Source organism: Lontra canadensis, unplaced genomic scaffold, assembly GCF_010015895.1.
Source record: "Lontra canadensis isolate GAN:19392208 unplaced genomic scaffold, GSC_riverotter_1.0 scaffold93, whole genome shotgun sequence".
Classification (NCBI taxonomy): Eukaryota; Metazoa; Chordata; class Mammalia; order Carnivora; family Mustelidae; genus Lontra; species Lontra canadensis.
In genome coordinates this window covers 7,652,421-7,720,625 of record NW_022631087.1, presented here as the reverse complement: position 1 = coordinate 7,720,625, position 68,205 = coordinate 7,652,421, and the positions used below count along the sequence as shown (strand labels likewise).

Below are 68,205 nucleotides of genomic sequence, written 5' to 3'. Positions count from 1 at the left end.
CCCCAGGAGACAGGCACAGCTCCTACTGCCCCGAAATGACTGTGGCCAAATTTCTGGGTTGGGCTTTTCAGTGTCCCCTGAACGTCTGGGTCTCTTTGCCTCTCCAAGAAGACTTTGAGGAATGGGTGGCGAGGTGGTGGGGGCTGGGATTCCTTGTGTGTGTGTGTGTGTGTGTGTGTCTGTCTTTGTAGCTCCCAGGACAGCAGGTGCCCTGCCCCACCTGCCAGGTGGACTTTTGGTTCTCGCCCTCCTAACAAGAACACAGGGGTAGGCGGTGACTTTCTGTGGCCCCCAAGAAGGGCATAGAGGGTCCTTGTCACTGTCGATCCCTGAGACTGTCAGCAGCCTGTGGCAGCCCCATCCCCTTTCCGTGGTCTTAGGGCAGATCTGTGACTACTTCCAGAAAGCATCCGGCTCCTGGGTTATGAATTAATTCTCCGGGCAGGCCACACTCACCTGGCGCCCCACCTTCCCTCCCCGTGTTCTGCCTCTCTCTCCAGGAGGAGCCTGGGGTCAGGGATGGGCACCGGATTCATCCACCCCTCCTAGTTAACACCCATTTTTACTTTATTTTTGTTTGTTTTCTCTGTGTGTGTATTTCCTAATTTATTTACCTCTTTTTCCCCTTTTTTTCTTTTCCTTTTTTTTTTTTTTAATTAAAGAGCAAAGCTTTTTATTACTTTGTAATTTAAAAAACTGAAAAAAAAATACTGAAGAACTTTGGGGGGAATTTTGTACTTTTTTCCTGTGTAAATATTGGACTTTTTTGAGCTTTATTGTGGTTGTTAATTTGAAGTAATAAAGTAGAAAAGGATAAAGTGAAACAGATAGCCCTTGGTTCACATTTTTGCTCTGGGGGTTTCTCCCCAAGCAGGCCTGGGAGCAGGTGTGGCCGCTGGGGATGACTAGGCCAGTGATGGGTACCTCCCTGGGGTTACTTTACACCAGTGTTTCAGAAACTGCAGCCATGCCAGCTGGGGCCTCATTCAAGTGCAGATTGGTGTGGAGACTGAGTCTGCATCCTCCCGAGGTCCAGGGGATCCCGCAGGCCCAGGACCACACTGCATAGGAAGGTTCAAAGCGCTCTTCACAACACGATCTTATGCACACGAGAATTCTGAGTTCGGTCCTGTTAATCTCCCTGCCTTCAGAGGGGTAAACAAGGCACAAGTAAAATGACTTGCCCGAGGTCCCACAGCCAGCTCTCCGGCAGCAGAACCAGGATTCGAACCCTGCCGTTGACCAGGGAGCCCTGTGAGTGAGGGTCCTGGCGTCAGGTTCCACGCTCACAGTGCCTCCTGCCTGGCCTTGAAAAAGGAGCGGCCCTCAGCCTTTGTCTCTGCAGCGTAAGGAAGAATTTATCAGTTTACCTTTATCCAACGCAGTTTACTTTCCAACTTCTCATTAACCCAAGAGCCACTGTTTGCCACCATCACCCGTAAGAGAGCAAAGCCACCTGACTCATCTGTGAACCTGGAGAGAGGGCGAGGTCTTTGAGAGATTCTCCAGGGGGCGTATTGGAAGTCCTGGGCATAGCTCAAACCCCCAGAATGCAAGTCTGTTCCGTGCTGGCATTTGAAGACCCAGGGACCCCCATGGCCTGCCTCAGGCCTGGGGGAGGGTCTCCTGCTGGCCATCCACATAAGTCTGTATTCACAACCATCAAGGAACACCAGAAGGCCCAGAAGTCTGGGCAATGCACCAGAGCCGACCACAGGAAAGCCTGTCTGGGAGAGTTAGTGACCCCCCAGCTCTCCTTGCCCTCCCCTCAGCACCTTTAGGCAATGCATCTGATGTCAAACAGTGAGTGTGGCCTTACCAACGACGGGCCCCTAGGGAAAATACAAGGGAAGCAAATCTTTGAAAATCTTTATATATAACCTTTTGCAGGGAAGACCTTAATACCTAGTAACACTAATGTGTTGTTTGCTGTATTAAAATTCCAATTTTAGTAATACTACTAAATGTATGCCTATGGAGTAAATTTGTGTTTTTACAATTTGGGGGGATTTTATTGTCTTTTTAGAATGTACCTCACTTAGGGGGTGCTGTCAGAGGCCAGTGCCCAGAAGTACCTTGAAATTATTCTTTTCTCTCTGTGGTTATTGTATTGATTTTGATAATGAGTTAGTGCTCTCCCCTCCTCCCCAGCCCCTTGTTTTCATTTTACTTTTTGGAGATATCACGTATATGACAGTCAAGCTATATAAAAAGTTATAATCAGAGAATCACTCCTGTTCCTGGCCCCTCCCCTGTCCGCACCCCCCCCCCCCCCCACACACACACACGCACCTACCATCTTCACTGGTTTCTGGTTCATTCTTCCTGTTTCTTATTTGGCAAACTAATGTATATGGGAGTGGGTGGTGGCTGACAGTCTCTGAGGAAATGACATTTAGCTGAGGCCAGAAGTGACCAAGACGTGTCAACCATGCAAACAGTTTATTTTTTTTTTAAGATTTTATTTATTGATTTGACAGAGATCACAAGTAGACAGAGGCAGGCAGAGAGAGAGAGAGAGAGAGGGAAGCAGGTTCCCTGCTGAGCAGAGAGCCCGATGCGGGACTCGATCCCAGGACCCTGAGAGCATGACCTGAGCCGAAGGCAGCGGCTTAACCCACTGAGCCACCCAGGTGCCCCAAACAGTTTATTTTTATTAAGTATGCCAAATAATCGCCCAGAAATTTTGCCCAGACTGGAGGGGGCAAACGTGCCACTTGGTGAATCATTTTCATTCATGCAACAAACAGTGACTGGGCTCCTACAGGTGCCTGGGATGCCAGGTGCTGGGTCAAGGCGGTGGGAGAGGTGGGGCAGGGAGGCCAGGGCTGGAGTCCAGAGGGCCAGCTTGGCTCCTCTGTGACCTTGGGGGTTGTCTGGGTCCTGGTTTTCTCTGTAAAATGGGGGTAATAATACCTGCTTCCCAGGGTGGTGGGATTAAGTAAGACCACAGAGCAATGTAAGGGCTGAGGTCACTGAGGGCTTTCCGTGCCACACCTTGCTCCCAACCCTCCGCTCAGAGCGATCCTATGAGGTTGGTATATTATGATGCCCGTTTTATAGACGAGGACATTGAGGCACAGAGAAACCTGCTTGGCTTCATGGCCAATGCCTTTAACCTTCGCTCTAGCCAGGCACTTCATAGATGGTCAGTAACGGTAACTATACATTTCAAACAAGAGGAGTGATCTTGGCTTCCAGAGGCTCACAGCCTAGTCTGGGGAAAGAGACAGACTAGCAAATCGTTCATCCCAGTCCAGAATCCGGTGTAAGATGTTCAGTGTGAACTAGAAACAACGCAGAGGGTGGGAATGTATTTGGTGTCACCAAGGAAGGTGTCTGAAATATTTGATCTGAGCCTTGAAATGTGAATAGCACTTTGCCAGGGGACAGGCTGGAGGAAAGTCATTCCTAGCTGAGAAAATAGTATGTGCAAAGGCCCACAGGTATGCACTAGCTTGATACTCTAAGAATTAAATTCCACCAGGACCACCGACAAGGCTAGAAAGCAGGGGGCAGGGAGGCGCATTCCGAATTCCAAAGCAAAGGAAGGCGGCCAGAGCGGGAGGGGCAGAGCTGGGGGCGGAGCATCAGGAAGGAGGGCGTGGCCAGCAGACTCTAAAGGGCAAGTTGCCGCAGGGATGAGGCTGCCAAGAAAAGAGGTTCTGGCTGACCTTTGTGCCCTAGCTTTTTAAAAATGCAGGAAAGCCTGGGTGGCTCAGTCGGTTATGCCGCTGCCTTCGGCTCAGGTCATGATCCCAGGATCTTGGGATCTAGTCCCGCATGGGGCTTCTTGCTCAGCGGGGAGCCTGCTTCTCTAGGCTTGTGCGCTCTCTCTCTCTCTCTCTGACAAATAAATAAATACAATCTTTAAAAAAAATTGTAATATAATTTAGGAAAATGCACATATATTAAGCGTACAGCTCGGTTGCTCATCACCACCTGATGAAGAGGTAGGGACTGGAGATATTCCAGCAAGCTCCCTCAAGCCCCTTCCCATCCAGTATCCCCCCCCCAGCCCCCCACCCATACATACACTGGACACCACTCTTCTAGATTCTCTCAGCAGGTGACCTTCTGACACCGGGAGACAAGAGTCAGAGCAGCGGCGGGAGGAGGCAGTGCGCCCAGGAGCCTGACAGGAAGAGGAAGGCCTGGGCTCTCTCTACTAGGGTGGGCAGGTGGGAGGAAGTGGTTTTGAGGGTCCAAGAGGTGTGCAAGCATTTGGAGGCTAAAGAAGCCTTGAGGAGGGTGCCCGGTGACTGGTGACTGGCCGCATCTGGTTGGGAGGAGCAGGGAGGGGAGGAGACACCGGGAGAACCTGGTCTGGGACAAAAGGATGGACAGGGCTTCCAGCTCACTCCCCCTGCAAAGGGCACAAGCCCCTTGTGTCCCTGAGCAGCTGGCTTCTGGCCAGTGGCATCCCGGCCCCATTCCTACCTGCAGTCAGCGGGCCCCCCAACCCAGGGCCTTCCAGGGGGAATGGACCCGGGACCCCTGCAGCCTGCTCCATGGGGGGCCATCCCAGCAGAGCTTCAGTGAAAGGAAAAGCCCTCTACTCGACCATCCCCTCACCCTCTGCCGCTCCCCCACCCATGTTCTAGTTGGGAAACGGCTCAGGGCATAGTTAGAGCTCAGAACTCCAAGCCCTGCGTCACATCCTCCTTCCCGGAGCCTGCCACACTGGGCGCCCACAAAACCACGTCAGTCAGTCCAAGGGCTAAACGCGTTCCAAGCTCCGGCCTCACACAGCGATGGGGGCACCTACGACTCCGGCTCAAGCCACACTTCTCTGGGTCCTGTTGACCATGGGGGAAGAAGGCATCCATCTGGTGTGCTGGGTCCACGTTGCTGTGGTGACAGCAGTCCCCTCCCCTCCTCCTCCCTGCCACCTCTTTTACCCTAGTCTCTCACCAACAAACAGCATCTTTCCGCCTCCCGACTGTGTGAGGTCACGTTCCACAGCCTGCTGAGGGCCGGGAAGCTGCCCAGCAGGGCTTGCCTTCCCAGAGGCTGGGCTGCCCCATCCACCCCCCCCCCAAGAGGCTGGGGGTTGGGGGGCGGGTGCGGGGCAGCCCAGACAGCTGCAGGGGTGAGCAGTGCCCTGGGCCCAGCCCTGGGGCTCAGGGAGGCTGCCCAGGGACCCCTGCAGCCTGGGAGAATGGCATTGCGGGTAATTACACAACCCGAGGCTTTTCATCCCAGCATCTTCAAAGCCCCTGTGATTAAGGTGTGGCCCCTTTGAAGTTGTCCCATCCGGGGTTATCCACTCACTATAGCTCCGACCTGGCCCAGCCAGACCTCTTGCTTCCTCCTCTCCTCCCTCTCATTAAAGCCTCTCTGAGAAAACCCTGAACCCCACTTCCCTAGCTCCCTGCCTGCCCCCTACACCACCACGCTGTGCGAAGGGCCTCCCTTTCCCCACAGCAGCACTCCAGGTTAGCTGGCTGCAACCTGGGATTTTGTAGGGAATCTGAAACATGTTCCTAGGAATTCCAAGGAAATTGGCAGTAAATCCTTCTCTTTGGCCTGTTTTCACTTGCTTTTTTGTTCGTTTGGGCTAGATAAATTAGAACTGGGACTTGGCCTCCCCTACATTAGAGGGACAGGTGTGTGTGTGCTTATGTGCGCGTGACTGAGAGATGGAAAAAGAAGCTTTTCTCCTGAGTCTCCAACTCAGGCTTTTTTCAAAGCAACCTGGAAATCATCCCCAGCCACGTCCCGGTTCATACACATACCCCCCAGGTGGCATCTCCAAGAAATGGCCTTGTTCTGCTGATGGCCATAGATGCTGCACTGCCCTCCTCCCCAACCAAGGTCACCATTACAAGAGAGGCTGCGTGAAGTCAAAAGTATTTTCTTTTGCTGCCTGATTTTCCTAGTCCCTGTGGGTGCTGGTATGGGTCCTGGGTTCCTGTCATAAACATCTCATCTGCCAAATGACAGTCACTGCTGCTTGCTGAGGTAATAAAGAGCTTAGTACTTTGTCTGCACGAAGTAAATGCTCAGTAAACAGTAGCTGTGCTCCAGGTGATTACGAGCGAGGACACAGTGCCGGCCCCTGTGTGTCGGTTTCTGGGAATGCAAAGATGATTAAGACCTAGTCTTTTTTTGTCCTCCATTTATGGGAGCAGTATTCTGACTTCCAGAAATTTCCTATGCATTTTAAATGATACACATTCATGCATGCATACCCCCCCGGGGGGGGGGGATACGCAGACACATATATATTTGGATAAATGAGACATCCAGTACTTAGATATTCACCCCCACCCCCACCCCACTTAATGACAGGTCCACGGGAACTGATGTTTTATCAGGGACCCAAAAGGAGGGGCGGAATGGAAACGGGGTGGGGGTGGAGTGACGAGCATGTTCGCCGCGATGTGAATGGCGGCACCAACGCCCTGATGCCGGTCGAAAGGTGGCTGGCTGCTGGAAATGGAATCGCTGATGGTGTTTGAAACAGGTTTGCTTAATAAAAATCCGCCCATTTGAGCCCACTTATGTTTTCAGCTCCAAACAAGAATTTCAGAAAGGGCCTTATGCTTGTATTTGAAAATAACCCACAACGAGGGCTCTCAACGTGCCTGGCCCTGGGCTAACAGCCTTCCATGTGTTAAGCTCATTTCATCCTCACATCAGACCCGAAAGGAAGGTACCGTTATTACCCCCATTTTACAGATGAAGAAGCCGAAGCTCGAAGAAACTAAGTGATTTGCCCAAAGCCTCACAGCCTGTCCGTGGTGGAGTGAGAGATTTGAACCTAGTGCTTTGGCCACGGCCGGGCTAAAGGTCTCAGAAGAGCCACCCGCTCCTGATGGTTCTGCCCTAGTTCCCTTCCTGTCTGCTGTTGAAGTCACACTTCAGCCCCTGTCCTTTCTGGGTGGCCTTGGGACAGCCACTTCCACGTTCTGAGCTGCTGAACATCGGAGGGTTTTTCCTTCCCGGCACTCTCTCCTGGTTCTTCTGGACATTGCATTTTCCTTAAAAGGTTCACCCCGGTTCCCTGTCGATATTTTTGGTTCAGAAGGGGCTGACTCCACCCACTAGCTCCAGGGGAGGGCCCTGATCTAGGCCTGGCCAATTGGAGCACTGCATTTCCTGGCCACAACGATTGGCTCAGAGATGGGAACGTGACCCGGATGGGCCAATCAGAGGCAGTCCTGAAACAAAACTTTTGAGAATTCTTGAGAAAGAGGTACTCTGCCATTGTCGCTAGGAGGCAAGACCACCCGAGAATGAGGTCAAGCACAGGCGCGCGTGCGCGGACACACACACACACAGACACACACACAGATACACACACACACGCCCGCACGCCAGAGAGCCACAGTGTCCCAATGACCGTGTGGGAGGCCTCAAATCCAGCCCTGCTGTTCACTTCTACCTAAGCCCATAAATTCATTTTCTTTGTTTAACTTGAATTGGGCTTGAATTTGTTTACAACCAAAAGGGTCTCATTCAGGTAAAAAGTTAGCGGGGTCTCAAGCGGTCACGTTCGGTAGACCCAAGCGCAGTCATCAGCCGTTTGCACTGTACTGTGCTGACATTTTCGTGTATATTTCTCAGGCCTGTCCTGTAGGAGTGTTGTTCTTACTTTCCGCCTGCTTAACTGATGGGGAAACTGAGACAAAGACGCATGCCTAAGGTACAGTGCTAGGAAGTAATGGAGCTGGGTCTGTGCTCTGCCTGCCCCCACCATGCTCTCTCTCCAGGGTTCCAAGCCAGGTCTCCCATGACATCCTTGGGGACAAGTAGGAGACACAGAGGCTGCAGGTAAATGGATCCGGAGTGCTCTGGGCTCTGGGCCACTCATCAGCTTGCACTGCTGAGGTCTTGGCTCTTCCCTCCGCTCTCCCCTACCAAGTGCTAGGAGTGGATTTTGGATGCAGGAATAACCCAACCTAGTCTCTACCTTTAAGAGGTTCTCAGTCTGATGGGGGAGACATGCATTCAAATGACTTTATGATGCAGTGAGAAGATAGAAGGGAACAATAAATAATTTCTTTAAATAACCTTTTTTCTTCTTTTGAAAATTATGACATGCTTTTTGCTGACAAATTTTGGGAAATACAGAGAAGCAAGGTGGTGGGGGAGGGGGAAGGTAATGAAACCAAGATGCATAATCCTGCCACTTAGAAGTGTTGTTGACACTGTAGACATTTTGTCATACTTCCTTCCAATCTTTCTTCTAACTTTTTTTTAACAGAGCTCAGACCAGGTTGTCATGCAAATTTATTACTTCCTTTTTACTCAGTATTGTTCCTGCTCATTTCCCCATTTGTTATCAGAAATGTATAAAGAGGCTATTTTAATAGCTATACAGTAGATTATTGTAGGGGCACCTGGGTGGCTCAGTGGGTTAAGCCTCTGCCTTCAGCTCAGGTCATGATTCCTGGGGTCCTGGGATGGGGCCCCCATTGGGCTCCCTGCTCAGCAGGGAACCTGCTTCCCCTCCCCCCGCCTTTGCTTGCCTACTTGTGAATTCTCTCTTGTCAAATGAATAAATAAAATCTTTTTTTTTTTTTTAAATAGGCTATTGTATGGCTATACCAGAATTTACTTAACTCTTCTCCAATGACTTTCAGATTATTTCCAACTTTTTGTTAAGGAGAAACTAACTCAAACATCATGGGAGGGCGCCTGGGTGGCTCAGTGGGTTGAAGCCTCTGCCTTCGGCTCAGGTCATGATCCCAGGGTCCTGGGATCGAGCCCCACATCGGGCTCTCTGCTCTGCGGGGAGCCTGCTTCCTCCTCTCTCTCTCTCTGCCTGCCTCTCTGCCTACTTGTGATCTCTGTCAAATAAATAAATAAATAAAAAAATCTTAAAAAAAAAAAAACATCATGGGAAAAATGGGGGAGGTGGGGATCAAGAAGATAGATGACCTCAGATTTGGTCTTTGAGGAAAGAGTAGCTATTTGCTGGAGGTGAAGAAAGGCGTTCTGCCTTCTGGAGCCACTGGTGGGCTGGGGAACAGTTATAATTATCCAGAGGTAAGGGGACCTGAATAGGGCAGTGGACCCAAGTGGGGACGGACTGATATGAGCAGCATCTTTGAGCCCTGATGGGTGGGGAATTGCATGGAGCAGAGAGGGGACAAAGAGGATCCCTGTTGATCTGCATTTTGGAAAGCCTGGGGGGAGAGGATGAGGAAAGGCAGGGAGCAAACAACCAAGTCTCCTAGTGCCCCCTGCTGACCTGCCATGTCACTCAGGCCAGGTGACTTTCTGTCTTGAAGCCCTTTTTGGCAATCCAAGCCTAAAAATACCCACTGCTTGTCTCTTCCCCGGCCAGCCTAGGGTCTCTGTAAGTTGAGATCTAAGAGTTAGTACCCTTGATGAGCAGGGGCTGAAAATGTGAACTTGGGTGTGGTTTGGCCTGAACACTCGGTAGATGTTGGATTGTGTCTGTTTTGTAAACTTTCCATGCTAAGCGTAAAAAATAGTGAAGCTGGGTTAAGGACTTTGCCCAGAGAGCTGGAAAGTTGTAAACAGATGATCCTAATGCAACTGGCAGCCTTGTTCTGTATGTTGGGATTGCCCTGAGGATTTCTTGTCTGAGGCTGGGAAAGAAGTTTTCCACAGGACTCTTTCTAGAAGATATTCATAATGTGACAAATACTCCGAGTGTGTTCTCTGTGCCAGCCCCCGTATTAAGTACTGGGCTTACATCAGGAAACAGAATAAACATCTTTGTCCTCATAGGGCTTGTGTTCTACTGATGGAAGACGGAAAAATAGGCAAACTATGTATTATGGTAGAGATTAAGTGATACAGGGGGAAAATAGAGCATGGGAAGAGGGGACTCGGGAGTGCATGTGAGGGGCTTGGCAATTTTACTAAGGGTGGCCAAGGAAGGCCTCACTGAGTGAGAATATTTGAACAAATCCTTGAAGAACATGAGGGAGGGACTATTGAGGTATCCAAGGGAACAGTGATCCTAGCAAATGGAAGAGCCAGTGCAAAGGATTTGAGGCAGAGGGTGCTTGGCTTGTTTTAGGAACAGCAAGAGGTCAGGGTAGAGGGAAAGGAGAGGTGGGGATGAGGTCAGATACGCCTGGGTGTGTAGAATGCCAAATCAAGCAAAACTTAGGTTTTTGTTGTTGTTGTTGTTTTGTTTTTTAAAGATTTTATTTTATTTTAAAAAATATTTTATTTAGGGGCGCCTGGGTGGCTCAGTGAGTTAATCCTCTGCCTTCTGCTCGGGTCATGATCTCAGGGTCCTGGGATCGAGCCCTGCATCGGGCTCTCTGCTCAGCAGGGAGCCTGCCTCCTCTTCTCTCTCTCTGCCTGCCTCTCTGCCTGCCTCTCATCTCTCTCTGTCAACTAAATAAATAAAATATCGATTTTATTTATTTAGTTGACAGAGAGAGATCACAAGTAAGCAGAGCAGCAGAAGGCAGAGGATTAACTCACTGAGCCACCCAGGTGCCCTAAAGATTTTTATTTTTATTTATTTGTCAGAAAGAGAGAGAGAGAGAGAGTGCTTGCGCACGCGCGCGCGCAAGCTGGAGGAGAGGCAGGCAGAGGGAGAAGCAGACTCCCAGCTGAGCGAGGAGCCCAATGTGTGACTCCATCCTGGAACCCTGGGATCATGATCTGAGCCGAAGGCAGATGCTTAACCCACTGAGCCACCCAGGTGCCCCAATAAATAAATTGTTTTCTTTAAAAATTTTTAAAATAAAATAAAAGACTTTCTGTGGCTCCAATCCTGACATAGCCCGGGGCAAGTTTGGAAAAAGGAAATGGGTTAGGCGAACAGTTGTGATACTCTTGGTCAGTATAACAGATTACCATAGACCGGGTGGTTTATCAACAACAGAAATTTATTTCTCACAGTTCTGGAGGTTGTAAGTCTGAGATCAGGTTGCCTGACAGCATGATTGGGATCTACAAGAAGCCTCTCCTGGGTTACAGATTGCCAACCACTTCTATTCTCACATGGCAGAAAGGCTAGACAGCTCTCCGGGATCCTTTTTATAAGGGAACTAATCCCATTCATGAGGGCTGCACTCTCATGACCGAATGACATCCCAAAGTCCCCACCTCCAATACCATCATATTGGGCTAGGATTTCAACAAATGCATTTGGGGGGGACTCATTCCGTGTACAACAAGAATATTGCAGTGATCCTTGGCAGAAGCTGGATGAGGGTGTTAGCAGTGGAGATGGGGTGGAAAAGATCAGAGTCTAGGTACATTTTGCAGGTAGAGCCAGGGATTTTCTGCTTCAGTGGGTAAGGAGGTGGGAGGAAGGATTCAGGGATGACTCCAGGAGTTTTGACCTGGGCACTGGAAAGACAGAGCTGCCAACCGCTGTTGGGGGAGGCTGTGAAGGTGTAGGTTTGTATGTGTTTGGAAGGGACATTGACTTTGGATGCCTACTGGATCTCAAGTATGCGGGTGTTAAGTAGACAATTCAGGGGAGGAGTCTGGGCAGGGGATATAAATAAATTTGGGGATCTGGAAGACACCAATGCCGGAACTTGATCGGATTCTGTTTTTCAGTTAACCTGGGTAAGGTGTGGACCTGGCAAACAGCAGTGGAGTAGGCAGCTTGAATGACATCCGAAAACTTTTTGCTCATTAGGCTGCCTAGAGACAGGCGGGGCAAGAATGAAGCGCCCCTAAGTGGAATGGGAAGGAAGTCTCTTTCTCTGCTCTGCAATTTTACCTCGCGTGATTGCATACAGCGCTTCGGTACATATTAATTTCCCAACTCCACATGCATCCTTCGCTCGATAAGTAACTATGATGTATTGTTCCATCTTCAAAACAGGCCCAAATGGAGGAAATTAGGGTTAAGAAAAGTGAAATGCCAGAGAGCTCGCGAGTGTCGGGGACAGACCCTGGAGCCCAGGACTCGATCCGTGCACCCCCGGAAGCTCCGTGGTGGGTAGGGTTGGGGAGTCGAATTGAGGTGAGGGCGACGACGACTCCTGGGGGGTTTGATAGCGAGCAGCGGGAGAACCGAGGTCGCTCCCACCACCTCGCGGCGGGCTGCGGGTTTCGGGTGCGGCCCCTTTAAGGCCAGGCGGGTGATCTCAGCCGCGCGCTCGCCGCCCCGCCCTCCCCGGAGGCTTGCTTAGTGCGCAGGCGCGCCGCGGCGGCACTCCGCTGGGCCCCGGACCCGCCGGCGGCGGCGAAACACCGGGGCTGCGGCGCAGCCCGCCCGCCCCCCCCCCCCCCCCCCGAGTCCGGCCGCCGCGCGCTGTCCGCACACGCCACCACTGCCGCAGCCATGGGCTCTTGAGGTACCCGGCCCGGCCGGCCTCGCGCCGGAGGCCCTGAGGGGGGCAGCTGCGGGCTTCCGGGGGCGGGGGGCTGCTCGGTTTTGGGGAGGCCCCGCGCGGAGGGGGGGTGCCCCACGGGTCGCGTTGGCCGCAGGTCCCCGGGCGGGGAAGGCACGAAGGTGGCCGGCCTGGTGGAGGAGGGAGGGGGTGTCCGCCTTCCAGCCGGTCCCGCCCTGCGCCCCTTCTTTGCCCTGCGGGGTCGCGGGGCCGCCCGTGGGTGTGCCTTGGCCCCCTCCTGGCCAACGTGGCAGGCCCTCGCCTAGAGTGTAATTGGACCTGCCTGTAGGGGTGGCCAGGGGAGAGGGAAGGCGGGTGGACAGGCCCTTTGCAAGGGGGATTGTGCGAGCCCGGTGGGTGTGCTGGCGCCTGGCACCACCGAGTGGGGGAGGCATCCGTGCCCTGTGCGGGTGGCTGGGATCTGGGAGGATGGTTGGCCTGGCCAGGCCTTTGGGGATGCCTGCGTGCAGAGTGCACACGCCTTGCATACAAGTCAGCTGCTTGGAGGGGCACGGAGACTAAGGTGGGGCTCCAAAGGACATTTGTTTGGAAAGGGACCACAGAGGATGGTTTAGGGTATGTGTATCCATCCCGGGAATTGTACATTTTCTCTCTGGGCACACTGCTTGGTTCTGGTGCTAGCTGACTCCCCGCCATGGCAAGGCAGGCTTGGGGAGTGGGCCTGGGTATCTGTTCCCAAATCATAGCCTCTCTGGGTCACGCAAGGCCAGGTATCATATACACATATGCTCGGGTGTGCCCGCACGCCCAGGGCACCATGAGGTTGCACCATGGCGCAAAGCAAGTGTTTGCACGCCTGCTACCTGTGTGTGAGGTGAAGGCCATGTATTATTTATCTGGCTGCTGGGTGCTTTATGTAAGGAAAGCCTCAGCAATCTGTGCCCTGGAGGCCTGTGTGCTGCGCAGTCAGCCCGGCAAACAAGCTCACCGAGCTCACCTGCGCCAGCAGAGGAGCCCCGGGTCTCAGAGGGGTGACTTCCTTCCCAGGTTGTGTCTGCAGCATCACTGTTCCTTTTCAGCAAGCTTGGGCCCCCTCGGCTCCCCACTTCGGGACATCCTGTCAGAGGGTGCTGTGTGTATCAGTGCTGGGACCATGGGGTGGGAGGGCCCCAGCACCACGACCTGTGTGCCCGTTTTGTCACTTGGACACAAACTCACAGTGCCCCTGGCTTCCGGGAATTCTCAGATCGGGGTTGTGTGTGTGGGGGGGTGGATCACACGCAGAAACGAGTAATCACAACGATGTGAAAAATATAAAGCAGTAGAGGGAGTGCAGTGTGGGTTCACTGCTGGGAGAGGGGGAACACAGCCAGCAGTGGAGACTCTGACACGTGGGGACAGCTGAGCTGAAGCTTGAAGGATGACGAGCATTTGTCTTTGGTGCTTACCACACGTGTTTTCCCAGTTAATTTTCTCAGTGGCTGTGTGAGTACAGAGCTGTTGTCATCCCTGTGTGCAGTTGAGGAAACTGAGACCAGGGGGAGTACATGACTCACTTGTCTGTGGCACATGGTGGGCCGGGATAGAGTCTTCCCCAAGCCAGGACCTCTCTTGCTGCCAGATCCTGCCTTGTAACTGAGCAATCCGCATGCCAGGTGCCATGCCAGGGACACAGGTGTCTGAAGATCAATGGGAACTGGTGCCTGGTCTAGGGCCTCCCAGTCTGCGGGGGAGAAGGGTATGGATGGCTGTAGACAGTGACCAGGACAGGAGGGCCCAAGAGCCTGTGGGTAGAGAAGGCACTGTGAATTCCTACCTTCCCAACCCTTTGCCACACATCCCCCCCCCACCACCACCGTAGGCAACCAGTGTAGCCCTTGGAATTATGGATGTGTTTTCAGTTGCTTCTCCATGGGGGTGGGGTAAGGAGCCCCTTAGGAGCTCTCCAGATGGGCGGGAAGTAGCTGTGCAGGGCAGGATGGGCTCCAGTGGTCTTACCTCACTCCTGTTGGCCCAATTCTGTGGAGCTCAGGCTTCCGTGGGGAGGCTGCTTGCTGCCCCTCTGCCTTTGAGGTTTCGCTCCTGGCTTCTGGCGGGCCAGCCCAGTGCTCTCCCCGAGAGGGGCTGAGCGCTATTTCTAGTCCCTGCTGTGCTCATTTCGCCCCGTAGATTCCCCAGAGTGGAAACAGCCTCAGTAGGGCGGAGAGCGCAGCCCTTCATTGTTTTGAAACCCAGTAACAGCCAATGCCCTTCTCACTCTGCAGGGCCTTTAGCCTGGGGGATTGGTGTGCGAGTTGTGGAAGGCCAGCAGCTGGGCCCTGGGAGAGCTCCGTGTGACTTGCTGAAGTCCTACTGTGTGCCAGGCTCCATGCTAGGCCTCAGGGGACCGGGTCCTGAGTGGCGGGTGGTGCTGCCTTCTAAAAGGCCGTGGTTGGCTGGGGGAGTCCAGTGTGTACCGACTATGGGCAAGACAGTGCTCTACTTGTGGTTGGAACAGAGGCCCTACAGGGGTGCAGAGGACAATAGGAACAACAGCTTGTTTATTAAGCACTTACTGTGTGCCAGGCACAGCCCACGGTGCTCTGATGAATGACTGTGTTTCATCCCCCACCACCTGATGAGGTGGGAATCCTTACCTTCCTGCTTTGCATCCAGCCTAGCAGGTTCAAGTGGAGGCAGTTGGTGGAGTTGAGCTCTGAATCAGAGGGTCTGACCCCAGAGCCCGTGCCCCCCCGCCCCACTCACCCCAGGTGGGCCGGAAGTTCTTCCTAGGAGCAAAGTACCCTATGCTGGGAAGGATGAGAAACCCTGGGCAGGGCTGTGGAGGCCTGGGATACCTCTCCTCCCAGACCTGGCTGCAGTGGGCCCCAGGCGTGAAGATCTTTGAAAGCCTCGCTAAGGACTTCGAACTTGACCCCAGCGTGGTCAGCAGGGAGCCCCTCAAGGTTTCAAAATGGAATTGAGGTCGTCAGCCATGTTTCACAGGCATATGGGACAGCATTACCATCTCCTCTCCTTTGCATATTTGTGCAGAGGCCTCTCTCCTCCCTCTCCTTTTTGCTCTCCCTCAAGACGCTTTTCCCACAGCCATATTTTTTAGGCCCTGTTGCCTTTCCCTTTTCTTCTTCCAGCAGCTTCTGGTTTTGACCACCCCGTGTAACCGGACCGGCCCCTGGAGCCCACCGTGGTCATTGTCGCAGGTTCGGCCCTTGAACTGGCTTCTGGGGCTGGCTGTGAAGTTGGCTGCACTGAACGGGACCCGCCTTCTTCCTGGCCATCCTGGGTCCTGTGGGACCTCGCCGACTTCCAGTGCTGTGGATCGTAGATCGGGCATGAGTGGGGGCTGCCTTTCCCTGTTGAGAACTGTGGTGACTCTGCGTCCCCCAGAGGCCCCCACACTCAGCAGCGCTGTAAATACAAGCAGAGGGGAGTAGGGACAGAGCAGGAGCTGGAGCCTGGGAATCTGGGTTTAACCACAGATCCCACCTGTGAGTTCCCTGGGGAGCTGCCTGCTCTCCAGGCCTGCTTTACTGGGTGTCCACGGGCATCGTTTGCGCAGCTGCTCCAGGCGCTGGGCCCCAGGGCTGAAAGACGAGGGGTCCTTGCTTGAGACATCCAGATCAGGTGTGGGAGCTCAGGGTGCAGGACAGGAGGGGAGGAGTCGGAAGATCGCTGAATCGGGAGAGGAGGCTGAGAATTCAGGAAGGGGACAAAGGGTCACTGGCAGCAGGAGAAAGAAACATGCCTTCAGGCCCTGGGGAGAGTGGAAGATAGGGGGTCAACCCAAGATAAGGGGTCCACCCGTCCTGGTGGCCTGGAGAGAGAGAGAGAATCGGGAAACATTTAAATCCTCACTCTCTTTTTAGCCCTGTGGCCTTGGGCAAGTTGCTTGCTGGGTTCTAGTTTCCATTCTTCAAAAAGAGGGGGGAAATGATGCAATTTCCTACATCTGTAAAATGGGATAATAATAGTGTGGCCGTCACTCAGCCGTAGTGACCTCACATCCTTGTGGAGCTCAGCACAGCACTCGGCACACGCACGGAGAACACTGCCTTTTCCTGTTCCACTGCAGGCCTTTTCAGTGTATTTAAGACAGAAGCGTGGCTGCGGCGCCCAGCTGGCTCAGTTGGTAGAACATATATATGCTTCTTGATCTCGGGGTCTTGAGTTCAAGCCCCGCGTTTGGTGTGGAGTCTACTTAAGAAAAAACCTATCTGAAAAAAAACAAAGAGGAAGAGATGTCAGCCTTGTCTGTGTGTTGGACAGTGCAGGGAGCAGCCCTCGCAGAGCTGAGTCCCGCTGGGGAGAGAGACCACAGACACAGGAGCAGTGACACTTGTCATGGGCCCCCTGAGGGAACATCAGGGCATTCCTGCCCAGACAGGCAGTTTTCTGAGGAGACAACATTGAAGCTGTTACCATGTGGAAGGAGAGGAAGCAGGTTCCAGGCAGAGGGAACAGCATGTGCAAAGCCAATGTCCAAGTTCTTGTCTGTAAAATTATGTGGCATCCAGTCTTCACCCCGTGGACTCTTCGGTGAATGTTAATCGAATATGATCTTCTCAGCCTCAAAGAGGACACAGGAAGGGGAAGAAGTAGAGTGGGAGGGGGCTGTTGAGAGAACTGGACGGTCTCACACTTTGGGGTTTTCTCATGTTCCTGCCCCTTCGTCTCTTCCTCTTTCCCAGTGGGATCCAGCGCAGGACCCTGAGGGCAGTGCGGCTAAGCCACCAGCGTTCTCTGCAGGGACTCATTCCTGGACCCTGCTTTACCTCGGACCCGGTGGGGAGGGATGGGGGAGCACCACAGTAGTGGGGACGGGAGGTGGGGTGCTGGAATTAGGCTGCACACCTAGGCAGCCTTTGTTCACATTTCTGCTGCTGCCCTTGGAGCAGAAACGCTGTGCTAGGACAGAACTTGGAAGGATGACATGTGGCCTCTGGTTGGTCGTTTCCAGTCTTGGGTTACCGATGGCTTCCCTGTCTGGCATGATATCTTGCACAGCATAGGTGCTGAAATAGTTTTCGATGACACAAGTGAATGGCTAGGTGAATGTCATTGTCACTCGGGATAAAGCTGGAGTTATTCTTGAGAAGTGACGGATAGTAAGGCCAGGATTAATCAGAACAGGACGGTGGATGAGAGCCAAGCTTCCACCAGGAGCCCATAGGGCATCTAGCACAGCCTGGGGTCTGGGAGGTCTTGCGCCTGCTCTGAGAGGCAGGAAGCCCCACAGTCACTCCTTTTCCTTCCCTGCTGGGACGGAAGCCAGAGGGGGAAGATCCCACCCAGAAAACCTTTGTGCCTGACCGGCGTCACTTCCAACTCTGCTGTGTTTTAGAAAGTCACATACGTAGTAATTGAGTGTTTAATGGAAAGTTTGTAGGGTTGATGGGCCTTTGAAAAACAATAGGCTTTTCTACTTTGGAAAATCGGACACGTTGATTGTAGTGAACTTGGAACATAGAATGTTGGTGGGTAAGACTAAAAATCGCCCCCAATTTCATAACCAAGAAATAATCGCAGTTGACGTGGGCGTATTTTCTTTCTAGGTACGATCCTGCATTATCTCATTGTTCACGTAACACCAGGTCATAAACATTTCCCCGTGACATTATTAAGTTTGCCACAAAAGAGTCACACAAGTTAAAAACCAGGACCCCTGATGCTGTATTTCTTCTCTCTGTGGGAAAGATGACGTCCCCAACCTTTTTGCTAGATGGCATCATGGCCATGAGCAGCAGCAGAGAACTGTGTGGAAGTCAAAGAACCAGAGTGATAACCTTGGGCAAGGGGCTTGCCACTGTTGGGGCTACCTATAGCACCTCTGCTCACCCCCCTGGGTGCTAACAAGGCTCAAGGGAGGCCCCTGGTTGTAGAGCCTTGAGCTCCCCAAGTCGGGGGGCCTAGTGTAGAGTCAGGTCAGGTCACGTGAAGATGGATGAAGGGGTGTGTGTTTGTGTGTATGTGTGTGTGTCTTTTCTTTTCCAACCTTAAGTTTGTTTGGCGATCCTCCTGAAGACCCAGGTCTCCTGGCCGGGGACCCGTGATCTGTGGACTCTCGTGCCTGCGACGGTGGGTGGTCCCAGGCACTTCAACAGAGCGGTGGGGTGAGACCCCCCCAGAAGCTGCTGCATCTCTCAGGCTGCAGGATTTTCACATCAGACAGCGGACCCACTCTGGAGGACGTTGTGGGGTTGCCTACCTTTATTTTCCTCCTGTGCAACTGTGGACAGCCTGTCCCCAGGGAGGCCCGGTCCTGCTGGCAGGTGGCCGAGAACCTCCACTCTGCTGGGCGGCGTTGCGCCCCAAAGCCCTCTGGGTCACCATTCACAGGAAGGCTCTGAGGGTGTAGGAGCTCACCCCATGCTGTGGTGGCCGCTGGCAGAGCCTCCTGGCCTTTGCCTGTGGTGCCTCTGTTTTCTCTTCCATCTAGAACACACGGAATCTGTGTGTTGATGATCATTTTGCGTGCCTGCAAGGCACAACGGTGAGTGCTGGTGAAGGGATGTGTGTGAGGATATTAGCGTCAACTGAGATTGATATATTAATTAATACCAATATTACTGATCCTCACCAGAATTTGTGTAGGGTTTTACAGTTTGCAAATTACACTTCACTTAAACTGTTTCATTTAATCCTCCCAGTAGCCCTGGAACCTTGGGATTATCGTGCCTGTTCTGTCGCTGGATAGACTGAGGCTCAGAACGGTGGACTGGCCTGAGAGCCTATGGAAGGAAGCTCGCGGGTTTGTTATTTTGAATCCTGCGCCTTTGCTGCTCTGAGCGGCCCCCCTGCCCTCGCAGCCTGCAGTCCCACCTCCCCACACCCAGCAGGTGGAATTGCCACCGGACTTGACTTGGCCGTGCTTGTAGAGGGTCAGGTGGAAGCTGCCGGGGTGGGGTGGGGGGCTCCCTGAGGGAAGCGCGGGCTGAGGCGGGCTCTGATGGTCAGTGGAGGTTGGCAAGTAGAGCAGTAAGGGGAAGGCTTCCCAAGCGGTGGGCCTGCCTTGAGCACACGCACAGGTCGGTGCGTCGAGGCAGGGAGGCATTTGTGGATGTTAAACAAATAATACACGTGAGAATTTAGACTCACCAAAACAAAGAAAAGTTGATGCACTGTGCTTTTTTTTTGAAGATTTTATTTATTTTTTAGAGAGAGAGCAAGCAAGCAGGGGGAGGGACAGAAGCAGAGGGAGAAGCAGACTCCCACTGAGCAGGGAGCCCAGCTTGGGGCACGATCCCAGGACCCTGGTATTGTGACCTGAGCCAAAGGCAGGCACCAAACCGACTGAGCCACCTAGGCAGCCGGCACTGTGCTTTTGTTAGAAAAATTTGAATACCGATAACCTCAGTGCATTCAAGTGTGATTTGGATGGTAGGAGTTCTTAGCCCTCCGGTCCACTGGTGCAAAACCTGAGCTGGCAATAGGAAGGTTGGTGAAGGTTCTTCCTCTCAAAAGCTGTCTTTGGTTGGCCGAGAGGCATCTCCTCTGTTGGAGGCCGAAGACCATTGCATTCCCAGTTCTCTGTTGTTGAGCTGGGTCTGTGGAGGTGGGAGGAAGCCCTGCCCTGCCCGCTGTGCTTATGCAGCCGTCCTCGCAGGGAGGACACTAGGCATCCAGAGGCCTGGCTCCATCCTCCGCCGGCTGCCCACTTGAAGAGCGAGATGTGGGTGGCCACCGCGGTCAGGCACGCACGTTATGTAACCGGTCCGCAGTAGACGTGGCCATGAATGTCATTGAGCAAGAGTGCGTCTTGTGTGGCTCTGGTGCAGGGAAAACAGCAGGAGGTGCCTCTCACTCGTTTGGGATGGCCAAGCTGGAAACGCTGGATCCTCTGGGGCTCTGCTCTCCTGCGCCTCCCCGCCCCCCACCGCACCAGGCCTGCCTCTGGTGTGTGTACCTTGTAGCCTGCCCCTCCCCTGGACCCTGGCTCCCGTGCCCAGGGAGACCAATTATGGCTGGGTGTTGTGGTGACTCTGGTCACAGTCCATCCTTCCACATGTCCTGGGACCAAGGGCATCAGGGCCTGTCTGCTCTGGGAAGGACTGAGGGCTGAGCAGGTCTGGCCCTTTGCTCAGGGATGAGGAAGTCCAAGTGGACTCGGGCTGGGTAAGCGGGGGCTGACACAGGTCCAGACCCAACTCCGGACCCCGTGCTCTCTGCTGAACGGGGTTTTGCTCTACGGTGTCTTCATCTGGGCACTCTTAAAAACTACATGTTGTCAGTATTCCTAATAATTAAGCTTATTTCTTGGATGAGGATTTTTTTTTTTAAAGATTTTATTTATTGGAGAGCGAGCCCGTGTCCCAAGAGAGAAGACGAGCACGGGGGAGGGGCAGAGAGAGAAGGAGCAGGGAGCCTCATGTGGGGCTCGATCCCAGGACCCCAGGATCGTGACCCAAGCCGAAGGCAGACGCTCAACGGACTGAGCTGCCCAGGTGCCCCTTGGATGAGGATTTAAATGTGTCCTGTCTGTCTGGCAACATTTTCAAAATTAGAGACGCTTGTCCACTTTGACCCAATGGTTGGACTTCTAGGATTTCATCCTACAGAGGTTTTAGTCAGTGTGTAAAATAATTTACTTGAAGGTTAGTCATTGCTGCCTTATTTGTGCTAGGAAAAGGTTGGGAAGAATGTCATGTCCATCTGCTGGGACCCAGGAACAAGGTATGCTCCGTGTGGACCGTAGAGTACTGTGCAGCTCTGGGAAATAAGGGAGAAGCTCCCTGCCCAGATACGGAGCAGTCGCCGAGATGGATTACTGTGAGAGAGGAGGGTGCAGGGGGCGCCTGGGTGCCTCCGGCGGGCGAGTGTCTGCCATCAGCTTAGGTCCTGTTTCCGGCGTTCTGGGATGAGTCCCACGTCAGGCTCCCGGCTCAGCGAGGACTCTGCTTCTCCCTCTGCCTGCCGCTTCTCCCTCTGCCTGCCGCTCCTCCCGCTGGCTTGTGTTCTCTCGTGTGATCTCTCTCTCAAGATGAATAAATAAAACCTTAAAAAAAAAAAAAAAGAAGCAGGTGCAGGATTGTGTGTCTAGTGTGCCTCTGTGGGTGTAAAAGGAAAGTGCGTGTGCTCACGTGTGCACACAGGGTCTTGGGGGCCTGTGGGAAGTCAGCTGTTGTGGTGCCTCTGGGATGGGGCTGGTGCTGGGAGGCTCTTTACTAGAGACCCTTTGAACCGTCTGAGTGCCAAATCGTGGGGCTGTCTGATCTTTTCAGAATAGAAATAAAGGGGCGCCTTGGTGGCTCAGTAGATTAAGCAACTGCCTTCAACTCAGGTCATGATCGTGGAGTCCTGGGATCGAGTCCTGCATTGAGCTCACTGCTCAGAAGGGAGTCTGCTTCTCCCTCTGACCCTCTCCCCTCTCATGCTGTCTCTCTCAAGTAAATAAATAAAATCTTTAAAAAATAAATACGTAAATACATAAATAAAATTAAGTAAAAAAGAACCATAAGACTGTGTCCTTTTATCTCACCCAGCGCAAGAAGGTCAAGGACCTGCCAGCCTCGCTCAGGCCCCTGCCACCATCTCATCAAAAAATGTGTGCTTGGGGGCGCCTGGCTGACTCAGTCCAGAGAGCATGGGACTCCTGGTCTCAGGGTCCTGAGTCTGAGCCCCACGCTGGACATTGCGTTTACCTAAAAAACAGACAAAATGCATGCTGGGGTCTCACAGAGGGGCCCAGGCGTGAAGGTTTGGGTGTTTCTTGGTAAAAAGACCCGCACTACCTGTCCCACTGGCCGCGGGCAGCCTTGTCATGTTTGAGTGTGTTTTCTCCCCCACCAGCCTGTAAGCTCTTATGGGATCAGCGTCTTTTCAGAGATACCCTTGGGACTTAGCATACAGAGGGTGCTCAAGGGTAAGCATTTATACTTTAAAAATTTTTTTTTTAAGATTTTATTTATTTATTTGACAGAGATCACAGTAGGCAGAGGCAGGCAAAGAGAGAGAGAGAGAGGAGGAAGCAGGCTCCCTGCCGAGCAGAGAGCCCGATGCGGGACTCGATCCCAGGACCCTGAGATCATGACCTGAGCCGAAGGCAGAGGCTTAACCCACTGAGCCACCCAGGCGCCCCTATACTTTTAAAGTTTTTAAGGTTAGCTTACGTAGGGTAAAGTACAGTGGTCTTAGCCCTACAGCACAGTGGGTTTTGACACCTGTCAGTACCCATATAAATTATGTCCGGGTCAAGCTGCAGAACACGCCCAGCGCCCAGAAGGTTCCCTGTGGCCTCCCAAGGTAACCACTGCTCACTCCTCTTCCCTTCTGACTCGTCTTGCCTGGGTTTGAACTTTGCAGAAATGGGGTCCTATAGTAAAGACTATGACATTCGCCCGGACTGTGACTAGTGGCGCTGTGATCTTCATCCCTGCTGTGGAGGGCTCCGCTGTTGGAACGTGTCCCCATTTATGGATCCACTCTCCCGGGGGTGGGCAGTGGGGTGGCGTCCCGCCTTTTGCCATGTACACAGCGGTGCCGTGAAGGTTCTTATTCTTGTCTGTGGGACTTGTGCACTCCGGAGCTCCGGACGCCTGGGGAGGAAGGCTGGCTCGCCCCACTCGGTGCGTGTTTGCGTGAGTGACATTCCGGTTGGGATTTCCGTCGCAGGCACCCGGGCAGGAGCCGGGTTCCTTGCTCGAGGGGTCCCAGGGGTTGGGGCAGGTTCAGGGCTCTTGCTTAGACAGCCTCCCCCCACTCCTGGGGCAGTAGGACTGTTGAGGTTCAGGGTTCTGAGTCCGAAGGGCACCCTTTTGTGCAGTGCTGAATGGCGTTTAGGTGGCTGGAAAGGTCCCATTTAGGGGGACACAGAAACTGCCTGAAGAGGCAGAGCATTGGCCCATCTGTTCGCGCTTTGGGAGAAAACTGGGGTGATCAAGATTTGGCCTGTATGCATTAAGACAAAACAGAACTTAATTACAAGGCTGATTAAGTCCGCCTTTGCTGAAAAATTTTGGATGATTTTGTTGTTCCCTTAGATTTCTGGCACCCCCCCCTCCCAGGCGGCGGATAGCTACACGGTTGGGAGATTCTTCTTTCGTGGTTGGAGGTTCATGGGAACTTGGCCCTGGGAGAAGGGCGAAAGACAAGAGAGGCGCTGGAGTGGCCTGGCCTGTGGGTGTTGCGTGAAGGGGGGGCGGGGGGGCGCCGCTGCCCCTCCTCGTGAGGGCACGTGATCGTCCTCCCAAAGGCTGCCCAGAGAGAACTGCCCGGCCTCCGGCATTCTGTTCCTTTAATCCTCTCTGGAGAAGGGCCAGGCTGTGGGCTGCTGACCTGCTCAGATGCGGGTCAGCCTCCCCGAGAAGGCAGCACCCCCCAGCCCCCCACCGCCCCGGAAAGTTCACAGAACCTGACAGCCCCTGGGGAGGCAGGAGGCTGTTGTCACAGGTGCCGGAGTGGGGCCAAAGTGGGCAGTTCAGACGAGCATTTCCTAAGTCAGATTCGACCTAGGGAGCTATGTTAAGATGGGAAGTTTTCCACATGTATTTTTCTTTTCTTTCCTTTTTTTTTTTTTTTTTAAGATTTTATTTATTTATTAGAGAGATCAAGCGAACATGAGCAGGGTGAGGGGCGGAGGGAGAAGCAGACTCCCCGCTGAGCAGGGAGCTCAGCGCGGGGCTCGATCCCAGGACCCCGGGATCATGACCTGAGCCAAAGGCAGACGCTTAACCGATAGAGCCACCCACATGCCCCTTCCATATATGTATATTTTTTTTAAAAAATAACATCTGTTCAACAAAAATCCCTCCCAGGCTGCGTTAATATTGTGGAGACGTGCGTGTGAACAGGTTGCCAGCTTTGCTCGGCCTGTGGGTGTGTGGCAGCCGCCCGAGTGAGCGCTTCATGGCCGCAGCTCAAAAGGGCTGGGATCTGAAACTAATGAAAGAAAATATGACCTCAGAAGGGTTAAAAAAGAGCAGATGAGCAGAGACAGGCCAGGCCTGGGGCTCAGACTGCCGGGCCAGTGAACCGCCAGCCTGACCGAGGCTCTGAGGTGGGAGAGGAATTGGGCCAGATCAGCGCACACGGGTCGTGCCTGGCCCACCACCCCGTTTGCCCCTTGCAGCTCTGTCCCAGGCTCGAGTGACTGCGGCCCCATTTCACAGCCGGGGAAGCTGGAGCGAGGAGCACATACGTAACTTGGCCGTGGACACAGAGCTGGTCAGTGGCGGGGCCAGGAGTCGAGTCTAGGCGGTCCGCCTGCAGAGCCCACAGGGGGCGAGGGCGGTGTCCGGGGCCAGTTAGAGGGGCTGTGGACCAACCGCCATAGCCCCCGAGCCTCTGTTTCCTCATCTGGAAACTGCGGGCCGTGCTTTCCTATGGCTTCTGCAATAAAACTGCCGGCAATGTAGTGACTTAGTGACACAAATTTACTATCCTACAGTTTTGAGGTCACAAGTCCAGAATGTATTTCATTGAGCCAAAATCAAGGTGTTGGCAGGGCTGCACTCCTTCCGGAGGATGTTTCCTTGTCTCTTCAAGCTTCCAGAGGCCACTTGCATTCTTTGGCTCAGGGCCCCCTCCTCATCCTCAGAGCCAGCGGCCTGGCACCCTCCAGCCTCTCCTGCCTGCTCCCGTTGTCACACTGTCCCCTTCACACCCACAGCCCCCTGCCCCCCTCTCATTCGGGCCCCTTTGATTACATCCGGCCTACCCAGATCATCGGGACCCTCGGTGGCCTTAATGTAGTCACACCTGCAAAGTCCCTTTTGCCACGTCAGGCAGAATAGTCCAGCGTTCAAGGGACTGGGATGTGACATCTTTGTGTGGGGGTGCATTACTCCGTCTTGGACACAGGAACTCATGGAGGGGTCACAGCATGGTATCCCCCCAACATGGAATGAAACAGACTCTGAGATGTGAGGTTCTCCGAAACCCCTAACGCCAAGGAGGGGACTGAGCCTGCACACAGCTTTGCAGCTCTTCTGGAAGACGTGAGTGTCTTCAGGCGGGAGTTAGCCAGACACTGTCCTGTTTGGGGAAGGATGGGGGTAGGCACTATCTTAGGGGAAGTGACCATTCGCGGCACTCTGGGTGCTTTTCTAGGGCTTGGCTTAATTCGTTAGGCCTTGCTGGGCCTGCCTGGATGTTCCTCAAGACCCCCCCACTTCTCTATACTCTGGTTCTGTGCCCTCAAGCACCCCTCTGGCAATGGGTTCTCCTGGGCTCCTGGTGGGAGATGAACCTGGCTCTCCTCCCTGTTCTCGTGAGCTGGGTTTGCCCGACCGACCCTGGTCCCCTGAGCCTGGCTTTCTAACCCGCAAGAGGAGTTCTGCCTGGCCCTGTGCCTTGGTGATCCAGCGGGTTCTGTGTTCTGGTGCTCCCTGTGGGATTGTACCCAGGGGACCGTACCCTGGCCGGGATGCTCCAGCCACAACAGGACCCACCTCACGGGGTGGGCAGGAGGGCCTTGTCCCTCTGAAGAGCCGCAGGTGGTTTGTCAGTCAGGCCGCCCCCCGCCCCCCCATCTTCAGCAGGGTCCAGAGGCATTAATTCTGCTCTGCATTCCTGGCCGGGTGTCTGCCCACATACTGTCTCCATGCCTCTGCTCAGGTTTTTCCCTCTGTCCCCTAAGCAGTCAGTCAGTAAATACTTTTCCCACATGGCGCCTGATCCCTGTGCTCAGGGAACCCAGCTCGCGGGACTTTAAGGGACCAGATCTAGTCACAGAGGGGTAAATGCTCTGGCAGACCAGGGGAGACATGCCATGAGCAAACTGTGAGAGGTCACAGAAGGCCGTATCTGTTAAGGCTGACGGGGGGCAAAGATCCGTGGGTGGGAGCAAGAGAACGTTCCACTTCCTGGGGCGGCACGGTGGCGATGGTGGACATCATAGATCGTCAGAGTTGGAAGATCTCAGGTCAGGAGGAGGGATATGGTCACATCCGAAAATAAGGTGAGAAGTAGACGACGCCGGATTCCTGCGTCTTCAAGCATCAGTCTCCCTGCAGCACTGGGGGGCAGCCCAGGCCCCCACCTTTCTGGAATCCGGAACGCTTGAAATCCCAAAGGTTCTTCCAAGCCTGCAGCAAACTAATTTCGTGGCAAAAATCTGACCTGAATTGATGTGAGACTAATTATATTCTTTAAAAATATCTCATGTTTCTCTGTGGAAATACTGTGTATTTGACTTTCGGGTGCTGCCTGCACCCTTCTGGGGGAGTCACTCTGCATACCTCCTCCAGTTCTGGAATCCTTTCTAACTCGGAAAATTTCTGAAGTACTAAGCTCACCGGCCCAAGGTGGGCTTGGCGTACCGGGGAAACAAGTTCAGAGACGCTCAGGCCCCAGCCCAGTCATAGCTGGGTGGCAGCGCCAGGATTCCAGTTGTTCCCCTGACTCGGAGCCTGGGACAAAGGGTGGCCTGTGGCCTGGGTTCTTCGCAGCCTGCGGGTTGGCGTGCAAGTGAGGACACAGGTGTGGGGCCACCTGGCGGGCAGGTGGCCGCTGGGAGAGAGGCGGGACCGAGTCTTGACTGTGCTTTGCGTCTGCCTCAGCCTCAGGCCTGACACCAGGGGCGGCGAAAGGACAGAGGGACAGGGGCCTCGGGGGGAACAGGGAGCCCTGTCAGCGACTGGCTGCATCCCTATCAGTAAGAAAACTTTTTGGGTCTGTCCCCCCAATACTTGCATATTGTTACATGTAGCTCATAAAGCGTACACCAAGCTGTGATGATGCTAAAGATGTAATATTTAAATTTTTTATTTTATTTTATTTTCTTGGTGGTGCAAAAACCTTCTGGCTTCATAGGCGTGATTATTTTTGGAAAGCGTGCTTTCATGGTATGTGAGCAAGCAGTTAGAAGCTCTGGCTCTGTGTTCAGTCTGCGTAGCTGTCTGGTTTTAATGGCTGCCTTCTCCGAAAAAGATCCCTGAGACATGTAGCTGTACACGGAGGAAATGCATCACTGGCTTGCTTTCTAAATCAGGTTACTCATTTTTCCATCCTGTCCACTGTGTATGCAGGGAATTTGTTGAAATTTGGCTAGTACATTTCCATCCTTCCTGATGCCAATCAGATGTTTTTGTCAACTAAATGGAAGGTATTTTTTATTTTAAAGTTCTTAACACATGAATCCAAAACCCACTCAGATGCTTTGGAAATTTTTGAGCAGATTAGAAAATTCTGTTACCATAGGTTTTTAGGAGTTCAGACACGAGAGTTTTTCTGAGTTGCAGACTTAACATTGTTTTTGGTAACAAAATCCTATGACAGTAGAAACATTTCCAACATTTCCAAATATACTTTTCCAAAACGCTCTGCCGGCCTCGGTATCTTCTGAAAGAGCAGTTCTTTTCTCATTTGTTGTGATAATATGCCTTTCCCACGAAGGGACATACTAAACATGCTTAAAGATGTTTCAAAAGCTTGACTGGGAAGCGTACCCCTGACAGCCAGTATTGATAGAAAAACATGGACAAATGCAGAACTTTTTTTTTTTTTTAAGATTTTATTTATTTATTTGACAGATAGAGATCACAAGTAGGCAGAGAGGCAGAGAGAGAGAGGAGGAAGCAGGCTCCCTGCTGAGCAGAGAGCCCGATGTGGGGCTCGATCCCAGGACTCTGAGATCATGACCCGAGCCAAAGGCAGAGGCTTAACCCACTGAGCCACCCAGGCGCCCCGGAACTTTTTTTTTTGAAAGAAAGATGTGTTGAACTAAGTTGTTAGGTTTGACGGGTCTTTGTGATTGCTTTTCTACAAGATAACCAGTAAATCTCTGAAACAGACGGTTTCCTGAGTCACTGGCCATCTCATTACAAATTTGCTGGAAAATTCTGTTCTGCTGTAAAGCATTTTACTCTGGAAAATTTCAAACACGTAGAAGCAGAGCAAATAATAGAACAGGTTTCTGCCCATAGTCCCTCACCTTCCAACAGCAAGGAAATGTCCTACAGTCTTGCTGCCTCTATCCCTCTCCCCCTTTTAAAGGACAAATCCCAGAAGTCATGTTATTTTTTACCCTTAAATAATTCAGTATGCATCTCTATCTGATGGGGACTTCAAACAACTTGTTTGGGGGCACCTGTGTGATTCAGTCGGTTCAATGTCTGACTTCAGCTCAGGTCATGATCTTCAGGGTCTTGGGATCCAGCCCTGCGGTGGGCACCAAGCAGGGAGTCTGCGTGTCCCTCTCCCTCCCCCACCCTCACTCCTGCTCGCTCTTAAATAAATAAAATCTTAAAAAAAAAAAAAAAGAACTTGGGGCGCCTGGGTGGCTCAGTGGGTTAAAGCTTCTGCCTTCGGCTCAGGTCGTGATCCTGGGATCCTGGGATCGAGCCCCGCATTGGGCTGTCTGCTCAGCAGGGAGCCTGCTTCCCCCTCTCTCTCTGCCTACTTGTGATCTCTCTCTGTCAAATAAATAAATAAAATCTAAAAAAAAAAAAAAAAAGAACTTGTTTTATTTTGAAATAATTGTAGGTTCCCAGGAAGTTGCAAAAATAGCGCTCCAAGTCCCATGTGCCCTGCTCTCAATGGTGACATTCCAATTGCTCTAGGACCATGATCAAAACCAGAAGTGGACATGAGTGCAGTACTACTAACCAGACTACTGACCTTGCTCAGTTTTCACTGTTCTTGTGGCGGGGGGAGGGGCTCTGTACAGTTTTTCACCTGTAGACTTGTAGCCACCGTCCTCAAGATACAAGGGCTCCCTTCACTGGAGGTCAGTCCCTGTGCTGCCCTCTCTCTGTGCACACACCTTCCTTGCTACGCTCTGCCAGTCTCCAGTCTGTTCTGCATCTTTATAGATCTGCCGTTCTGAGGACGTTCTAGATCAACAGACTCAGACAGTGTGTGACCTTTTGCGATTGGCTGTTCTGTTTAGAATGCCCTCGAGCTCCATCCAGATTTCTGCCTGTATCAGTAGTTTTGTTGCTTTTTTCTTGCTGAGTAGTAATCCGTGATCTGGATTGCCTGTTGAAGGACGAGTCGATCGTTTCGGGTTTGGCAGTTACAAATACGGCTGCTGTGGACATAAGCACATAGGGTTCTGCGTGAGCACGCGCTTTCCTTTCTGTAGCGTAAACGTCTAAGTGATTACTGGATTGTATGGCAAATGGCGTGCTAGTTTTGTAAGAAACGACCAAACTGTTTGCCAGAGTGGCTCTACTGTATCCTGTTCCTACCAGGAATGTACATAAGAGCCAGTTGCCCTGCACCCTTGCCAGCTTTGGATGTCTTTGTTCTGTATTAATATGTGTATAGTGAGGTCTTTGTGGTTTTAGTTTGCATTTCCCTAATGGCTAACAATGTTGAACAGCTGTTTCTGTGTTTATTGTCCATGTATCCTCCTTTTTTTTTTAAATTTTAAAAATATTTTATTTATTTATTTGAGAGAGACACAGTGAGAGAGAGCATGAGCGAGGAGAAGGTCAGAGAGAGAAGCAGACTCCCCGTGGAGCTGGGAGCCCGATGCGGGACTCGATCCCGGGACTCCGGGGTCATGACCTGAGCCGAAGGCAGTCGTCCAACCAACTGAGCCACCCAGGCGTCCCTCCATGTATCCTTCTTGAGTGGAATGTCTGTTCATGTCTTTTGCCCATTTTCTTTTTTTTTTTTTTTTAAGATTTTATTTATTCATTTGACAGAGAGGGAGAGACAGTGAGAGAGGAAACGAAACACAGGGAGTGGGAGAGGGACAAGCAGCCTTCCTACTGAGCAGGGAGCCTGATGTGGGGCTCAATCCCAGCACCCTGGGATCAAGACCTGAGCCAAAGGCAGACACCTAACGACTGGGCCACCCAGTTGCCCCTTTTGCCCATTTTCTAATTGTATTATTTTTTTTACTGCTGAGTTTGAGAATTCTAAGTTTATTGTCTTGCATTTTGCCTTTAAATCTGTGATCCATTTAAAATTAATTTTTGTATATGGTGTAAAGGTTTAGGTTAAGCATTCATTCTCTCTCTGGATGTCCAGCTGTTCCAGTGCTGTTTATTGAAGACATGATTCTCCCCCCATTGATAAGGACGTTTATGTGCCGGCCATGCCGTGATCACACCTGATGAAACTGACAGAATTCCTGTGTGTTACCTGTTTCAAAGAGGTCTTTCCATCCTTGGTTTGTTAGCATCAGGACCCAACAAAGTCCACTTGTTGCATTTAGTTATGTCTCTCGAGTCTTTATTCTGTAAGAGCCCCTCGAGCACCTTTGTTTATAAGCCTCTGATTTGTTGGTGAAACTACGCCATTTGTCCTGTAGGTTGTCCCATGGTCTAGACTCGGCTGCTGCGTCCTCATGATATCATTTAGTCTGTCCCAGTACCCTCTGCATTTCCTAGTAGCTCTGGAGGCTTGTTTTGATCCCATTTCACTTTTGGGGAAGGGTCCTCCCTAGATGGTGGTGGCGTGTGCTCCCTATGTATCCCGTCAGGAGGCTGGAGACTTCTCGCAGCTCCGTGTTGGTGATGTCGATCTTGACTGTGGGTTCAGATTTGCACTTGCCCAGACTGTGTTAGCTAGGGGTTTTATCATCCACTGATGATCTGTCTCTACATCCAGAATTTTATTAGGAGTTGCAAAATGGTCATTTTTGTTCTATTATTTTATTCTATTATTCTGCCTCTATTCATTAACGGGACTTCTATTTTTATTTATTTATTTATTTATTTATAAGATTTCGTTTATTCATTTAACAGAGAGGGAGAGCACAAGCAGGGAGAGCAGCAGGCAGAGTGGGAGGAAGAAACAGGCTTTTTGCTGAGCCAGGAGCCAGACGTGGGACTCGATCCCAGGACCTTGGGCTTACCACCTGGGCTGAAGGCAGCCGCTTAGCCAACTGAGCCACCAGTCATTCTGGGACTTCTGTGAAGTAGAACACGCCCTCATCCATTCTGTAGTTACCCTGAAGTGTTACAGATGGGGAAACTCAGGTTCTTAGAGATGAAGTCACTTGTCCACACTCGCAGATGGTGAGGTCTGGCAGGAATCCCGTTGGGTGGCCCCAGTGCTGAAGCTTGGTTTTGCTCCTTAAACACTCTGCCCCAAAGTCCCTGCCGCTTTGAAGCCTTCCCTGACCCTCCCTCCAGCCTTGGCCGAGGCCGTTGATGCCGCCCGAGTGTGAGAGGACAGGACCCCGGTGTCCATCCCCCCGTCCCAGCACACACACTGTGAGCAGTCTGCAGGGTCCAGCATCGTGTGCTGCCCTGGGCCCTGGGAGCAAGGCGAGCCTCTGGGATCTACAGCCTTGGAGGAGCCGGCCTCACCTGCTGTTCTTTCATGCCAGGGGCCATGCGTCTGTGAGTCAGAATGTTGCTTCACGTATTTTGGCGGGGGAGGGGGAGGATATTATGAAAACCCTCGAATCATGTGCAGTTAATAGTACTTAGTTCAAAGTTGCTGTGCAAAAAAAATGAGATGGTGCTTGGGAAAACAGTGTGTAAACTGAGCGCTGCCCAGAGTTCGGTAAAGAGCTTATAGTAAACCCAGAAGGCTGGCGAGTGCGATCAGGCTGGTGAGCCCTTCCAGCACCCGCTGCGCCTCCCTGCAGAGGACCTCTCTCCCTTCTTGGCAAGGAGGGTCTCGGGCCTGCTAGGAAGGACCGGCCCTTGGAAGGAGGCTCTGGCGCGGGAGGGGCCGCTCACACGGGGCCCCCACTCTGTAGGGTGGGCCTGACAATGTGTTTATAGGACCTGAGTTCGAGTCCTATCCCTGATTTTAGGGCAAGTCACCCACCCTGTCTGAGCAGCTCTCTTGCCCGTAAGCTAAGCGACCTACACGGGGTAAGGGCGAGAGAGCTCTGCATGCCAGTGTCTCTCTGGGCTTGGGGTAGGGGGACACTCAAGTGGCAGTGAGCAGAGCCCCAGGTAGAAGCTGGGCCTGGAGCCTTCACTCAGCTTCCACAGCCAAGGCAGGTCCCTGGTGCAGGTCCACTCCCTGTGGACAGGGTCAGCTCTGCAGTGCCCCTGTGCCCCTGTGCCCGGCCTCCCCAAGCCGCCTTCAGCAGGAACAAAACAGCCTTTGACGCACCGCACCGGCCTGCCTGTGCTTGGAAGCTGGGGATTTAGGAATATTTGTACTTCCTCTAAGCACCCCCCCCCCAATTCCCTGTGTTTATTCATTTAATTTGGGATGATAGACAAAGATGATGATTTACAACCCAAATCTTCTTTTTTAAAGAAGTATTTCTGGCTCTGGTTTCCAATTTTGCAACTATCTTTGCAGGAGCTATTCTCAGACTTGTCACTGTTTCTCGGAGCTCGCCACCAGTCTTTATATAGACACCTTCAACAGTTTTGAGTTTCTTTATATAGATGCCTTCTCCAGTTTGGATTTTAAATCCAGATTCAGCTCTTGGTCAGTGTGTTAGAGATCACTTATTTTCACAGGAAAATAGAAACGCAAAGGGCTCTCCTAGGGTAAAAACTTAGAGCTAAGAGCAGATGCACACGTGGGGGCCGGGGGCAAAGCCAGGAGCGTGGGGACACGTAAGCAAAGAACTTCTTCATCCAGAGTCAGGCCGTGGGCCTGGGTGCACCCCGGAAGCCTCCGTTGATGCCAGTATATTCTGGCCGAGATTATCAGCTGGGACTTGTAAGGGACCGGACCGTGAGGGGTCATCTGGGCTGACCTTGGGGCTCAGGCTGAGATGGTCAGGTTTGGGGGCTTGGTTGTGTCCTGCACAGGCCGCAGAGACCCTTCCGGCCCAGCAAAGCTGTGTGGGGACCCACGACTGATTGCTGGTGGAGCTGGGACCCGAGCTGCAGTCAGGGTGCCCTCCCTGGTGTCCACGCTCTCTGCTTCACGGTCAGTGGAGCCTCTGGTCGCTCTGCAGCTTAGTCTCCCAGAGCCTCTGCTGCAGGGACACTAAGTGGCTCCGGGGATGCTGACCAGCCCGTTGGCAGCTGGCAGAACTGAAAGGGTCGCCTGTTGGACGGTGTGGCTCTGATGGCCTTGGGTCCAGCAGTGACGAGCCTCTCTGGAGTTGCTTTGTTCTCGGACAGCAGCTCTTCCCTGAGGGCATCTGGGTTCATTTTTAATGTGAAATTGTTCATTTGTTACCATGGCTCTTGAAGTCGCCATTGGGAAGAGCAGCGGACGGAGAGCCTGTGTGGGGGGACTGGGTGGGCCCGTAGGACCCTAGAAGGCCAGCCTGTGTCCCACCCACTCCCATCTTTATTTTCCCACCCAGAATTTCCTGGTATGCCAACTTGCTCATCTCTGTGTGCTTTTCTAGGAAATACCTGAAATTTTTTTAAAATAAGGACTGAAGATCAGTAGGTAACAAAGTAAATGTTATAAATGGCTTTGGTGCTGAGCTTGGTGCTGGGGATCAAAAGACAGAAATGCTGTTCTTGCTGCAGAGAGTGGACGGCCGCGGGGGGATACACACAAGCAAGGGACAGAGCCATTGTTATGAGGAGTATGACAGCGTGTGATGTGGAGAGGAGTCTGATTGGGGGAAGCATAGGGGGCAGCCTTTTAGGAAGAGGGATGCAGAAAACTGAATTAAGACAGAGCAGTTTGAAGGCACATAAGGTGGCTACAGAGTCTCCTGAAACAGCTCAGGTGGATGATGAACGGGGGGCCGGCTATCTGGGAAGTTGGGGAGAAATGTCAAAGAGAAGGCACAGCCCCTCCTCGAAGAGAGAAAGCCACCAAGTGACCTTGCGAGACAGGGAGGTGTGGCGACGCACAGACCCAGCAGATGTTTGCTGTGTGACAGGTGCTGGGAGCAGGATGGGGCCCCCCCGGCCCAGCCCTCGGGGAGCTTGTGTTCTAAACCTATGAGTGAATGTAGCTTTGTCAGAGGGAGTCGGGGTGGGGCGGGGGGGTTCGGGGGGGCGGGGGGGTCGGAAGGAGAGTTCTGGAGAAAAAGAAAGCAAAGGGGTCGGGAGTGCCTGGAGCAGGGGAGGTGTCGCCAGCATGCGTGGGTGGTCAGGGCAGGGACCTAAGGGAGGTGCCCATGGATGCTGTGTGGCAGCCCGAGCAGAGGTCCGGGGGCCGGAGGCCAGCGTGGTTGCGGGGGAGGGTCTCTGCAGCAGGTAGCAGGGAGATGAGAACCACAAGGAGCCACTGGCCAGTCTTGGGGGCCGTTATACAGACAGCAGGTTATACTTTGAAGGAGTTAGGAGCTACTGGGGAGGTTTGAACAAAGGGGGGCCCAGGGTAGTGAAGGTCTTAGAAGCCTCCTGTGGCTTCTTTGTGGGGATGGGACAGTAGGAGCCAAGGCAGAAGCCGAGTGACTGCTCAGGTACCTGTTAAACGAATCCAGGAGAGACACGGTGGGGCTGGGCCAGGACACACGTGGTCAGAGTCCAGTTATAGTCTGAAGGTGGACGTGGAGGCCTGGAAGATTGTTGGCCACGCTGCCGCTCCCTGGGAAGGAGGCTAACGCTGCGGTGTCCTCTCTTTAGGCCAGCTCGTTGTCTACTGCAAGGGTTTGTCTCAGGGACCCCCGGCTGCCAGGCACCATGACAGTGAGGGGGGCCGCGCTGGCCCCAGATCCAGTGTCGCCCACGACCATGGCAGCGCCGCCCAGCGTGTCTGTGATCCCCGAGGGCAGCCCCACGGCCATGGAGCAGCCTGTGTTCCTGATGACAACGGCCGCGCAGGCCATCTCCGGGTTCTTCGTTTGGACGGCCCTGCTCATCACCTGCCACCAGGTACCCAGGCCAGCCCGGGGCTCTTGAGCCGGAGAGCCGCGGGAGGCCCTGCAGAAGGGTCCTCAGAGGTTTTCTAGTCCCCACAGGGTATGAGGCCAGGCTTCTGCTCACGTCCATGGGACAGGACAGGTCACATGGGCTGCCTCGGCTGTAGGGGGCCCTGCAGAGGCACATGGATGTCAGTGACCTGTTTGCAGAGGAAAAGATTGAGACATAGAGGTGGTGGGGTGCTGGCCTAATCATGCATAGGCTGGTGGCAGAGCCAGGATGGAGGGCAGGTCTCCTGTCCCCCTATACTCACAGTCCCAGAGGAGGCCTGCCTGGGCTGCCCGAGGAAGAAGGTTTGAAGAAGCGCGGCTGAGCCCGTCTGGGTCCCCTGTCAGCTCCTCTCCTGCTGCTCAGTGTCCCTGTCCCTCCTTGAACCTGATTGCTTCCAAGGCAGTTGGCTCCTAGCAGCTGGGGGAGATTTTGTTCTCCCCCAACCCCCAACCCCCGCCCCCACTCCCCGAGCCCAGGACGCGGCGGGCCGGGTATGCAGTTGTGAGAGCTGGGCCGGGACTCTGGCTGCCGGGACTGAGAAGTGTGGCTGGAGCAGTTGCTGGCCTTCGCGTGTGGCTGCTAGTTCCTGCTTTCTAAAAACTGCACCACATTCTCCCCCTTCCCCGTGGGGCCGGCAGCGCGGCTCTGTTTGACACATGGGAAAGGGAGACGCCGGGTGACAGTGACATCACTGTAGCCACTCACTGGGGAAGCGCTTCTGCCTCTGGGGAAGCGAGGGTCCCTTCTGTCCCTTGCACAGGGTGGACGCTGCTGCCCTAAAACCCCGGGGACAAGGCATCAGGAAGGCCGGGGTGCTGGCAAGGAGATCTGCCTTTCCATTGAGGGCCTCCTCTGTGCCACTCGCCCCAGGTTCCCCAACTGGCTGGGTGCACAGGCCCTGGGGCACTTGTTGCATCCCCGACCATGCTTTCCTCTGATCCGTAGAGTCCTGGGCCTGGTCTCATGGCCCCCACGTCTGTGACGCTGGCCTGGGCCCCTTGAATGCACCCTACAAGCTCTGCTCCCCGGGTTTGTGGTGGGAGCTCCGTCGCCGAGGAGGGGTTGGGGCTCAGGGCCGAGGACTGGTCACGGCACCAGGTAGCAGCGGAGGCAAATAGCAGGACACGACTGTCCCCTTGGCCGTGGAGTACAGGGGTGGCAGGTGGCAGATGGGCTGCCGTGGGGGGCTCCCTAGCTGAGCCCACCCCTATCTGCCCGCAGATCTACATGCACCTGCGCTGCTACAGCTGCCCCAACGAGCAGCGCTACATCGTCCGCATCCTCTTCATCGTGCCCATCTACGCCTTCGACTCCTGGCTCAGCCTTCTCTTCTTCACCAACGACCAGTACTACGTCTACTTCGGCACTGTGCGGGACTGCTATGAGGGTGAGGAGGGCGTGTGGGCTGGGCTGGGGTGCCGGGGAGCGCCGGGTGGGCCTGGGAGCCCGGAGCCCCTCAGCCCGGGCTGTGCCTCGCTTCTCTGTCCACTTCAGGGTTCCCGTCTGGACCCCCACGTGCAGGGGACGGCCCCATGTGTAGCACTTGGCCACAGGGCTCCCATGGCACTTTTAGGGACGCTGGCAAACCGGGAGCCTCCCCCTGTGCCTCTTTTCTCAGTCTGGTGTTTCTGATGGGAGTGAGCAGCAAAGACGTTGTCTGTTTGTAGACAGAAACCCCCGGGTACAGATGGGTCAGAGGCTCATCCGGGGGCCTAGGGCAAGGCAGTGGCAGGGGTGAGAGCAGGAACAGGCTGGGAGCCCACGTCAGCAGAGCCGGGCACCGGGTAGTTGCTCCCTCAGTCCAGGATTTCTGAAAGAACAAGGGCCTTGATCACATGCCTCCCGCGCCCCTGCGAGTGCAGGTGGCCGCCTCGAATTCCCAGCTTGGCTCTGCCAGGTGAGAATGCTGAGGCCAGATGGGGCCCTGCTCTGGGCATAAGGGGGGCTCTGATGCCTGATGTCCCTGGAAGCAGCAGGGTCCACAGAAACCTGGGTTCCTGGGGAGCTGCTTGCGCTACTGTTGAGAATCCTTTTCCAATCATGTGCCAATTGCAAGTGGGGGCCCAGAAGCGGCCTCTGCCCACTGGTTCCCTCAGACGCACAAAGCTGTTCCCTGCTAGGGGGGGATCCTCTCCTGTCTGGTCTAGGGGCAGGTGTGGTCTCCCTTCGCTACGGGGCCCCACACACCGAAGTGCCTGCCAGAAGTGGGGTGCAGCCGGGGCAGTGTCTGTGCCGTCCCCACTCTGTGCCCCAGAGACAGTAGCAGACGTTTGGCTGGGGGTACCCCCCTCCCCACCCCGGCTCCAGAAGCCTCTTTGTTCAGGCCCCGCCTGTCCCAACCTTCCTCTTGGTCCACTTAGAGGCCCTGGTAAGAAGTCTGCCTCCCTGCTAAGCATGTGTCCTAGCAACAGTTATCCACCACCCCCCCGCCTCTCCGCAGCAACCAGGGAGTTCACGAATGGCACCAGCACCAGCACCGCAGCTGCGGGGAGGGGAGTTCAGGCTGCCCCACAGTTCACCAGCTTTTCATGTCCTAGTTGGTGGGCTTGGGCCTTGCCTTGCCCCCTTTCTGCAGCTCTGCTCAGCATGTGGGACCCCCTCCCCTTGCCCTTCCATCTACAGGGCATAGTTGGGGTTGGAGGGCTTCCCTTAAAATTCAAGAAGAGCCCCCCCTTCATTCCCCTCCCACTCCACCCTTCCTTCTTGGTGTCTGAAGACCCAGGAAGGGGCCAAAGGGGGATCAGGGGTCAGGTTGTGCCGGAGGACCCCGATTTCAGAGCCAGGCCGCTGGGCTCTCTCTGGCCACTGAGCAGACATTTGTTCTTCTCTTTAACAAAATTACAACTAACATTTTACTCTCGTGCAGACACTAGTGCACGCACTTGAAACACAAAATCACTGTGATTCCTCTTCACTCCCAAGTTCACTGCATTTTCAACCCTTTAAACTTTTTTTTATTCTTAAAATAACCTAAAAATATGCTTATACTATTGGTTCTCAATTTTTCAATTTCAGATAGGGTTCCATAGTGACCTTTGATTGTAGAACGCTTTGACTGGGTATCTTACCCCAATCCCCGCCCCCCCCCCCCCCCCCCTTCTCTTCATCTTTTCACCGTGACTAGACCACAGTTTTTTCTCAGTCTGCCTTCAGTGTTTACACTGTCACCTATCTGTAGATACTGATCAGAGCTGAGCCGTGTAGTGTCCCAGGCTAACATTCCCCTGTATCACTTTTTATTTTCCTCTGGCTATTGCTCGCCTTGCTTTTTGGTTTGCTCTACTTTCTGTGGATCTATCATTAATTTCTTCCCAAATGCTTCAGTTGACTCTGAGAGAGAAACCCTCCTCCGTGCTGTCAGACACACGGGCGTATCTGCTGGCTCTGGGTCTTCCCCAAGCCCTGCTCTTCCTGCTCTGGTCTTGACTGGCTGCTTTCTGGCCACTTTTACTGCTCGGCTCTTGTCCTAGGTCTTCTCACCACCATGCTGGGACGCCTGCCTGCCTCTCCTGTGCTCGATCACCTGTTCCCTGGATGCCTTTTTTTTTCCTCGTCTGTGGTTTGCTCTCCCTCTTTGGTCAGTCCTTTTCTTCCAGGAGCTTCCTGGCAAGAAGCGTCCGTGAGAGTTCTGGTTTTTCATTTTGCAATCTGAAAATTATCTGCAGATATTTCTACTCTCTTATCTTATTTGGAATTTCATGGGAATCCATTTCTAAGCTGGAAATCACCCCTGCCCCTGAATTTTGAAGGCAAGTTTTCCCCCGTCTTTTAGCTTCCAGTGTCATTTTGGGAAAGTCAGCTGGATTCTGATCCTTAATGCTGGTATGCGACCTGCTCTTTGAGGATCTTGCCTTTACCCCCAGTGTTGTAGAATCCCCCAAGTGGTGGGTTCTTTATTCTTCGTGTGGGGCACCCCGTGGGCCCTCTCCATGTGGAAGCTCCCGCCCTGAGGTTTTGGGAAGTTTTCTTGTATGTTTCTTTCATAATTTCTTCCCCTTCTACTTCATCCTGCCATTCGGGAATTCCTGTTGTAGGTTGTTGCACTTATGAATGGAGCTGAATTTTCCACCTCCTTTTTTGTTCTGCTTTTCAGGAGGGTTTTTTGTTTGTTGGTTGGTTGGTTGGTTTTGAGCCCCTGTTGTTGGTACTGGGCGGAGTATCTCCTCTCTCTGGAGATGCTGAGTACAATTTTCTTCTGCTCCCTGCCTTATCTCAGCCTCCTGAGTTCCTTTCATCTGTTGGCTTTGGTCTTTGACCTTTGTGTTGGAAGTTCTCCTCAAATGTCTAGTGTCCTTGGCTATTGTGGTGTTTAAGAATGGGGCTCAAGATAGCTGAACCTCCCATTCGGGTGATGGGGCACGTGATGTGACCCCGCCAGTTTCGTGCAGCGGTAAGGGTAGGTACCCAACGAGGATGTTTTGATTCTGGGTCTGTTTTTCCGGAGAACAGTGTTCTCATCTCCAGGCTGAGTTGAGGGAGCGGTTAGGCCATGGGACCCAGCATCTCGCCTTTCACGTTTAGGCCTCATGCACTTGTGCATATGACCTCATTGCCCTCCGCTGAGCCACATTCTCCCAGGACAGAACTGTCTACATCTGTTTTAAGAGTGGAAACCCGGTAGCTCCACGTGGAGACTTGGAGCTGAGGTTCCCATTGGCACCCTTAGCCTTCACGATGTCCGGTGTGTCCGGTTTTGGGCTTTCCTGGGGATCTCATTGGCTCCCTCCCTTCCTGAGTCTGTGACCACGTTGCATCTTCCAGAGTGTGGTCAGCATCTCTGGTCTGCTGCCCCTGGTGCTGGCCCCTTGTGCGTGAAGGTTTGTACCTCCCCCATTTGTTTGCCTTCCAGCAGGGCAGTGGGGGAGCAAGTAACACTAAACCCTGCAATTTGGTGGCAGGATTGCTGTCTTCTAAGGAGGGGCTGAGTCTCAGAGAAGTTTCTACCATCTGGCAAGGTCTGTACTCCGTGTGGTGCGAGGACGAGCCATCGGGGCAGGTAAACAGAGGAGGGCAGACTAAGTCCCCTGCACGCAGGTAGCGTATGATCATGCTCAGGGCAAGGGGTAGCCCCTAGAGATGTCTCTGGGACAGCCCCAGGGCGCTCTGTGATCAGAGGGGTGCAGAGGGCTGGAGTTCGGAGGAGGGAGACTGACTGCACTGTCGCCTCACACAGGAACTGTGTTGTGAATGCTTTTTTTGTGGTGTTCGTTTTCCCGCATGTTTTTCCTTACTCTTAGCTCATTCTCACCTCCCAGTTACTGGTGGATGTATTACCATCCTCACTTGTACTCGTGAAGAAAAGACCGAGTTGGCTAAGGAACAGGATTACCTAGAGAGTCGCTGCCAGAGGCCAGACGCAGCCCTGGGTCTCTGGGTCCCCAGAGTGGCTCGCGTCAGGCCGGGCAGAGGAGGGCAGGCCTGTGTCCTCCCCGTGGAGGAGCACGGGCTCTGTTAAGAGGGGAGTTTCCATGAAACAGTTAAAGAAGGAGGCTGCCTTCACCTTGCTTCAGATTTTGGACAAACCTCACTGCCTGGAATCTGGCCCAACATGAAGCATCGTCTGAGGCAGAGAGAGAGGACAGCGGGGGTAAACGGAACCCAGCCGAGCGCCGCAGACGCAGGGCCGCACGAGCCCCAAAGGCCGGGGTGCTGCTGTGGGTCCCGGCACTGACAGCGCAGTCGGTCAGAACAAAGGAAGGTATAGAGAGGAAACCAATCAGAAAAGGCATCAGGAACAGTGATCTGGGTGACAGGGAACAGCCATAGGCAGGATCGATGAGGGCAGACAGGTCACAAGGGAGGAGGGATTAAAGCAGCTTGGGGCAGACCCCAGCCCACGAGGGCTGTGGCCCACTGTGTCCATTGCTGTCCCTGGTGATCCCAGAAGAAAAGAGAGGGAAGCTTGTTCTGAGGCCCCTATTCACTGAGCACAGAAGATCTCTGTCCAAAGTAGTCACAATTAAGTTTTCTGAGCTCATCCTTGGGTTACCTGCCACGTGGATTGCCCCCACGTCTTCCGAGATAACCAAAGTGTTTGTGGGCGGCCGAGAAGGCCAGGCCTAGGGGCCAGCTACAGGTGCAGAAGGCGTGTGGGGGGAGCGAACTAGGAATGGCCAGTGGCCCCCAGGGCCACTGAGGTTCTGCGCCCAGAGTGTGGCACCCGGCCAGGGTCCAGGGAGGGGTTATTGAATGAACAGACAGGTGTCCTTGTCTGACCTGCTCGTGAGCACTTCTGACTCCGGGAGCCACAGGCAGGGACAGCTGGAGCGCGCTTCCTGGTGCATCCTCTCTGAAGCCCTGGGGGCTCACCGGGGATTGCGGGTGCCTGTTGTGGGGGAGGCTGGGTGGAGGGTGGCCCTTTGGACTGTCCGGGCAGTCCGGGCATCTGTGGGTTAGAGATGCTGCCAGTGAGGAAAGAAGGTCTCGAGTCTCAGGGTCAGAAGGGACCTGTAAAGACTCAGCCTCTCTGCTAAGGTCCCCCTGGCCTCTGATGGCATGCTCCCCCTGCACAGAGCTCACTACCTTGCATCTCTGAAGACGGCCTGCTGGCAGTTGTTTCTTATATTAGGCTGAAGGCCTAGGATCTGCCTCCGGGACCAGATGGGTCCTGTCTGATCCTCTAGACAAGGTCGTGCCCCTTATGTGAAGACAGTAACCCTGATGTCTTTTCTCCAGGCCTCAAGGCTCTAGTAAGATGCTCATTTCATCTCCCATTTTGGTCAGTTGCTCCTGATTTTGTGCATTTGTTTCTAATCCATTTAAGACTTGGTATCTAGGGGGTGCCTGGGTGGCTCAGTTGGCTAAGCATCTGGCTCTTGACTTTGGCTCAGGTCATGATCTCAGGGTCGTGGGATTGAGCCTGAATTGGGCTTGGTGGTCAGTGGGGAGTCTGCTTGAGATTCTCTCTCTCCCTTTGTCCCTCCTCCTCTTCCCTCTAAAATAAATAATTCTTTAAGGTTTAGTATCTAGAATGGAACAGAAAGTTCCATTGTCCAGGGCAGGAGAGAGAGACAGAAGGATCATCCCTTCCCTTCTGGATGCTCCCCTCTAAACCGGAGGGCCTGGTCGGTGGGTCCCTTGGGCACTCATATATCTCTAGGGCCTAGCACGGAGCCTGGCACACAGGCTGTGGTTAGTACTTAGGGAGGCAAAGAGTCATTCCACGTCTCTGGGGCCTCTCGGGGGAGCAGCCCGGAGCTGTGGTCCGAGGGGCAGTCAGGCACCAAGCTGCTAGCCAAGAACCACACTCCACCACTGGCCTCCAACCCAGCGGGTGCCGTCTTCTCGTGCCCGGGCCGCGTGTCTTCGTGTTTCTTCCCAGGGTGTGCGTTGAGTTGTCTATTGTAAACAGCCTTGTTGGGGCGGGGGTCGTGTTTTGCCTGGCTCAGTAATTTCCTGGGAGGGGATTGATTTGTCCAGATGGTCAGTGGGTGCTGGTGTGGGCTGTTTGAGTCATCTCCAGGATAGTCGTACTTTGTCTCCCTTCTCTGAGAACATGTTACTGACTCACTGATGGTTCTTTAAAGGAAGCCGTCAGCCAATCGGTATCTTACCGACGGGCTGGGCCGGGAGCACTGGGAAAAGTCCAGAACTTTGAGCTGAGAGATACGGATGCCATGGGATGATTCTGGCCAGTTGAGTGCAGAGCTTGACAGGGACAGACTGCTCAGCCCCGGAATTCAGGCGGGTGCTGCCGTCTGTCCTGACGCAGGAGAGGATGTGAGCTCAGGAGTCGAGGCTTGCAAGACGGCCTGGCTTGGGAGAATGGCTCTGGACAAGGGGAATGACGAACCTTGACCCCTGGGGCTTCTCTTGAGAGGTCCGTATTTCGGGGACTCGTGTCTGGTCCGCGCAGCATGCAGAAGGATGGGCTCTGCAGGCGAGAAAGGAGTGCGGGCCTCTCCGAGCCGCACCCCGAGTTAAGACCCTCTGGTAGTCCGCGGCAGGCTGACAAAGAGTTGGCAATCTGGAAAGAACACTGGGGACCGCGGCGTGGGTTGTTCCATGCGAGCTCAGCCTTAGCGAAGGAATCGCATTTCGCCCTTGTCCTCGAGGAAGGGGCTGCTGTTACCCCGGCCTGCCGGTGAGGAAACCGTGGCATGGCACACTTAGGAAGCAACGGAGCCACCACTCACACCTGCTGGCAGTCTGGCTCCAGGGTCCGGGGCTTCCCTGCTGGGTGTGACACTGCCCCCCTCTATACGGGAAGACTCGGCCGGGAAGACTCGGCCGGATCAACGTCGCGGTTGTGGAGTGTGGAGGGAGCCTGGCTCTGGACAAGGGAGAGGGGGTGTCTCAGCAGGGCCTGCCCCTGAGCCTTAGCAGAGGCCCCAGAACATGCTAGCATGGGAGGTGTGAGAGCTCCCGGTGCATCCTGGGAGCTTTCAGAGTGGTGTTATATCATGCGGATGTATGTGCATATACATAGAGATGTTATGTAGACACGCAAACACACACGTGTACGTATGCATTTATTCTGGCTGCGTAATCACCCAGACTAGTGTAAAACGACCATTCCTTTTGTTCACGGACAGTGCAGTCCAGGAAAGTGGATGGGGCACTGTGCGGGTAGTCTGTCCCTGTGCCCTGCTGTCTGGGCCTCCACTGGGGGACCCTCAGCTGGGGGACCCTCAGCTGGGGGCGTGGCGTCTGCAGTCTGGTGCGCTTGTGTGTCTGGCACTTGTTGCTGGCATCAGCTGGGGCCTCAGGTCCTCCCACCCGAGCCACTCTGGGTAGTGTCTCCACGTGGGCTGGCTTGGGCTCCCTCGGAGCAGGGGGGCTGCATCCGAGGACAGGCATCTCAAGAGAAAGAAACAGAAGAAAGAGGCCTTCTCGAAGCCCAGTGTCAGGGGTCTTGGAGCAGCACCTGTGCTGTAGTCACCCCAGGCTCCCCCTGGATGCAGAGGGAGGGAGGGAGGAAGACCCTATGTCCCCCGCAGAGGGGAGCCAGCATCAGGGTGTGGCCATCTTTGGAAGGTACCACTGGCCACCGTGTAGCTGGAGCCAGCTTGGGACGGGCATGTCCATCCTACTTGGCCTCATGTGGTTTCGGACAAAGCTGGTCAGCGGCTGACATCAGATTTGGTTTGATGCCTCCCCCCCGGCCCCAATGCCCCAGAGTTCTCGGCACTGAAGAGTGCTTTGGAGCTCAGTGGAGACTGCCACAGTCCCCACATTTCCCGAGCTGCTTCCAGGCCAGGCAGGCAGTGTCCGCAGGCCCCATTGGGGGACCCTGGCCCCCGAGGAAGACCAGCAGATAAACAGTAGTGGCCGTCTAGTGGGCACGACTAAGGCCAGCCACTCTTCGGAGTACTTTGGGTACTCAAACCTCATACCCCCTGGCAGGATAGGTGCCTCTGTTGTCTCCATCTAACAGATGAGGAGACTGAGGCACAGAAAGGCTCCCAGCTAATGGGGGACAAACCCTCTACTACATCCGTAGACAGACAGTCACAGCACCATGTGGTAGGTGAGATGCTGAGATGGGGTGCTACCTGGAACCCCTGACCTTAGCTGGCAGCGTGAGCCCATGATGCGTTAGGTATACCACACTGCAAACATACTCCTTCCCAAACCGCTGAAGGCCCACGTTTGCCCATAGATCTGTCGCCGGGATCGCATGCTCTCCAGCTCAAGGTAGCCCCATGGTCGTGGTGTGCCAGGTGTGTGCCGAGTGCTGTGGCCATGCTCTGGGGTGGAGGTGGGCCCTCTTCCAGGGGCTGCAGTCCCGTGGGAGTGGTCAGAGATCATGCTAGCCAGGCCCCGGGGCAGGAAACACGGCCCAGCATCTGTAGGTCAGTGGTTCCCTGGGTGAGAACATGCCAGCCTCCATGAAAGGAGCCAGAGACTCTCAGGGGGTCTCATGGGTTTCAAGGACGCCAGCAACACAGAGGGAGGGGCACCCCAGGCCGTGGGAATCAGCAAAGGGAAGCACATGGAGGATGTCATAACCTACAGGGAAAGAGGGGCATCTAGTTCCCCGGGAAGGCCATGTGGGGAGTGGGCGGGGGCCAAGTCACTATGGAAAAATCTCGAATGCCAAGGTCAGGGCTGTACCTGGAGCTGTGAGGGCCTCTATGCAACAGGGGGGACAGCAGGGTCATGTAAGGAGCCCTCTGTCTGCAGGGTCGCGGCTGTTTCCCTTGCCCTTCCTGTTCCCTGACCCCACTTGGTCCCTCACGCCTTTGCTGCCCGTTCGAGTTCCCATGCTCTCGGCCTGAGCTTCCTCCAGCGCCTTTGCCTTCCGGCGGCCTCTGCGGTACTCCTGCTCCCCAGTCTCCCCATCCTTGCTCCCGGCACGTCCCCGTGCTCTTGGCACCCTGCAGGCCGCAGCCTTCATCTTGCTGACCCGCAGAAGTCCTCTCGGTGTGCTATGGTCTAGCGTTGACAGCGTACCTCGGTGCTGCCTGTCGCTGCTGCAGAGCTGTGTCTCTGTGGTGCCGTCGAGCCGCATCCGGACAGAGCTGGCCCAGCTGCCCTGCACATTTGTGCTTGATTTTGTGACCTTCGTTGCCACCCCACAGCCTCTACTGGCGTGCGTACTAACCTGCCCCTCTGGCTAGTTGAATGGACAAAGGTTGTCCTGCCTCATTCCTGCTGAAAATTTCTCCTGAGATCCCTCCAGAGAATGTTTTATTGTTTTGTTGTAAAACTCTGATCCGTAAGACACGCACGCGCACACACACGCACACAGTAACAAAGCTGGTACCTGTTGATCCCCAGAATGTGCTCCCCAGCCCCCAGCGAGCCCAGCCCCGTCTCCCCCTGCAATCTGGAACTTTGTGCTTATCACCGTGTGTCGCTTTACGGGGTGACCAGCAGCGTACGTGCATGTACCGCACACAGCGTGACTCAGCTTTGCCTGGTTTGGTGACCATTGGAATATTCTCTGTGCGGGTCCCTGTGTCCCCACGGCCCCGTGACCGTGGTGCCTCCACTCTTGTGGCTGTTTAGAATCCCACCATCTGTTTGCCCAGCCTGCTGGTCTGAGTGGTTTTCTCTGGACATCTCTCACAGCCCTGGTCATCTATAATTTCCTGAGCCTGTGCTACGAATACCTCGGGGGAGAAAGTTCCATCATGTCGGAGATCAGAGGGAAGCCCATCGAGTGAGTAGTTGGTCTCCCTGGAGCCCCCACAGCACCCTGTTTCCTGGGTCTGAGGGTCTTCGAGCTGTCCTGGTATCAGCCGGACACACAGACTGACCCTGCCCAGAACCTGGCCCTGTGGTGCCTCTCCTCCCTTCCCGAGCGACGCCATTCACGGCGACCATGGGGACGGCCTCACCGGCACTTACTCCTTTTTTCTTCTCCTGTCCCCTCCTGTCTGCCTGTTTTTTTCTCTTGTAGTCTTTCCACTCAGCACTTGGCAGGTTGGTTTGTTGTGTCCAGGCTGGTGCAGCCCTGCTCCCTGATGCCCCCCACCCCGGACCTCCCACCACCACCAGTGCAGACTCTCCCCGAGTGCTTGGCCTCCGGGCGAAGACTGCCTGAAATCTGTGCCCCATTCCCAGCCCCGGTCTGCTCTCCCCGGGCTCATGTGGTTGTGAGGGAAGGTGGCCTCCCCCAGCCCCACCTTCCCCGAATCCTGGCTGTCTGCCTTCTAGCCTCCCCTCCGCTTGTCTCTTCCAGGTCCAGCTGTATGTACGGCACGTGCTGCCTCTGGGGAAAGACTTACTCCATTGGATTCCTCCGGTTCTGCAAGCAGGTGCGTGTCCCTGCACCGGCCCCGGTTGAGGGGTCCAGGCCAGGGTCCCAGAGCCTGGGAGCCACCCCTGCTCATCCGGTGGCAGAGGCGGGCTTAGGGCCAGAGGAGCCCACCTGCAGAGTTCCCATACCCTGTGAGGTACGCGAAGGCCCTGCACCCATGCCCCATGCCGTTAGGCATGCGTGCATGAGCCGAGCGTGCTCCAAGGGGCAGCAACAGGGTCCTGAGAGGGTCTGTGGCGGCCCCGGGCGGGAGGTGGTCCCATTCCTGCTCACTTCCACCAGGCGGGTCTTGGTGTGTGTGTGTGAGAATGAGGCGGCGCAGGGATTCTAGAGTCTCAGCTTGAAACCCCTCCTCGGCTGCAGCTAGAGGTCAGGAGTGCTTCTGCGTGAAAGCTCGATGGGCCTGCCGAGTCTCTGGTTTGTTCCCCATTTCCACCAGCTTCCGGTTTCCTCCGCTGCCTCCCCTGTGGTCTCCGGGAGCTGGGCGGAGGCCGCGCGGGGTTGTGGTGAAGCACTTGGGCCCGGGTGTCCGACCATCTGAGTTTGATTTTCAGCTTTTCCTCTTGACTGGGTGACCCTGGCGAGGTTATGTAATAGCTTCCTGAGCGTGACTTGGTTTCCTTCTTCTGTAAAGCAGGCGGAACGTTACTTACCTCGAGGGATGGCACGAGGCCCAGGTGGGGGATGGATGGGAAGCAGTCAGCACAGACAGGCACCGAGCCCACTCTTGTCGGGGGAGGAAGAGCCTGCCCCTGCTGGGACCTCTGGGTCACCAAGAGTAGTCACTGCAGCTGATGACCCTGGCCACCAGAGGGCTGGCCTTTCCACTCCCTTCTGTGCAGGGACACTGCCCGCGATGCGGGCACACCCACGTAGCACCTACCTGGAAGGACCGGGTCTACACCCGTGTCTACGCCGCAGGCCAGCTTCCAGCTCTGCCTTCCCTTGGGCGTTCCTCCATTCACAATCTCCCTCCTGGGCCTGGAGGCAAAGAGTTAAAAGTGTCCCTGGGGTCAGGGTGGGTGGGGCCTTCCAGAGCGTTTGTTTACCAGCCTTTCAGCCGCCCTGGGCCCAGCTGTGACTCACCGCCTTCTTTGATGGGTATGTTGTGTACAGAGTTTTGATCCCATGATCACTAGCTTGCTACTCTGGTTATAAATGATTCCCCAGGCCCTGTGGGTTCAGATGTCCTGCTGCTGTTCTGGAAGCAGCAGGGGGAGGTAGTAAGAGGACAGGATTAAAGCGGCCTCTGCATCCCTTTCCCTTGGGAGAGCGCTGCTTCCTCTCTGCTGCTTTCTCCTGAGAAAGCCTGGGCCAGGGGCCCCCGGGATCTGATTCTCCTGGAGAGCTGGTGCACAGCCATCCTCTGGTCAGCCAGCCCCCTCTCCGCAGCCCCCAGGCTGATGAAGAAGGTCTGGCCTGTAGCTCTGGGCCCCGGGGCCGGGGTTACAGCTCTGCAGGTGGTTCTGAACACCCTCCTGGCTGGGGAACTGCTGCCTGGTTCCTCACCCGATCCAGGGCTGTGGTTGGGTGCAGGCTGTGGGGCCTGCTGATGCCGCCTCTTCTGCCCTTCCGTGCCTCGGTTTCCTCAGCTGTAACAGTGCTTTGTTGGGGGGCCCTTGTACGCCCAGCTGACCAGGATGGCGGCGGCCTGTGGGCAGGCTTTTAATGCCCGCGCCTCCTTCCTTTGCCCCAGATGCTGATCCCGCTCCCTCAAGGTAGGTGGTGGGGCCGGGGAATTTGGGGGGCTTTCTTGGTGGCAGCATTGACCTCTGCGCTCCATCACACGTGCTTCCACGCACAGCCCAGGGCCCATGGGGACACCTCACAGACTCGGGTCCCCAGTGGGGCGGAAATGTTGGGGTCAACGGGTTACTTCCTCTGCCCCAGGGTCCTTGCCTGACTTGGAGCCACAGTGGCTCAGCCTTTAAAAGCTGCTCCCCCGCCACGGAAGGGGCCTTACGGCTTAGACATGATTTTCAAGAGCCTGGTGTTTTTGCTTGCTCTCTGGGCACCGTGGGTTGTCCTTGACTTTGCTGGAGCCTCTGGAGGGCACTGTGAGAACCTGGTTTAGGAATTCTTCCAGTGGCTGAGCGGGCCCGTGGAGGCCTTCATTGAACAATAGACACTGCCGTGGTCTTCAGCCCTGCGATGTGGGGCTGGTTACGTCCATTTGTTAGTGAGGTGACCGCTCAGAGGCTACGTGACCGCTCATGTGACCTTCTCCAGATGGTAGCGGGTGAGGCCAGGATTCAGATTCAGATTCAGGATCCCAGACCTTGTGCTTTGAGCTGCCTCCTTTCTTGTGCTCCTGGAGGTCCCTTCCAGCCCCAGTGAGACCCCAGGGGTGGACAAAGGAGGACAGGAGGAGGCTTTGAGAAGGGCCCTGGCCCCCTTCCTGCTGCCCTCCATCACCAGCATCTACCCCCTTGCCCCGTGTCTGCTCTCGGCCTGTCGGTCTTGGTAGGAGCGCCTCCCTCTGCTTGTCCCTGGTGTGTCTCTGGCACATTCCTGCTGACCCCTTCTGTGAGAAGCCCTCCAGCGGACTCCCCTGTCCTGCGCTCGTCTGTCCCCCCAGCGGCCATCCTTAGTCCTTCCTCCTGTCTGCTCGCACGGCCACACTGTACAGCTGTCCCTTCATAGCTTCTGCCTCCCTTCCACACGGCAGTCCCCTAGGGACAGGACATCAGAACAACCCCCCACCCCCACCCCCAGCATCCAGCACAGGCTCTCCTGGCCAGAGGACAGAGGAGGGGCTCGCCACACAGTTTCTTTGTTCGTCCCCAACTCTTGACCTTCTCCCCCGACAGGCCACCCTGCAGTTCTGCGTAGTGAAGCCACTCATGGCTGTCAGCACCGTGGTCCTCCAGGCCTTTGGCAAGTACCGGGACGGCGACTTTGAGTAAGCAGCGGGGGCCCCCTGAGAGGTGGGGGTGGGTGGCCTTGCCCCGAGGCTGTGATGCCCCGCTTTAGGGAAGGGGGTGCCTGCAGACTGGCCCCATGCCCCTGACCTTCCTCTGAGGGGAGGCCGAGGGTGGCCCGTCCCTCCTCATGCCCCCGCGCATCCCTAAGCTGCAAGGCCCAAGCCTGGAGGTGATTATCGTCCTGCTTGGCCCCGCCTCTGGCACAGGAGCCAGCCCTCAGCCCTCGTCACCCTCACGGACAGCCCACAGGCTGGTGCCTGGGGGTAGTGACCACTCCCAAGGCAGGGAGCTAGAAGGTCAGAGCCCTGAGAGGCCTGGCTTGAGTCCCCGGGAGAAGGCTTCTCCCATGTGGACGTCTTTCGTTTTGGGGGGCTAGTGAACAGGACCATGCACCCCAGCCCCATGCCACCTGTACCCCACAGGACAGCCCCGCCAGGGCAGGTGAGCATCTGAGGCCTGGAGGGCGACAGAACTTTGTTCAAGAGAAAAGCAGAGCCAGGCTCTACGTCATTCTCATCCCTGTTGCTGGACCATCGGGCTGAGCCCCCTGGTGCTAGTGGCTTCAATGTCCGGGTTCCCATGAGGAGCCCAGGCACCAGAGCAGAGGCCCAGGGCTGGCCTTCACCGTGGGCACACACACCTCTGCCCCCTGCTTCTTGGCCACTTAGGACCCTTCTTCAGTGGCTCATGGAGCACTTCTTGGGGAACCTTGCTGAGAACCATGGGGGTTGGCATACTGGCTGGGCAGAGGCGGGAGGGAGGCCTTTTGTCCCTCCAAAGGCTCTGTCCAAGCCAGAGAACACTCCCTGTTCCCCCAGTGTCACCAGCGGCTACCTCTACGTGACCATCATCTACAACATCTCTGTCAGCCTGGCCCTCTACGCCCTCTTCCTCTTCTACTTTGCCACCCGGGACCTCCTTAGCCCCTACAGCCCCGTCCTCAAGTTCTTCATGGTCAAGTCTGTCATTTTTCTCTCCTTCTGGCAAGGTGAGCCTCTTCCCAGCCTCTGTAAGGCCTGTGTTGTCTCTGGGCCATCCCAGCCTAGAGCCCAGACTTTTGTCCACTGGGGCCTCCTGGGTGGAACGTCTAGGCCCTCAGGAGCCTTTCACAGGAGCCATGGGGAACCTTCCGTGGGGCTGCCTCATGGATGGGGATCCAAGGGACCCCCAGAGTTGGTGGCCAGCAAGTTGCTGGCGGGGTGGGGTTTCCCAGATGCCTCAGCTTGGTGTCAGCATCTCAGCACCCCCGGGCGACCGTGGGCCCCGCTGCCGTCCTTGTTGGTGGGTGTGGCATTGGCGGGGTGGGGGCTGCATGTAGAAGGGGCAACAGGCCAGGGGTCCGCTCCAGGGCCACATGCCCGCACCTCCTCTTCCAGGCATGCTTCTGGCCATCCTGGAGAAGTGTGGGGCCATTCCCAAGATCCACTCGGCCCGCGTGTCCGTGGGCGAGGGCACTGTGGCCGCTGGCTACCAGGACTTCATCATCTGCGTGGAGATGTTCTTCGCAGCCCTGGCCCTGCGGCACGCCTTCACCTACAAGGTCTACGCTGACAAGAGGCTAGATGCGCAAGGTATGAGCCAGCGTCGAGATGACCGCCCCCCACACAGCGGGAGAAGCCCTCCCAGGCCCTCCCTAGGGCCCTCCTGCCACAGTGTCCGACAGGCCGTTTTTAACAGCTTGCTTTTTACACCTGCTTGTTTGCCTCCTTGTTCGAAGACATTGGCGACCCCGGTTGTACGTTAGGATGCCCCGGAGAGGCGTTGCCGGTCCCTCCTGTGCACCCCCCCAACTCCCAGATTCGGCATTAAGTGGTCTGGGCTCGAACGGAGGCAGGGACCTTCCCAGCTCCCCCCAGTGGAGGGAGCGGCCTCTGGGTTGCTCCTGGGCAGAGAGCAGATGGTCACGGCGGGCTGAAGGGGAGGCCGGCAATGCCTGAAATGACTTCTCCGGTGGGGAGGTGGGTGGGCCTTGGAGGGTCCTGCTCTGACACACACACCCAGGAGCTGGGCTGCTGCTGGCTGCCTTCCTTGTGGCCAGAGACGAGAACCCCACTTCCCAGGCCTCGCACTGAAGCCCACCACAGGCCCCGGGGAGTGGGGTGCTGCAACGGGACCCCTCGGCCCTCTCCCTGGCTGGAAAGAGACCTGCTGGCCACTAGTGGACGGGCCAGCACTCCAGGCCGCTCAGCTCTTGGGTGCCCAGCTGTGTTCTCCCAACACACTTGGCGGAGGGCTGGCGGTACCCCTTCTTCCGTCTGTGATCGCACACCTACCCGGTACCGGCTGCCTTGCTGCTACCAGCTGCTGTCCCATGCGCTTCCCACTAGGTCCTCAGATCTGCAAACACCCACCCAGTGCTGAGCACGATGTCCCGTGAGCCTGGTCCCAACAGAGCCTGCATCCTTAGGAAAGTCACCCTTGTGCCTGGAGCCTGGGGCCATAGCAGAGAACCCTTTCTGGGCCCTCGGGGTTTAAAATGTCACTTGTGGGGGCTCTGCAGAGGCCCAGCGGACACCTAGGCTGTATCTTCCCACCTGCTGCTCCCAGACCACCAGCCCAGAAAAGAACAGCGTGGCCAGAAACCCAACTCTGGCAGAGACCCCAGCCCAGCCCTCCTGGGGAAAAGCTTGGGGGTATCTATACAGGGCACCATGCCCCCTCACCCCTCAGCCTTGATTTCCTCATCTGTGAAGTGTCGCGAGGTTTGTAAAGCGCGGGGCACTGGCTTAGCCATTCCAGCCAAGCCTGAAGAGAAGTGGGAGTGCTGGGCCACAACTTAGGTGTAGAAATGGGACCGCGATCAATGTCCTGTGTATCTGCTGGTGGCTCTCCCGTCCCCCTGGATGAGAGCGTGAGCCCTGTGGGAGGGGTCATCCCTGAGTGGACGTGCCGTCCCCCACCCCCATCGCCCACTGGGTGCCGGGCTCCGAGGGGGCCGCTGGGGCTGCTGGGTGCTGGGTCGGGTGGGAAGTGGGTCTGGTGCGGTGTGCAGGCCTTGGTGGTGGGCAGATGGTGTCACTCAGCTGTCTCTTGTCTTCTCTATTTCTCTGGCTTCTCTCTCCCTCCCCTTCCCCCCTCCGCCCTGCTTTTGCCCTGGGTTTGGCCGCGGGCAGTGCCAACATACGGCCCTTACGGTAGGTTCTGCTCCCGGTCTACACGTCTGTCCTGCACGTCAGTCGTGGTCACCGTCACCGGCATGTCTCTCTCCCTAGTCCCTTCTCTGTGTTCCTGTCTCTCCCCCCCTCCCAAGGCACCCCCAGGCAGCAGAGCTCATAGGCCCTGCCTGCCAAGGGCTGCCCCCCCCCACCTTAGAGTTTGCCTGCTTCCGTCCTGGTCTCTCAGTGTTCTGGAATACGCCCGCTGGGTTCCGGGGGCACAGTGCGTGTTAATGGGAAATCCATGGCGGAGAACACGAAGGTGGAAAAGGCCCGCCAGATTGGAATTGGAAGACCAGGACTTGTCCCCCACCTCGGTTTTGGGTCTGGGGCCACTTCTCCCTACTGAACCCATGGAGGGAGAGTTCCTTAGAGGGGGAGTTAGGAGAAAGCACATGAGGGCTTCTGCCCTCTCAGAGGGGAGCCGGTGAGGATTTGCAGGGCATCCCACTGTGGGTGCCGGAGGCAGGGGGGGTGTGGTTGGCTGCCTGTCCTGCCAGAGCAAAGGGGGGCCCCCAGGGGTAGGGGGCAGGGCTAGCTCTCTGGGTGGACCCCTCCCCGACACTGCATCCTCCCTGGGGCATGCCATTCTCCACCCTGGGTCCCTTCCCACCAACCACGCTTACCAGCCCCCCACGGCTGCTCACCTGCCTTCTGCGCCCCAGCCAGAGAACCATTTCTTTGCCTGTGCCTCCTGATGCCTGGGACCCTGTTCTGTCGGGTGACATGGCCTTGGGGTGGCGCTCGGTCCCAGGACCGGGGCCTCCCTGCCCCTCACCCCCGCTTCTGGGCTTCTATCCTGCAGGCCGTTGTGCCCCCATGAAGAGCATCTCCAGCAGCCTCAAGGAGACCATGAACCCACACGACATCGTGCAGGACGCCATCCATAACTTCTCGCCCGCCTACCAGCAGTACACGCAGCAGTCCACCCTGGAGCCCGGGCCCGCGTGGCGCGGTGGCGCCCACAGCCTCTCGCGCTCCCACAGCCTCAGTGGCGCCCGCGACAACGAGAAGACTCTGTTGCTTAGCTCCGATGATGAGTTCTAGGTGCGGCTGCTGGTGGGGAGGACTGGCCCCGCGGCCCAGGGCAGGGCGTGCCCCCCTCCGGTCCCACGCGCGGGCGGGGAGGCAGGCTGGCACAGCTTTGGCATTGCCCGTTAATTTATTGGACCAGAAACACTCACCTGTTGCTCCCAGAGGAATAGCCGGAAGCTGTCGGCCCAGGGGACAGCCCGGGCTCACCACGGGGGCCTTCCGGACTGTTCACGCGTGGTCAGCCCTGCTGCCGGGCGAGGGACGGAGGATGCTGGGGGTGACTCCTGTGCCCCTATGGCTTGTCCTGCCGCAGCGGCCTGGTGGGACCAGCTGTGGCCGTGGTGCACCCGCGGCCATGGCCCTCTCAGCCCCCACGTGGGTCCCTCTTTTCTCCCTGAGACTGACAGCCCCGCCCCCAGCACCGTGCAATACTCTGACCTGGGCTCTTTCCTGCCTGCTCCCTCCCTTGTGTCCCCTGTCCACGCTAGATTAGCCTCAGCCTCGGCCAGAGGGGTGGGAGGGGACCCAGATGCTCCCTGCGCCTCCTCCTGACCCAGGCTTGCCTGGCATGCTGCAAGGACCAGAGGGACACCAAGAGCCACGTGTCCCATGTTGGAAGGGAGCTCGGGTGCATCTGGGCCCCTCTTCTGTGGACAAGGCCCTCTCGTAGCAGGGGTCTCTGGGCCCCTGGTTGTCTTCTCTGTGGCTGCCCTCCCTGCCTGCCTCATGCCCCTTCCTCCTGACCTGCTGAGGGCAGCCAGTGGCCCGCACTGCCCTGTCCCTCGGGGTCTTTCTTCTGGAGAGCACTTTGGGCAGAGCCCTTGTTGCTTCCTGGCTGCTGAAGGGGTTGGAGGCTCCCAGCCCCTTTCTCAGGCTAAGCAGTGAGAACCTCCGCAGGGTCCGGTCTTGCCCTAGGGCTGCTCCTTCCCGCTTCAGGGGAAGGGTCTGAGTCTCCACATTTCAGACCAGCTTTTGGAGGAGCAGCCCTGCGGGAGGGAGGCGGAAGGAGGGGGCGTGCGGCGGGAGCTGAGAAGTGGGAGGAGTGACCCCAGACTCCTTTCCCTGGCGCCGTATCCACACACGGCCTGGAGTCCCGCCTCGGCTGGCCCCTCGGCCCATCTCTTCTGTGCCTTAGTCACATACGAAAGCTCCCCTGTCCCAGGCCCTCAGTCTGTCTGGCCGCAGACACTCCCTGGGGGCTCCCTCTCAAGCTGCTGGCACTCAGGGGACCCTGCTGCGCTGGGCCAAGCACCCTGGACAGGCCTTAGGGGATGGCCAGGATGGCGAGTCCCCTCCCCTCGCTCACCTCCACACCTAAATTCCCGGAGCCTCCGTGGCCAGAGTCCCCAGGCAGGCTGGGCTTAGACTGGCCACTGTCTTAGGAGGAGCCTCCTGACAGTCACAGTGTGTGTTCTGTCTTTCGGAACCCAGAGGGCACTTGGGTTTGGGCCTGGACAGCCTGGGGAAGGTCGTAGGGTGAGGAGGGCCCCACCCTGTGGCACCAGAACTTCTCTTCCTTTCCGTTCATTCCTGGAATGAATGTGCCCAGGGTCCAGTGGGGGATTACACCCCTGTCGTCTTCCCAGGCTGCCTTTGGCCCTTGTGACCAAGCTGGCTCCCCACCCCCCGCCCCGGGGTCACAGAGGCCGGGGGGGTGCGGGCTGGAGGCTGGCTCTTGGGGCCGATCTGGTGGGTCTGGCCAGCTGGTACCAAGCTGCCCGGGAAGGTGGCAGGTGGGAGCAGGCTGTCTGGGGAGATCCTCAGTCCCCACTCCCCACTTTGCTTTCATAGATTTGTGTGATTCTCCTTCCAGGCCAAAGTGTGCTGCCGACTCCCTGCCCCCTTGTCTTGGCTGCCCTGGCACTTGCTGGCTAGCATGGTTCGTGGGGGGACACAGAGGAGGGGCTCTGGGGCAGGGAGCTAGTGGCCCCCGGGGAGTTGAGGGGCCGGGAACGGGTGCCCACCCACTCCACCCTTCCTTCCTAGGATGCATAACCTTTTTTTTTAATCCCTTCCCCCAATAGAGTAGCTCTTTGTACATAAAAAATACTTGAAAACTGAACTGTATGATGTATGAGAGGACAGAGTCCCCTAGTTTTGTATCTCGTGTATGACTGCCATGAGTTCCACCAGAAAGCCGCTCTATTTTGGTCTCTGTGACATTTTAAATGCGTGACAGAAGTGAGCAAATAAAGTAAGAAATATATATATGAGATAATATAGATTGTATTGAAATCTCTGCTGTCTGTGGGTGAGGTTTTTTTGCCCTTCCTCTTCCCTGCCTTCCGTGTATGTGTTTGGGGCTGGGTTTGGTGGTTGTGGGCAGGGGTCTCCTAGGAAACCAGCTTCCTTCCAGGGCACCATGTGTAGGTGACAGGGGAATGGGGGAATTCACGGGGCCGGAGACTGACACTGGGCTCCGGACTCGCACTGGACGAACTGTCTCCCTCCTCCAGCTGGTGGGAGCCAGGGGTAGCTGTGGCCACAAGGGACCCGCCCTCCCCACCCCAGTGGGTGGATGCCCCGTCCCCCTTCTGTCCGCCAGCCAGAGGGCCCCCTGCACCTCCAACACCAGCAGCCGCATTCCCACAGGCGTCTCCCAGGGGCTTGAAGGGATTTGCAAGGCTTCCTTGCTCCTTGCAGCCTATCTTGATGCCTCCCTGAGCCCACCCTCCTGCCCCAAGGGTTAGTCCCTGCCCCAAGGGTTAAGGAGGCCAGGTACCAGGCCATGGCCACCCACTTTCGGGGAGGAGGGGTTGGTGGGCTGACAGGAGTGCTCAGGAATGCGGCGTGGGCGGGGGGAACTTCCCAGCCAGCCTCGAAACTCCACTTGTCCCGCCCGAGGCTTCCGGCTGCCCTTTTGCAGGCCTGAGCTCAGCATCCCCGGATCAGGGATCAGGATGACGGGGCCTCAACGTGAGAGGGGGGAAAAAGGCCAATGGACGCTGCCAACCCATGCGGTTTGACCCTTCCCCAACTTTCAAAGCCCACAGCTGCCACAGACATGGCCTTCTCCCTCAGCCTGTGTGTGTGTGTGTGTGTGCTAGTGCGCTGTTGTGACTGTGTCCACTGCGTGTTAAAGCTTACAGCCCCTCGGGTTTCCCGGTGCTTGTCACACCTATGCCCTTCGAGTACCTTCTCTGTGCAGGGAGGCTATAAGAAGCTAAAGAAACCATTACAAGTCTCATGGCTAGAAACAGGCACACCCGGATTCAAACCCTGATTTCCCTGCCCCCCAGACTGCTGTACCCTCCACTTCTCTTCAGGGTGTCCCCAAAGGGCTGGCAGACGGGGAGGAAATTATAGTGAGTTTGGAGGGAAAGAGGAGATACAGGCTTGCCTTTTAGGCCTGCAGGCTGGGCCTGAAGAAGCCACTTCTGTCTCGGCCTCCCTTTGCCTTCCGGACCGTGGGGAAAATATTTTCTGCTTGGCTGTAGAAAGTCAGGCCTCGGTGGGAAAGTGCTGGAAAGATTACTCTTAAATCCGGGAATTTTCCTCTGGGCGGGACTGTTTATTCAGTGAAGGGATGCCAGGGATTTAACCCTACATTTCATTGTCCCCCCTGGCTTTGTCTTCCCCTGGGAGGCTCCAGGGAACCAGAAGGAAGAACAGTAGTTTTAGCAACAGTCCCCCTCTGCCCCCCTCCCCCAGCAAGAGCTAGTGAGAGCCCATGACCCAATTTCTTCATTTGCAACACGGGGCTAGCCCCCCACTCCAGCAGGGGGGCCTGCCTGGGGTTATAAGCAGAACTCCAGCTTCAGCCCCTCATTCAGAACCCATCCCACCCCCCACCCCCTCCAGAAACCATAGCCCAGGGACTGACACTTGGTCACTGTGGAAAAAGAGAATTTGACTTTTATTCAGAAAGTCTACAAAATACAGAAGGCGGATAACTCGCTTACTGTAAGTCAGAAAATAAATAAATTCTGGGGGCCGGGTAAATTTTTTTTTTAAACATTTTTTGGGTGGTTGTCGTCCGGCTTTCCCTAAATATAAGATAAAATGTGATTTATTTGCAGATATAAAATATAAAGTCCAGCACAGGGCCACACACCACTTTTCCCAGGGAGTGGGTGCTAGGCTTCCGGCTGGGGAGAATAACTTAGATTCGTGCAATAAATAAACAGCTGTATACAGGGCGGGAGGGTTGGGGCTGGGCTCCCCAGGAGAATGGCAATCAATGGCAGTGGCAACCCCTCAAGCCACAACGGTCCTTCTCAGGACCTTCTCAGGACTGCAAGACCTCAGCATCTGTCTTATCTTCCCACCTGCCACAGTCGATGGTTGCCTCCTTGGTCCCCTTTCTCTCTGGCTGGCCAGCTCCTTCCATCTCTTCCATCCTTATCACCTTCTCTGGCCCTCTACTTCTCTTCCCCTAACTCACGGAGGCAGCTCCCAGGCCAGGGAGGCCCTTTCATCATCCTTTCCAGTCCGTGTCCACAATGTCCCTGACAACCCTGGCTGGAACCTCAGGGCAGCTTGGCTTTCCCAGCTCAGCCACGAAACACAGATGGCCTTGAGCACTGGCCTGTCCGCTGGAGGCCTGTTTCCCTATCTCTTAACTGGCCCTCACTAGGTGATGTCGGATGTTCCCAGCTTTTGAAAGGCCACGCACCCCTGGGCCCAGAGCAGAGGCGGGGCACATTAGCCTCCAGTCCCAGGAGACACATATGGGAGCCAAACCTAGTCCTGAATCCTGGGAGGCTTTGGAGGGGCTAGGACACGATCTGAGCAGACACTTTACAAAATGAGGGGTGGCCCTCTTCTCCCAGACAGCCCTTCTCTCTAATCCGTTCTGTATCCCACTGTCCCAGTCTAAGACGGCTGGACTGTTCAGCCAAAAGAGACCATATCACCCCACCGTTCTCACCAAAGTTGTCTCACCCCAAGGCCACCTATTAGGACCCAGTTATAGGGGCCACAACAGGAAGACAGCAGGCTCGGGAGGGATCATGTGCTCACCACGGGGCTGGTGGCTGCAGAGAAATGGCACCTGGGGACGAGACCACGCTTAGGCACTTTGGGAAGGAAGCAGGGGTCGGAGGGGCGTGGCTTGGAAGTGCGGCGTGGCCGGGTGGGGCGGGGCGGACACTAGGAACAGGCTGCGGGGGAGGGGCCGGGGGTGGGGGCGGAGGCGGGGCCCGGCCCCAGCCCGGGCTCCGGGGCCGGGGCGGACTTAACGATGGTGATGACGCTGGCTGGCGCCACACGCGCAGCGGGCCCGCGAGCGGCCACAGAGCGCGCGAAGCCCTGCAGCGCCTCGCACTTGCCGCGCAGCGCGTCGAGCTCCAGGCGCATGGCTGCGTTCTCGCGCGCCAGCTTGTCCACCTCGCGCTCCAGCTCCGACTTCTGCTTCTGCAGCTCCTCCTTCTGGCACACGCGCTTCACGCGGCAGCTGGCCGCATAGCCGCGGTTCTTGAGCGTGCGACGTCGCTGCTTGAGCCGCGTCACCTCCTCGGCGGAGAGCCCGCGCAGGTGCCGGTTCAGCTCGCGCACCGACAGCCCCATCAGCGCCTCGTCAGACAGATGCGGCGTGTTCTCGCTCAGCTCACGCTTGATCTAGGGGTAGAATGTTGGGCGCATGAGGAAACTGAGGCCCAGGGTCGCGCCCTGCCTGTGGATGCTGGCCCTGGTCTGGCGCGCAGCAGGTGCTGGAGACGGCTCCCCCACCCACCCCCAGTGTTCCTCCTTCACCACCATAGGCCCCAACGAGGAGGCTGGACTTGTTTGCTCCAAGGCCCCGAAGCGTTGGGGAGGGCGGGCGAAGAATCCAGAAAGGGGAAGCTGGGCCTAACCAGGATTTGAACACAAAAGGGACCACCACACCAGGACTTGGCCCAAATTCTAACCCAGTGCATCAGCCTGGACTCAGCCAGAGAAACCCGGCCCAGAAATCACCTTTTAAGTCCTCTCTAGCCCAGTAAGCACTGTGCTGATGGGGAAGCCAGCCCAGAGATGGAAGTGACCTGCGGGGGGGGGGGGGGGGGGGGGGGGGGGGGGGGGGGGGGGGGATGCGAGGGGGGCACCCAACCTACGACCAGAGCCCAGGCCTCTTGGTTTCCAGTCCAGGGCCCTTCCTAGGGCCCCATGAACACCTGAACCCTGCTGAGCCACCCTTGAGGATTCCAGGAACTGAAGGGGAAGTTGGGATGGGACAGTCAGCCTAGACAAGGAGGGAGAGGGGGAGGACAGGGACAACAGGGGCTGCCTCCTCACCTTCAGGGCTTTGCTGGATAAGGGATCCACAGACATGTTTGCAAAAGGTGCCCTCTGGGCTGAGACCTAGGAGAGAGAAGAGACCAAGGTCACTTTCCTTTCTACTTTGAATAAAACCCAGACTCACTACCTTGGCATTCAAGGCCTCGGCTGCTCTGTAATTCCCGTCATACCACCTTTCTCCACCCCAGTGGTCCAGCCACACTGGTGCTGCTGAATGGTTCATTCCAGCCTCAGGGCCTTTGCACTTGCTTCTCTCTTTATGGCTGTATTCCTTTTCATCTCCCCACAGCGACTCTTCATTGAGAGCTTTGCCAAATGTCACCTCTTCAAACTGGTTTAACCATCCCAGCTAAATACCTCCTATATCATCACATCACCCCATTTTATAACCCTCATGGTCACCTCTTCTGCAATAATTTTGTTTGGTTACTTGGTTATCTGTCTCTGTCCCACCTCTCCTCCACCAAAATGCACACACTCAGGAAGACTGTGGTCTTGTCATGGTATCAATGTGCCTAAGTCAGTGCCTGGTACATAGCATTTGCTCAATAAATATGCATCAAATGAATGGACACCTCCAGCCATTTGCCCATATGACGTCCAGAGATGCCTATATACAGCAAATTACACAAACCGTATTTGGAGCACCTGGCTGGCTCAATTGGTAGGATATGCAATTCCCGATCACAGGGTCATGAGTGAGCCCCATGCTGGGAGTAAAGTTACTTCAAATTATATATAAAATATATAATAAATATAAAATAATTTATAATTCATAAAAAATATATAAAATACTATATATATACACATGTGTGTTTGTGGAAAGTCACTGACTATCATATAGATTATATACATATATACATATATATGTATACATATATACATATATATAATATATATATGATAGTCAATGACTTTCCAGAGTCCAACCTGCACCCCATCAAAATAGAACATCACCAGTCTCTTCCCCTCCACCCCAGCCCACGCCTTCCTCACCCAAATCTGTCTTAGGAAAGCTTTTCCTGCTTGGTACCCAGCACTAATGCAGCCCTGCCCTGGGCAATCAGGGCAGCCATACCCTAAACTGATGAGGGGCCCAGTGGCCCTCAGTGTCTCCCCCACAGGCCTGAAAGCTCCATGTCCCTTCGACAAGTATTTTTTGAGCATCTACTCTATGCCAGACATCGGCTCTGGGGAGACATGGAGGGGACCTTCTGGAGGCCAGTGGCCACTGCTCGGGGCCAGGAAGGGGACTGTTTCCCAAAACCCCCTTGAAAGCAGCAGTCCTCTCTGTCCCCAGCAGATCTGATCTTCTCCCCCAATTCACTGTGAGCCTCCGTGTCCTCATCCGATAATCCCGACGGGGAGGGGTGGTGGTGAGGTACAGAGGGGACAAGGCAGGAAGATGCCCTGTGGCCTGAGATGCGGCGTACTAGCGATCTCATTAGCAATACCCGGGATGCTAGGGAACAGCAGAGGCAAATGGGGTCCAAGCCCTGGCTTCTTGAGCTTTCTATGGGGTCCACCTCACAGCTTCAGATCGGCCTCTGACACATTCCCGTAGGTTCCCCATGTCTCTGGGACACGCTGTTGAAATGCAAAGTGCATGGACCTCGGTGCCAGACACCCGTGGGGCCTTTCCATGGTGGTTTCCCACTAGTTCGGATCCTGGCCCATCAGGTAACCGCTCTGTCCCTCGGTTTCCCCAGGGGTGACCCAGAGTTAGGTCACTCGTGTTACTTCTCTCTCAGGACCCTCCCACAGTTCCCATCTCACTTGGGAGTACAAGCTCAAGTCATCACAATGGCCCACAAGCCCCTGCAGGATGCCGCCCCAGCACAGACCTCTGACTTCACCTGCTGTGTGGTTCCCCTTCCCTCACTCCGCTCCAGCCACGCCCTCCTCCTTGTGGTTCCTCACACACACCACTCATGCTCCTCCCCAGGGTCTTTGCATGGGCTGTTCTCTGGGCCTGGGTTTCTCTGTTCCCAGATGGCCACCAAGCTTGCTTCCTCACCTTTGGGTCTCTTCCCAAATCTTCTGTTGTCGTTCAATTTGGAATTCCCAGCCCCTGGCGCGCGCGCGCCACACACACACACACACACACACACAGTCTCTCCCCCACCCCCACACCCCCCTTCACTACCTCATGTTCCTCTGTGGTACTTTCCACTGTATGCATTCTTACTCATCTACTGTACATATCTGTTCAGTGTCTGCCCCCCCCCATTAGAGGGCCAGCTCCCCAGCAGCCAAGAGTCTGCTCATCCCCTGCCACATCTCCAGTGCCCAGAGCCTGGCACACTGCAGAGGTTCAAGGAATGGAGAATTCTCAGTGTGACTCGGGCCGAGGTGCAGAAAGCCCAAGGCTTCTCTGGAGTCACCCAGCTCCTCCAGGCCCATACAGCTGGAGGGTGTGACACCCCAGAGGGAACAAGGAGTGGGACAGGAGGGGGAATGTGGCATCTGAAGAGACCCCCTCACAGAGGCCGCCACCACAGCCCTCAGCCTGGGAAGGTCTTCAGGGCCACCCAGGCTTCCTATGGTGTCGCTGAGGCCCAGAGAGCCCCAAGTCAGGACCCTGGCCTTTCACAGATGCCACCTGGAGACCCTCATACACCACACCCACCAATCCTGCCCTTCACTGCAGTCCTCTTAAACGGCTGCCTTCCTCTCCCCCAACACACCTAGAAGGGCCTAGAATGCTCTCCTGCTGGCCTCTACTCAGTCCTCCACACAGCAGCACGAGGATCTTTCCAGCATGTGCCTCTGACCATGTCACCACCAGAGGAAAACCTTCAGTGGCTCCTTATCCCTGGGACAGAGTCTAGGCCCACCTGCGTGGCATCCCAGGCTTGCTTGCCATCATGGCCCACCTCCACTTGGCACCCACACCCAGAATTTCTTTCACTTCCTCTCTCCCACAGTCTGTGGCCTCTGGGCAACTCCACGCCCTGTGACACTTTTCCCCCGACCTTATCTGGCAGATTCCTGCTCTCTCTTCTGCCTTCGGCACAGGAGCCTTCTCCTCCAGGAAGCCCTCCTGCACCCATGTGACTCTTCAAACACCACCCACCCTGGCACTTCTCTCTTATCTTGTAATGTTCTGTGCCCTTGTCTCCCCACCAGACAGGGACCTCTGCGGCAGCAACCAGCAGTTCTGGGTCCTGAGGGCCCCCAGCACAGGGCCTGGCAGGGAGCAGGCACTGGTGAGATGTGGGTGGGTGGTCTCTGACACCATGACCCAGCTTGTCAGTCTCTGAACCCAGTGCCAAGCCCAAGCCTAGCTGAACACTGTCCAGGAGAAAAACCTCCCACCCTGTCTCCAACTCTTCCTCCTTTCCATCTGCTTCCTTGCTTCTGCATGGCAAGGAGGGTACCCAGACTCCAGGAAGAAGGGAAGGGAGCAGAAGGGGTTCTACCTTCATGATGCTTGTCCCCCGGCTGGGATATGGGAAGCCAGGAAGGAGCAATGGATCGAGGCAAGCCTGGGTTTGAGTCCTGTACCTGTCTTCTCCGGGTTGTGAGACCTGGGGCAAGGCCTGCCTCTCTGGGCCTCCACTCTTCCTACAACTGTAGGAATCAGAATCAGATCCGATTCGGAATCAGATCCTACAACGGTGGGATCAGAACAGTATCTGCCAAGCAGTACAAACTGCGGAGCCCCGAGAGCAGCTGGGGGTTATCAGAATGGCTGAGTCCTTCCAGGAGGGGGATCAGGCCAGTAGCAGGCACCGGGACCTTGCGTGGACTCAGCCTCTTCTGGCTGGCTGGGGTTACCCAGGATAGGTCCCTGGAGGGCACCTGGCCCTGCCTCCTCACTTAGCCCAAGAGGAAGGGGCATCTCTTGCCTAAAGTCACGCAGCAGGTATTAAATGGTCCTGACCCCCAGCTCAGGGCCCTTTCTTCATTGCCAGCCACTGGATCGCTACCCCCACCACCCATTTTTTTTCTCTTCTTCCCTTGGAGGCCAGCAGAGCCAACCTCCAAGGTCTGCAGGTTCCCAACACTCCTTCGGAGGCACAGAGAATGAACTGATTCTCAGGGATTCACAGTGGTCTGGCCCAGCCAGCAGCCACCAGCTCTCCCGCAACTCCCCTCCCTGGCCCCTGGTCCACTCCAGAGACATCCTGTAGACGGCCCACCCACTGGCATGGGCTCCTTGCTGGCTGTTGAGCCATTCTGCTTCCTCTGTGAGGACAGAGGGAAAAAATGTGTTTTCCTGGGCCTTGGCAGCCAGCACTGGTGCAGCCTCCTCCCTGCTGGAAGGGGAGCAAAGCTGAGAGAACCCAGCACCGCAGGGAAGCAGGGGCCTTGCATTCTAGCTCTGGGACTCTGCCACCCACTCACATTCACTGCTCGTGGCTTCAGATCCGCCATTCCCCTCTCGGGGCCTCAGTTTCCCACCATGCCCAAACTTCACTGAGCCTAGAGGACTTTCCAGCACTGATTACTTTGGAGTTTTGAGTGGCAGATTCTGGTCCAGAATGGAACTCCAAGACCACCAACAGAGTGGAGGCCCTGGAGGAAGGGGAAGGCAATCAGGGAAGGCTTCCTGGAGGCAGAGGCATGAGAACACAAACTCTGGCTCTGTCAGCCTTGACCGTCCCTCCGTTCCACCTGCACAGCTGGGGACCACTTCCCCTTTCAGCTGAGCTATGACCACAGCCGCCTCCTCACTGGCCTCTGGTCTCGCTTGCCTCCAGTGCCGGCCCTGTCATCTGTCCACCTCTCACTGATGACAGCTGACACAAACCTACAAACCAGCCCAGGCTCAGCCCATTTCAAAACCTTGCCACGCCAGCCTCCTTTCCAGCCCGCACAGCAGGGCCCCCGTGTCTCTATCGGATTCCCTCTCCACTCTCCCAGGATCCTCACGCTCACAACAAATGAAAAAAAGGACAGTAACCTACCATTCTTGTACATTTCCCACAGGGAGTGTGTCTGTGTGTATCTGTGTGTGCCTGTGTGTGTGTGCCTGTGTGTGTATGTGTGTGTGTGTGCGCATGTGAAGGACGATGGCACCTGGATCCTGAACGATCTGCTCACTTTTGAGAGACTGCTTCAAGAATCCCGTAGCTCCCTCAGGCTTCCTGCTTCCCTGGGGTTCCCAGCCCTTTTACTCCAAGTGCTATGTTGTTCTTCCAGGATGTGGATCTAGGCTCATTCATTCATTTCATCAGCAAACCTCCAAGAAGCACCTATTCTGTGCCAGACTTGTTGCTGGGTCCCAAAGGCCCAAAGAAGAATCACAACCCTAGCCCTTAAGGGCTTCACAGGTGACCATCCCTCCATCTGACAATCCAGCTCACTGGTCACCTCCTCCAGGAAGCCTCCCTTGATTGCCCAGGCTAAGTCAGAGTCCTGTTATATACTTGCAAATCACAGAGCCTTCTGCCTCATACTACCCATCTCAGCTGTGGTTTTGCACGGAGTTTGGTAGCTCTTTCAACTTTGTCTCCCCTTCCTCGACCGTAAGGTCCCAGAGGGCAGGCTCTAGATCTTATGTGTTCACCATCTTATTCCCAGCATCTGGCCCATGACAGGGTCCACTGAAACTCAGGCTAAAAGTGTCAGGAAGGAGGGAGCCACAGGAGCCCATGTTCAGTCTCAGGCTCTAGGGAAGGCCCAGAGGTGATTCAATGGGAGTCAAAACTCTCCATCTGTGATCCAACCAGTCACTTCCCCTTGTCCCCTGAATCTCCACCCTACTAGGGGATGTTTCCTGTCCAGCTCTGAAGGATGGGCCTACGCGGTTCCTGTGCTCCTGGCCGCCACCTCCCTTACTCAAACCCTATACTCCTGGACATCCCTGGCTCCAGACTGGGGCTGTGGACTCTCCTTTCTCTCCTACAGGTCCGTCCCTCCCCATTCTACACCCATCCTGCCACCCCACATAGACTAGTTCCTGCTGCAGTTGGAATCATTCAAATTCCCAGCCGTGGAAGCAGAGCTCACCAGAGCTCAAAGATTCAAGGTTAAAAGATCATCTGGTTTCTCACCCCAGCAAGTTCAATTACCAACACCCCCACCCCAACATTCAAAGCTTTGTAGATGGGAGGGGCGCAGAATAGGAGGAAGATATCCCTAACCCCCATCTCATCCCACAGGACTGATGAGAAAAGGCTAGGTCATGGCCCCACCCCTCACATATGAATCCTTCATGGACCAAGACCACCTGTGCCACTGCCTGCTGACCATGACCTGGGCTAGCCCAGGGTGAGGACTCTGGGTCCCAGGGCTGGCCCAGGCCTTCAACTAGCTCCTCAGGTCCAACCATCAGTAGGTTTGTCTGACTAATCCCATCTGGGAACTGAAACCACCAGGAGGGCAGAAACCAGCTCCACCCCACCCTCCCGGTCTCACCCTCCCCAACCCAGCAGGTACAAGCTCCAGAACCAGGACCAGCCAGAGGAGCCACGAAAGAGAGGGGGCCAGGGACTCCTTCCCACATCCCACCTTTGTGGTGGGTTTTCTGGCCCTTCTTCCTCCCAAGAGGCAGGAGATGGGCAACCCTGGGGATGAAGGAGAGTCCCCAGGGTCTGCCTTCCCCAGGCAGCAGGACAACCTGGGGACAAGGACAGAGGCACCAGCCCACTTTGTTGCCGGACCCATCGGTGGGTGCTGAGGCCAGAGGTGGCTCTCTCATCTCACCCCCCCCCAAGCCCCCCGCCCAGCCGGGTGGGGCCTTTGATACTTTGCCGCACCCTGTGGCTGCAGGCGCTGGCTCTGGGCGGGGGACAAACACCGCAGTCACATGGCCCTGTCCCCGGGAAACTCCAGGGACAGCAAGGGCCTGGCTGCAGGCTGGTAGGAAGGGGACAGCCCCAGGGAGAATTCCCGGACCCCCTTGTGACCATGGAAGGGGCCACTTCCCTCAACCGAATCCTCATTCCGCGTTTATTCCTGCGGGCACACTCTCTCTGAGGTACACACCGCTGGCCACAGGCCCAGGGTCTTCAGTGCCCTGGGAGCGCGCGGGTCGACACAAACACCACACACACACACACACACACACACTCACACACACTCACTCTCTCTTCCCCTCTCCCTCTCTCTCTCACGCACGCACCAGGCAAGATAAGAGGGACACTGGCCCGGGAACACACACACGCACACGCCCGCCTTCGGACGTAAACAAACCGCGCACGCACGGCCCGCGGGCAGCGGTCCAAGGACTGTTCTCACCGAGTCACGTACGTGCACACACCGCCCCCGGCCCCGCCTGGGCGGACGCTGACGCTCGCCCGCCTGTGCTGTCCCTTCCTGTCCGGCTCCGCCGCCTCCCCGCGCGCGCCCCCAGAAGGGGCCCGTCTCCGCACCCCACTAAGCCTGCCTGGACCCCGTCTCGGCCCCCGCCCGGACCTCTGGTCCCCGCCCCCCCGCCCCCCCAGCCACCCAGCCCCCCCGCCAGCCGTCCGGGCGAGGGATACACCCGGGCGCCGACGGAGCGGGCCTCGGTGCCCCGCCCCAGGCACGTTCCCGGGCGCGGAGACCCTGCCGCCTCCGCTTTCGCGCGCCCGTCCCCGTCTCGGACCCGCGTCCCTCACCCGCCTCTCGGCCCGCTTCGCCTGGCGCCCCGGGCACGCGGGCTGCTGCTGCGGTCCGGGCTTGCTGTCCCGGCCCGCGCCCCGGTCCGTCTCGTCTCCGGTCCCGACCGCGGGTCGCTCCGAGCCGGGCTCCCGAGAGCGCCGCGCCGAGTTTTGTTGTGGGGCGGGAGGCGCGGGGGGCGGCGCGGAGTTGTAAGGCGAGCTTCCCGGAATTACTCACTCACAGGATTCCTTTCATTCATAAAAACCCAGTCATGCGGTGACGTCACCGCCCGGCGGTCCCTCCGGCCCCGGAGAGGCCTCCCGGCTCTCGGCCCCGCCCCCATATGGCCCCGCCCCCATATGGCCCCGCCCACAGGGGGCCCCATTCCCCGCCTCCCCCCGCTCAGCCTCAGCGTTGTCGGGATTCTCAACCCGGGTAAGAACATGGACTGGGTGCGTGCATTCACGTGATACCTCGCGAGAGCCGCGTGGGCGGAGGTGTCATTTGTCTCATTTTGCAGTCAACAGCCCCGTGCCTCTTCTCCTTTCAACCTACACCCTCTGCCATGATGATCTCATCCAGTCCCGTGGTTTTAAATGCCAACCATATGCCCATGATCTCCGGAGAGCTTCTCTGAATTCTAGACTGCCCCTCTGCAGCTCTAGCTGGGTGCCAGATGAGGATGGCAAAAATCCAGTTCCCAACCACTAACCCTACCTCAACTCCCCGTACCCCCAG

At 55.8% G+C, this 68,205-nt stretch overlaps 3 protein-coding genes across 9 annotated transcripts in view; 2 read left to right on the top strand and 1 right to left on the bottom strand.

The window, feature by feature from the left end:
* Nucleotides 1-824, top strand: part of LOC116854613 (casein kinase I) — a 23,955-nt gene extending 23,131 nt beyond the window's left edge. For both annotated transcript variants that reach the window (XM_032836665.1, XM_032836664.1), the window contains exon 10: nt 1-824. This exon is cut by the window's left edge. The gene's annotated coding sequence lies outside the window, so the exon portion shown is untranslated.
* Nucleotides 825-12,240: 11,416 nt separating this feature from the next.
* Nucleotides 12,241-54,387, top strand: TMEM184B (transmembrane protein 184B). 4 transcript variants are annotated; one of them, XM_032836658.1, is made up of 10 exons: nt 12,241-12,257; nt 34,607-34,855; nt 36,116-36,281; nt 45,848-46,001; nt 46,524-46,599; nt 49,412-49,503; nt 50,344-50,513; nt 50,902-51,096; nt 52,639-52,659; nt 53,486-54,387. In XM_032836658.1, exons 2-10 carry the CDS (start codon nt 34,664-34,666, stop codon nt 53,725-53,727), a joined length of 1,308 nt encoding a protein of 435 aa, XP_032692549.1. In that variant the 5' UTR covers nt 12,241-12,257; nt 34,607-34,663; the 3' UTR covers nt 53,728-54,387. The 4 variants fall into 4 exon arrangements, with proteins under 4 accessions (XP_032692549.1, XP_032692550.1, XP_032692551.1 ...); XM_032836660.1 differs by having other exon boundaries at nt 12,243-12,257; nt 45,911-46,001; XM_032836659.1 differs by lacking the exon at nt 52,639-52,659 and having other exon boundaries at nt 12,242-12,257.
* Nucleotides 54,388-58,568: 4,181 nt separating this feature from the next.
* MAFF (MAF bZIP transcription factor F) lies at nt 58,569-67,770 on the bottom strand. Of its 3 annotated transcripts, none has more exons than XM_032836695.1 (3): nt 67,709-67,770; nt 59,932-59,997; nt 58,569-59,274 (listed from the first exon to the last, which is right to left on the bottom strand). In XM_032836695.1, exons 1-3 carry the CDS (start codon nt 67,724-67,726, stop codon nt 58,807-58,809), a joined length of 552 nt encoding a protein of 183 aa, XP_032692586.1. In that variant the 5' UTR covers nt 67,727-67,770; the 3' UTR covers nt 58,569-58,806. The 3 variants fall into 3 exon arrangements, with proteins under 3 accessions (XP_032692586.1, XP_032692587.1, XP_032692588.1); XM_032836696.1 differs by lacking the exon at nt 67,709-67,770 and adding an exon at nt 67,485-67,700; XM_032836697.1 differs by lacking the exon at nt 67,709-67,770 and adding an exon at nt 67,489-67,700.
* Nucleotides 67,771-68,205: the final 435 nt, after the last annotated feature.

Excerpts from the sequence above, each read along its gene's own strand:
- TMEM184B (XM_032836658.1), top strand. The coding sequence starts at position 34,664 with ATGACAGTGAGGGGGGCCGCGCTGGCCCCAGATCCAGTGTCGCCCACG. Across the intron at positions 36,282-45,847 it reads TGTGCGGGACTGCTATGAGG|AATCCCACCATCTGTTTGCC; the intron begins GTGAGGAGGGCG and ends GTGGCTGTTTAG. Across the intron at positions 46,600-49,411 it reads TCCTCCGGTTCTGCAAGCAG|GCCACCCTGCAGTTCTGCGT; the intron begins GTGCGTGTCCCT and ends CTCCCCCGACAG.
- MAFF (XM_032836695.1), bottom strand. Across the intron at positions 59,275-59,931 it reads TATCCAGCAAAGCCCTGAAG|ATCAAGCGTGAGCTGAGCGA; the intron begins GTGAGGAGGCAG and ends TTCTACCCCTAG.